The sequence below is a fragment of the Stomoxys calcitrans genome, chromosome 5, assembly GCF_963082655.1.
Source record: "Stomoxys calcitrans chromosome 5, idStoCalc2.1, whole genome shotgun sequence".
NCBI classification, from domain to species: domain Eukaryota; kingdom Metazoa; phylum Arthropoda; class Insecta; order Diptera; family Muscidae; genus Stomoxys; species Stomoxys calcitrans.
The window spans coordinates 34,064,343-34,132,545 of record NC_081556.1 but is presented as its reverse complement, the minus strand read 5'-3'; the positions used below and the strand labels follow the sequence as shown (position 1 = coordinate 34,132,545).

General features: G+C 41.1%; 6 protein-coding genes and 1 pseudogene across 7 annotated transcripts; 2 read left to right on the top strand and 5 right to left on the bottom strand.

Moving 5' to 3' along the window:
• The first annotated feature begins 11,305 nt into the window (after positions 1 to 11,305).
• LOC106090402 (probable cytochrome P450 6a21) lies at positions 11,306 to 12,891 on the top strand. The gene is made up of 2 exons (XM_059369790.1): positions 11,306 to 12,410; positions 12,473 to 12,891. Exons 1-2 carry the CDS (start codon positions 11,306 to 11,308, stop codon positions 12,889 to 12,891), a joined length of 1,524 nt encoding a protein of 507 aa, XP_059225773.1.
• A 4,435-nt stretch (positions 12,892 to 17,326) lies between these two features.
• Positions 17,327 to 30,974, bottom strand: LOC106090415 (probable cytochrome P450 6a21). 2 transcript variants are annotated; one of them, XM_013256582.2, is made up of 2 exons: positions 29,837 to 30,974; positions 17,327 to 17,830 (listed from the first exon to the last, which is right to left on the bottom strand). In XM_013256582.2, exons 1-2 carry the CDS (start codon positions 30,927 to 30,929, stop codon positions 17,412 to 17,414), a joined length of 1,512 nt encoding a protein of 503 aa, XP_013112036.1. In that variant the 5' UTR covers positions 30,930 to 30,974; the 3' UTR covers positions 17,327 to 17,411. The 2 variants fall into 2 exon arrangements, with proteins under 2 accessions (XP_013112036.1, XP_013112037.2); XM_013256583.2 differs by lacking the exon at positions 29,837 to 30,974 and adding an exon at positions 22,698 to 23,851.
• Positions 30,975 to 39,054: 8,080 nt separating this feature from the next.
• Positions 39,055 to 40,873, bottom strand: LOC106090396 (cytochrome P450 6a9). The gene is made up of 2 exons (XM_013256561.2): positions 39,679 to 40,873; positions 39,055 to 39,499 (listed from the first exon to the last, which is right to left on the bottom strand). Exons 1-2 carry the CDS (start codon positions 40,775 to 40,777, stop codon positions 39,081 to 39,083), a joined length of 1,518 nt encoding a protein of 505 aa, XP_013112015.1. The 5' UTR covers positions 40,778 to 40,873; the 3' UTR covers positions 39,055 to 39,080.
• Positions 40,874 to 45,956: 5,083 nt separating this feature from the next.
• On the bottom strand, positions 45,957 to 47,567 carry LOC106090395 (probable cytochrome P450 6a21; annotated as a pseudogene).
• Positions 47,568 to 52,122: 4,555 nt separating this feature from the next.
• Positions 52,123 to 54,638, bottom strand: LOC106090404 (probable cytochrome P450 6a21). Its single transcript, XM_059370333.1, has 2 exons — positions 52,654 to 54,638; positions 52,123 to 52,596 (listed from the first exon to the last, which is right to left on the bottom strand). Exons 1-2 carry the CDS (start codon positions 53,750 to 53,752, stop codon positions 52,178 to 52,180), a joined length of 1,518 nt encoding a protein of 505 aa, XP_059226316.1. The 5' UTR covers positions 53,753 to 54,638; the 3' UTR covers positions 52,123 to 52,177.
• A 4,179-nt stretch (positions 54,639 to 58,817) lies between these two features.
• Positions 58,818 to 60,568, top strand: LOC106090403 (cytochrome P450 6a9). Its single transcript, XM_013256569.2, has 2 exons — positions 58,818 to 60,066; positions 60,129 to 60,568. The coding sequence occupies exons 1-2, from the start codon at positions 58,959 to 58,961 to the stop codon at positions 60,545 to 60,547; spliced, it is 1,527 nt and encodes a 508-aa protein (XP_013112023.2). The 5' UTR covers positions 58,818 to 58,958; the 3' UTR covers positions 60,548 to 60,568.
• A 2,677-nt stretch (positions 60,569 to 63,245) lies between these two features.
• On the bottom strand, positions 63,246 to 65,287 carry LOC106090406 (probable cytochrome P450 6a21). Its single transcript, XM_013256570.2, has 2 exons — positions 64,075 to 65,287; positions 63,246 to 63,953 (listed from the first exon to the last, which is right to left on the bottom strand). The coding sequence occupies exons 1-2, from the start codon at positions 65,102 to 65,104 to the stop codon at positions 63,535 to 63,537; spliced, it is 1,449 nt and encodes a 482-aa protein (XP_013112024.2). The 5' UTR covers positions 65,105 to 65,287; the 3' UTR covers positions 63,246 to 63,534.
• Positions 65,288 to 68,203: the final 2,916 nt, after the last annotated feature.

Genomic DNA, 68,203 nt, shown 5'->3' with positions numbered 1-68,203 from the left:
CTTCCAACAACTGTGCAAAGTACGGTCCTGTTATAGCTCCCATATAAACCGATCTCCCGATTTGACTTCTTGAGCCCCAGGAAGACGCAAAATTTGTCCGATTTGGCTGAAATTTTGCAAGTAGTGTTATGTTATGACTTCCAACAACTGTGCGGAGTAGGGTCCGAGTCGGTCCATAACCTGATATAGCTCCCATATGAACCGGTTTCCCGATTTGACTTCTTGAGCGCCTGGAAGCTGAAATTTTTATCCGATTTGGCTGAAATTATGCATGCGGTGTTCTGTTACGACTTCCAACGACTGTTCCAACGACTGTTCCTAATACGGTTCAAATCGGTTTATAACCTGATATGCAAAGCAAAGTTTGCCCATGAACTTTCCACTAAGGAACAGGGCCAAACTTCTCCCATATCAATGAGTACAGTCCGATTTAAGTTTTAAGCTCAATGACAAGGGGCCTGCTTTTTATAGCCGAGTCCGAACGGCGTCCCGCAGTGCGAAACCTCTTTGGAGAGAAGTTTTACAAGGCATAGTACCTCAGAAATGATGCCAGCATAAGAAGGGGAAATCCACCGTTGAAAATTTTTCTGATGGTCTCGCCAGGGTTCGAACTCAGGCGTTCAACGTCAAGGGCGGATATGCTAACCTCTGCGCTACAGTGGCCTCCAACCTAATATAGCTCCCATAATAACCAATCTCCCGATTTGACTTCTTGTGCCCCTGAATGCCACAATTTTCATCCGAATTCGCTGAAATTATGCATGCGGGGTTCCGTTAAGACTTCCAATAACTGCGTTAAGTGTGGTTTAAATCGGCATATTGCCAGATATAGCTCCCATATAAACCGATCTCCCGATTTGACTTCTTGAGTTTTTGCTATTTTGAGAGAAGTTTGGTATGTAGAATAAAATTGTGCCCTTTAACTAAATTTATTTTGTATAAATTTTTAGCAAAATCCATGGTGGTGGGTTCCCAGGATTCGGCTTGGCCGAACTTAACACGCTTTTACTTGTTTTTATTTTCAGTTTAATATGTACTTATAGATAAAATAGGTGTATGTTTGACTTTTTATACAAATAGAAAATTCATTGGGTAAGCATTGGTATTCTGTCAGTACATTAAATATCTTGGCCCACTTCTATTGGGTTGCCCAACAAGTAATTGCGGATTTTTCATATAGTCGGCGTTGACAATTTTTTTTACAGCTTGTGACTCTGTAATTGCATTCTTTCTTCTGTCAGTTATCAGCTATTACTTTTAGCTTGCTTTAGGAAAAAGGTGTAAAAAAAGTATGTTTGATTAAAGTTCATTCTAAGTTTTATTAAAAATGCATTTACTTTCTTTTAAAAAATCCGCAATCCCTTCTAGGGCAACCCAATATTTTCAAAAACTTTCGAAGACGCAGTAAATTAAAAGCTTTCCGTTTACTCTTATTAACTCAAATTAAAAACAAGTTATTGTCCTATTCGGACCATAATTAAACTGAATGTTGGAGACCGTAGTAGAAGTCGTTGTGTAAAATTTCAGCTATTTCGAATAAAAATTGCTCCCTTTAGGGGCTCAAGAAGTAAAATAGAGAGATCAGTTTATATAGGAGCTGTATCAAGCTATAGACCAATTCAGACCATAATTGACACGTATATTGAAGGTCATGAGGCAAATCGTTGTACGAAATTTCAGCCAAATCGGATAATAATTGGGACCTCAGGAGCCTCGAGAAGTCAAGTTCCCAGATCGGTTTATATGGAAGCTCTATCAGGTTATGGACCAATTAAGACCATATTTGGCACAGTTGTTAGAAATCATAACAAAAAACTGCTTGCAAAATTTCAGCCAAATCGGATAAGAATTGCGCTCTCTAGTGGTTCAAGAAGTCAAGATTCAAGATCGGTTTATATGGAAGCTATATCGGGTTATGAACCGATTTCCAACATACATAGCATAGCTGTTGGAAGTCATAACAAAACACATTAGGCAAAATTTCAGCCAAATCGGATAAAAATTGCGCCCTATAGAGGCTGAAGAAGTCAAGACCCCAGGTCGGTGTCTACGACAGTTATATCAGTTTTTTTACCTATGTGGACCATACTTACCACAGTTGTTGGAAATCATAACAAAACACCACCTGCAAAATTTCAGCCAAATCAGACAAGAATTACGCCCTCTAGAGGCTTAAGAAGTCAAGATCCCAGATCGGTTTATATGGCAGCTATATCAGTTTATTTACCGATTTGCGCCATACTTAGCACAGTTATTGGAAGTCATAACAAAACACCTCATGCGAAATTTTAGCCAAATCGGATAAGAATGGCGCCCTCTAGAGGCTCAAGAAGTCAAGATCCCAGATCGGTTTATATGGCAGCTTTATCAAAACATGGACCGATATGGCCCATTTACAATCCTAGCCTCCCCCAAGGAAAACACTTCCAAGTATGGCAGCGAAATGGCAAACCATTGCCCACTCCATGAAAAAAGCTGCAACAACCGTACTTGGGTACCAAAAGCCTCCCCCAAGGAACCCATAGTACGACCAGGAGTGCCAAAAAGCTACTGAAGCCAAGAATGCGGCATACAGGGGAACTTTACAGTCAGTAGCAATGCGTCAGGCGAAAAAGAGGTATCGGGAAAGTAGAAGAGAGAAGAAACGTATCTTTCGCAAGAAGAAGAAGGAACTATTGGGTTGCCCAAAAAGTAATTGCGGATTTTTCATATAGTCGGCGTTGACAAATTTTTTCACAGCTTGTGACTCTGTAATTTCATTCTTTCTTCTGTCAGTTATCAGCTGTTACTTTTAGATTGCTTTAGAAAAATAAGTGAAAAAAAAGTATATTTGATTAAAGTTCATTCTAAGTTTTATTAAAAATGCATTTACAATACTTTCTTTTAAAAAATCCGTAATTACTTTTTGGGCAACCCAATAGAAAGACATGACTGTGAGCGAATCGAAATGTTCAGGAGCCAGAAAGAAGTCCTAAAATTCTACCAAATCAAATAATTAAACATCAAATCAATGGCTTAGGTACATTATCGAGTGTACTGTATGTAAGACGAAAAAGTCTAAGGTCAACGAAATAATTTTGCTCTATCAGTATGGCTTTGGGCGTGCTAAATCCACCATAGACCAGATATTTACACTGCGCCATAGACCGCGTGTCATGTATTGGGTATATTCTGCAGTTGTCAGCCCTATTATGCTATATGGTGTTGTGGTCTGGTGGACGGCGCTTAAAAAATCCACCTACCGATCAATACTTAACCGGATCCAAAGGATGGCTTGTTTCTGTATCACAGCCGCACTGATAACGACACCATCTGATGCACTGAATTTAATGCTACATCTTATGGCTTTGGTACAGGCACATCTTCCTGCAGAGACAAAGAAGGAAATCTGATACCTGGTGCAGTTAGTTCGCTGAGGATATGGTATGAACACTTTTCCCAGCTGCTGTTAAACGATGATGGTGGCCATGAGTATAGAGCCGTACCAATCCCTGATGATGGTATACAAAATGTACCACCTAGTCAAAACGAGGTCCACCTAGCAGTAACCCGACTGAAAAACAATAAGGCAGCAGGGGCCGATGTATTGCCGGCTGAACTATTTAAAAACCAGAGGCGACACGCTGATAAGGTTTAAGCATCAGCTCGTCTGCGCAATTTGGCTAGAAGAACGCTCGGGTATGCGTTCTGATTGGAACCTCAGTATACTATGTCCCGTACATAAAAAAGGGGACAAGACTGTATATGCCAACTACAGAGGAATAAATCTCCTCTCCATCACATACAAGACATTATCGAGTGTACTGCGTGTAAGACTAAAGTCCAAGGTCACCGAAATAATTGCACTCTATCAATGTGACTTTAGGCTTGGTAAATCCACCATAGATCAGATATTTACACTGCGCCATAGACCGCGTGTCATGTCTTGGGTATATACTGCAGTAGTCAGACCTGCTATATGGTGTTGTGGTCTGGTGGAAGGCGCTTAAAAAATCCACCTACTGCTCAATACTTAACCGGATCCAAAGGATGGCTTGTTTGTGTATCACAGCCGCACGGATAACGACACCATCTGATGCACTGAATTTAATGCTACATCTTATGTCCTCTGGACATTGTGGCTACCAAAATTGCAACGACCAGCGAAGTGAGGTTAAGGGAGCTTTCTCATTGGGCATGTGGCGGCTATGGACACTGTGATATCCTTGATACAATATCCAATGTTCCAGGCAGTGTAGTTAACACCCTACCTGAGCCGCTTTTTGATAAAAATTACTGTACAACTATTCCTGATAGAAGCGATTGGAACTACGATATCCCTGGTAACAGAAGTTACATAGAGTTCTATACGGATGGTCCCAAACTAAACGACCAGGTGGGCTTTGGAGTGTACTCTATAGATCTAGAACTGGTCATATGGATTAGGTTACCCGACCACTGCAGCGTGTATCAAGGGGAGATCCTTGCAATATCCAGAAAGTGGTGGAATGGTTAAGATGTCATTACGACGATTGGCATAAATATCTTCTCAGACAGCCATTAAATCCCTGGAGCACGTATTTCTGAACACAAAATCCGCCCACGAATGTCGCAGATCTCTCAACGAGATGGCTGAACAGTTCAAAATTCACCTGTTCTGGATTCCGGGTCACAGAGATACCCCAGGGAATTCTAAAGCAGACGAGCTTGTGAGACTAGTAACTACTTTACACACTACAGGGACACTGGAATCTATGGGTATGCCTCTAGCGACATGTAAGCTAAGTTTTCAGGACCAGGCCCGAAGGACAAGTTGTCACAAAGAGGGGGCTGTGAGCATTCCAAAACTATGTGGCCTCATCCAGACTTGAAGAGGTCTACTGCATTGCTGTCATTGGCTAGAACAGACGTCCCAGTCATTGTTTCCGTCATGACAGGTCACTGTCTAACTGGAAACCATGCTGACAGACTGAAGGTTGCCAGCAACGACAATAGAACACCTTCTGTGTGTGTGGCCCGCTTTAGCTGTTATAAGGATTTCTCATTTCTTTGAGAAGCTGTCTGATTTTTTTGCTTTTGAACATTCGCAAATTATTGGGCTTTTTAAAGCGATCTGGGTCTTTCAACGGTAGGAACTAGAAGGCATCTTCCTTCTTCTGTTCCTGTGGTATCACAATGGACGAAAACGTCTAAGTGAGTCTGATGGCTGCCACTGCCACTTAAACCTAACCTAACCATCCCTGCAATACTGATACGACTTTGCAGGATGACGCTTGCTGATACACCATTCCATTAAAACGGGAAAGAACCTCTCCGAATCGTTCAATACCAAACGAGGTTTCAGACAAGGAGACAGCCTATCTCGTTATCTCTTTAATATCCTGCTGGAGAAAATAATACAAGATGCAGGTATTAATAGGCATGGCAAACTACTCAGAAGAGAACATATGCTACTCGCCAATGACAGGTCGGGTATATTATGGGTCGGTCACCGGAGCAAGCAATTGCAGCCTTTGAAAGTATCGAAATGGATCAACGAAAATGGGTTTGACAGTAAATGGAGATCAGACAAAGTGGATGATATTAACTCCCACAAACCTGAGTAGATAAAGAAAATGGAGAAAGTTGGGAACAACAACTCTGAGATAATCAGCAACTTCATATATCTCGACACCAACGTAACCGAATCAAATGAAACCAGTTTTGAAATAAAACAAAGGATAAATTTGGTTAACAGGTGCTGATTTGAATTGAGCAAGCTTCTGCAGGGCAAAGCCTACTCTCGACAGACGAAAATTACCCTATACAAGACTCTGATATTACCCATGCTGTTGAATGTTGACTTGCGAAGGCAGATGAGGCAGTACTTGGAGTGTTTGAGAGAAAAATCCTTCGTAAAATATATGGACCAGTTTGCATTAATGGACAATATAGGCGTCGTATGAACCACGAGCTGCATGACGACGATAACATAGTTAAACGCATCAAATCCAACGGTTGCGTTGGCTAGGTCATGTTGTCAGAATGGATGAAAAAGCCCCAGCAATGAAGTCTTCTGAAGACGATCACGGTGGTATACGCAAACTGGGACGACCAAGACCCCGTTGGAAAAATCAAGTGTCAAGAGACATCTCGAAATTTGGTCAGAGAGATTTTAAAAGTTACGCAGAAGATCGAGGCGCTTGGAACCCCATTTCAAAGTCGGCAAATGGGACAAATGTTCTGTCAATTTAAGTAAGTAATTAAGTAAGATATTGATACCATTCTATCGATCTAGGAAGCATGGGCCCTCGTATTGATTTATCTTCGTCTTCCCAATGAACAGGCAAATCTTTTGGCGGACATATTCTGGCGTTACTACAATATTTTCCACTATTCGTTTATAATATCAGAGGAAATATTTTTTTTTTCTATAAAAATTATAATTATTCGGATTTAATCTTGACCTAGACGGAAATCGAAATTTCTCATTTTAAACTTCCTACAAATATAATAATCCGTTAATGATGCAGCAGCATATAAGTCATTCCACTACAAAAGTTCAGCATTGCTGTTGTCGTTAGGGGGCAAATATTGTACACAATTGTGAGAAAATAGGCTGGTAAATGGAATGTAAGTGATCTAGAAGTGAAAATTGGGCACAAAATATTTTTGGGAGTTTTATCCAAATCTGAAACGATTTGGATTTAGCTAACTTGTGGTACTAAGTTGAAAAAGTGATGGTTGCGATTGTCGATGGATGGGTAAGCTCAAATATGTGAACGGGAGCTCTAACAAAAATTAAACCAATTTCCCAAAAATTCACCAATGAGAGAAATGTTTAACACTAACCAAGTTTGGTTAAAAATGTCAACATTAATACAATGTTATCTGGTCCGAAGTGCTTTGCTAAACCTCTAAGTGTTTGCGGCCCCTTTTTGACATGGTTTGACACGAAATTTTTTTATATTCGTATTTAACTCTCAAATATCTTTTATTAGAATCCCATATTGTCCCGTTTAGTTTACGTGTCTATTAGGAGTAACCAAACTTTTATATAAAGTTTGTATTCTCCTCTCAAGCACCTTTCGTTTGAATCCCATATTGTCCCAATGGGCCTAAATGTTCGTGTTTTTTTTTTTTTGGGGGGGGGGGGGCCCCCTGGCACTTAACACAACATTTTTATGTAAGTTTCGTATACTACTCTCAATCACCGTTCATTTGATATCAATATTGTCCCAATCGGTAAACATGACATTTTTGGGCGGTTTTTGAGAGTGGGGTGGACCATCCTACACGTGAGTTCCAATTTTTATACCAATTTCGTACTCTACTCTTATATACCTGTCATTTGAAACCCATGTCCGTATCAAATTAGGATATGGCGTTCCCCTCGGGTTTATACAAATTTTGGGCTACCATAAGGCGGCATACAAAATTTGACTTAAATACACCACCCATCTCCGAGATCTGGAGTTTTGAAAGTTGTGGTTAGGGGGAGGGTTCACCCCCTCGCGGATATCGCAAAATGAGGTACCCTATTACAACCGAGATCTGGAGTTTTGAAAGTTGTAGTTAGGGGGAGGGTCCACCCCCTCGCGTATATCGCAAACCGGGGGGATAAACTCCACCATATATGAAAATTTCATGAAGATCGGTTCAGCCGTTTTTGAAGCCACTTCGGAACAAACAAAGCGGAATACTTCCACTATACTCACCACCATAGGACAGGGGGTATATTCACTTAGTCATTTCGCTTGCAACACAACGAAATATCCATTTTCGACCCTACAATATATATATATATATATATATATATATATATATATATATATATATATATATATATATATATATATATCTGATCATTGTAAAATTCTCAGACGATTTAACGTCCGTTTGTATGTCATCCGACTCAAATATGATTCAAATCGGACTATATATCGATATTGCTGTCATATTAACGGATCTGCCGACTAAGGGTCTTGAGGCCATAAAAGCCGCATTTATTACCCCATTTCGCTGGAATTTGGTACAGTGACTTGTATTAACCCTTCGTCAACCGACCAGCACATGGTCCAGATCTTCCAATTTAGGGTCTTAATCCCATAAAAAGCGGATTTTATTGCCCAAATTCGATGAAACTGTCACTTGTATAGGAGAACTCTAGACCTCAATCAAATATGGTCCAGACCAGCCCGGATTTGCATATCACAATGGATATGGTAGTTGTTATAAAAGAGGATAGTCAGTTTATTCATGGTGGTGGGTGTACATAGTGCAACACGGCCATTCATTCATTTTGTCATTCTATTTGCAACACATCCATTTCCGACCCGAAAAAATTTATATTCTTGATCATCGTAACAATCTAAGTCGATGTGGCCATGTCCGCCTGTCGATCCGTCCGTCTGTCTGTCAAAATCACGCTACAATCTTTAAAAATTTAAATACTGAGTTCAAACTTAGCACAGATTTTTCTTTTGTCCATAGGCAGGTCAAGTTCGAAGATAGGATATATCGGACCATATATTGATATAGCTCCCATATAGACCGATTCGCCAATTTATGGTCTTAGACCCATTTAAGCCACATTTATTAACCGATTTTGATGAAATTTTGAAATTTTGGACAGTGGGATGTGTTAGGTCACTCGGCATACTTCTTCAATCTGGTTCCGATCTGTTCAGATTTGGCTATAGCTGCCATATAGACCGATCTCTCTATTTAAAGTCCTGGGCCCATAAAAGGCGCATTTATTGTCCGACTTTGCCTTAATTTGGGATAATGCGTTGTGATCGACCCTTCAACGTCCTTCATTAACATGGCTTAGATCGGTCCAGATTTGGATATAGCTGCTATATAGACCGATCCTCCGATTTAGGGTCTTAGGCCCTCAAAAGCCACATTTATTATTCGGTTTTGATGAAATTCGGGACAGCGAATTATGTTAGGCCCGTCGATATCCTTCGTTAATTTGGCCCAGTCGGTTCAGATTTGGATATAGCTGCCATATAGACCGATCCTCCAATATAGGGTCTTAGGCCCACAAAAGCCACATTTATTATTCGGTTTTGATGAATTTCGGGACAGTGAGTTGTGTTAGGCCCTTCGAAATCTTTCTTCAATTAGGCACAGATCGGTTCAGATTTGGATATAGCTGCCATATAGACCGATTTCTTGATTTAAGGTTTTGGGCCCATAAAATGCTCATTTATTGTCCGATGTCGCCGAAATTTGGAACAATGAGTTAAGTTAAGCCCCTTGACATCTTTCTTCAATTTGGCACAGATCGGTTCAGATTTGGATACAGCTGCCATATAGACCGATTTCTTGATTTAAGGTTTTGGGCCCATAAAATGCTCATTTATTGTCCGATGTCGCAGAAATTTGAGACAGTGAGTTTAGTTAAGCCCCTTGACATACTTCTGCAATATCGCACATATCGGTCCAGATTTGGATATAGCTGCCATATAGACCGATATCTTGATTTAAGGTTTTGGGCCCATAAAATGCTCATTTATTGTCCGATGTCGCTGAAATTTGAGACAGTGAATTTAGTTAGGCTCTTCGACGTCCTTCTTCAATTTTGCCCAGATCGGTCCAGATTTGAATATTGCTGCAATATAGACCGATCTCTCGATTTAAGGTTTTGGGCCCATAAAAGAGGCATTTATTGTCCGATTTCGCCGGAATTGAGGACAGTGCTTTGTGTTAGGCTCTTCGACATTTTTGTGCAACTTGGCCCAAATCGGTCCAGATTTGGATGTAGCTGCCATATAGACCGATATCTCGATTTAAAGTCTTGGCCCCATAAAAGGCGCATTTATAACCCGATTTCACTGAAATGTGTTACAGTGACTTATGTTAGGCTTTTCGACATCCGTGTCGTATATGGTTCAGATCGGTTTATTTTTAGATATAGCTACTGTGCTTATTAGCATTAGGTCCAAATCAAAAAATATTTTGATATAATTGATATGGGACATAAGAAATGAAATTTTCACCGAATTTTGATGAAAAGTGGTTTACATATAAACCCGAGGTGGTGGGTATCCAAAGTTCGGCCCGGCCGAACTTAACGCCTTTTTAATTGTTTTAGGTCGATCTAGCCATGTCCGTCCGTCAGTCTGTATGTCGAAAGCACGCTAACTTTCGAAGGAGTAAAGCTAGCGGCTTGAAATTTTTCACAAATACTTTTTATTAATGTACGTCGGTTGGGATTGTAAATGGGCCAAATCGGTTTACGTTTTGATATAGCTACCATATAAACCGATCTTGGGTCTTGATTCTTGAGCCCCTGAAGGGAGCAATTCTCGTCCGATTTGACTGAAATTTTGCACGTGGTGTTTTGGTACCACTTCCAACAACTGCCATAAGTATGGTTCAAATCGGTCAATGTTTTGATATAGCTGCCATATAAACCGACCTTGGGTCTTGACTACTTGACCCTCTAGAGGGCACAATTCTCTTCCGATTTGACTAAAATTTTGCACGTAGTGTTTTTGTATCATTTCCAATAACTGTGTTAAGTATGATTTGAGTCGGTCGATAATCTGGTATAGCTGTCATATAAACTGATCTTGGATCTTGACTTCTTGAGCAAATAAAGCGCTCAATCCTCATCCGAATTGGATCGGACTACACCGATTTGGATCGGACTACATATCCTATTGAAGGATATTTAGTGTGTGGGCCAATCCCCGGCCCTGTTTCAAATGTGTATACCAGATTTGTAGTCAGCTCATATAGAGCTTTCATTTGAAACCCATTTTGTGGCGTTGGTTATTCAAAGCCTTTTAGGGGGGCTTTTTCTGTTGGGGAGGCACCTTAGAAACCTTGAACCAACTTCAACATTCAATCACCTTTCAGTTGATACCCATGTTGTCCCAATTGGTAAACATATCCGTTTTTGTGGGTTTTGCGATGGGTCGTCCCCCAAATTATTTGATCCCAAAATTTTACACCAATTTCGTGTTTTTGGGGTACCGTTAGGTGGTATGCAAAATTTCGCTTAAATCAGTGCACCCTTCTTCGAGACCTGGAGTTTTTGAAAATGGTGGTAAGCTTACAAATGGAATGCTTAGGTTAGTATAACCGCCATCCTAAGGTGATGACTGTAAAATGCATTTCGCTGTTCGTTTTGTTAGGGAATACCCCATATACTCATGGTAATGAAAACCTAGTTCAGTTGTTTTTACAGATTTTATATTCTCATTGAATTTTGTTAGTATCAAATGAACACTTAGGAGAACACATCATAAAATCAAATCACTTCAACCCAACAAGTCTTAAAACTTGTACCAAATAATTGTACAAGCAACGTAACCATAATTAAAAGGTGACCATGATCATCATGACATGCCTGCTTTCACTGGCAGTGCTGCTGCTGTGCTACTACATTGGCCATATGGTGTATAAACACTTGACCTATTGGAATAGATTGGGTATTGCTTGTGAACCTCCTCATTGGTTATTGGGAAATTTTGCTGGGGTTACTACTCAACGATCATTCGATGAAATCTTTCAAAACTACTATGACAAGTATAAATGTTGTGGCCCCTTCGCGGGTTTCTATTGGTTTACCAAGGCGGGAGTTATGGTCATGGATCCAGAGTTGGCAAAACACATACTCATTAAGGATTTTTCCAAATTCACGGATCGTGTCATGTATTGTAATGAGCAGGATGATCCTCTTACAGGTCAACTCTTCAATTTACCCGGCCAGAGATGGCGTCATATGCGCAACAAGTTATCGCCCACATTTACAGCGAATAAAATGAGGATCATGTTTCCTTTGGTCCTTAACATAGGGCAAGAATTTGTGCAAATCTTCGAGCAAGATTTGGAATATAGCGATGTGCTGAATGTTAGTGATTTGGTGGCCCGCTTTACCACTGATGTCATAGGCTCCTGCGCCTTTGGCCTGGAAATAAAAAGTTTGCAACATCCCGGGGTAGAATTTCGCAAAATGAGCCGAAAGGCCTTCATTCAGCAACGTTATGGCACCTTGGGATTTGTTTTACGTTTTGGATTTCCCGAAATGGCTCGAAGACTACACATCAAGGAAACTATGGCGGATGTGGAGAAATTCTTCATGGATATAGTCAAGGAAACGATTGACTTTCGCGAGCTACATCAAATAAGGCGCAATGACTTTATGGACACCTTAATGGATTTGAAAAATAATAAAATTATGATAAACAATTGCGGTGAGCAGTTGACCAATCCTTTTTCCTTTGGTCAAATAGCAGCTCAAGCTTTTGTCTTTCTGCTGGCTGGATATGAGACCTCCTCAACGACCATGGGATTTGCTCTCTATGAATTGGCACGAAATCCTGAGATACAAATAAAGGCTAGAAATGAAGTGAGAAAGGTATTGGAGAAGCACAAACAAATATTCACCTATGAGTGTGTAAAGGACATGGAGTATTTGGAGCAAATAATGCAAGGTATGAAAATAAACCAAATGTTGAAAATTTCAAAAACTGTATTCTCTTTCTCCGTATCACAGAAACCCTTCGAATGTATACGATTGCTCCGGCTTTGCTGCGCCAAGCTCTAGAAGACTATGTGGTTCCAGGGTATCCCCATTATGTGATTAAAAAAGGCATGCCAGTTTTTATACCCTCCAGTGCCATGCATAAGGATGGACGTTATTTTCCTCAACCGCATACTTTTAATCCTGACAACTTTAGTCCCGAAAAGGTTGCCTCCCGGGAGTCAGGTTTGAATTTATCCTTTGGCGATGGTCCACGTAATTGCATTGGAATGCGTTTTGCCAAAATGCAAATTTTGGTAGGACTGGCCTTACTGCTGCAACACTTTGAATTTGCTGTTTGCAATAAAACTTTGATTCCCATGCAATATGATAAGAAAATATTTATGGTGTCTCCTGAGGGAGGTATTTATTTAAGAGTAACAAAATTATAGTACTAATAAAAACAACAATTTAAAATAATATTTAAAATGCTATAGCATTACGACCTACCGTTATTAACCGATTTGGACCATACCTAGCAGGGATGCCGGAAGTCAAACAAGAACAATAAGTAAACATTTTAAGCCAAATCGGACAACCATTGCGGGAGAGATCGATTTATATGGAAGCTATTTGAGGTTACAGACCGATTTGGACCATACTTACCAAGGATGCTGGTAGTTATAAAACACGAGTAAAAACGCCACCATAGACATATTCCTCATTCTATTTTACTTTAACTCCACTGCCATATCCATAAGTCCCAAATTTCGTTGAAATCGGACAATAAATGCGCCTTTTATGGACCCAAAACTTTAAATCGAGAGATCGTTCTATATGACAGCTATATCCAAATCTGGACCGATCTGTGCCATATAGCAGAAGTATGTCGAGGGGCTTAACATAACTCACTGTCCCAAATTTCGGCAAAATCGGACAATAAATGCGCCTCTTATGGGCCCAAAACCTTAAATCAAGAGATCGGTCCATATGTCAGCTATATTGAAATCTGGACCGATCTGGGCCAAATTGTAGAAAGATGACGAGAGATTTAACACAACTCACTGTCCCAAATTTTGGCAAAATCGGACAATAAATGCGCCTCTTATGGGCCCAAAACCATAAATGGAGAGATCGGTCTATATGGCAGCTATATCCAAATGTGGACCGATCTGGGCCAAAATGAAAAAAGGTGTCGAGAGACCTAACACAACTCACTGTCCCAAATTTTGACAAAATCGGACAATAAATGCGCCTCTTATGGGCCCAAAACCTTAAAACGAGAGATCGGTCTATATGACAGCTATATTCAAATCTGGACCGATCTGGGCCAATTTGCAAAAAGATGTCGAGAGACCTAACACAACTCACTGTCCCAAATTTTGACAAAATCGGACAATAAATGCGCTTTTTATGGGCACAAGACATTAAATCGAGAGATCGGTCTATATAACAGCTATCTGAGCCATCTGAGCCAAATTGAAGAGAGATATCGGAGGACCTAACACAACTCACTGTAACAAATTTCAGCAAAATCAGATGATAAATATGGCTTTTATGGGCCTAAGACCTTAAATCGGCAGATCGGTCTATATGGGGGCTATATCAAGATATAGTCCGATATAGCCCATCTTCCAACTTAACCTGTTTATGAACAAAAAAAAGAATCTGTGGAAAGTTTCAGCTCAATATCTCTATATTTAAAGACTGTAGCGTGATTTCAACAGACAGACGGACGGACATGGCAAGATCGTCTTCGATTCTTACTCTGATCAAGAACATATATACTGTACAGTGTCGGAAATGGATATTTCGATGTGTTGCAAACGGAATGACAAAATAAATATACCCCCATCCTTCGGTGATGGGTATAATAATCGATCCGACTTTGAATGTATCCTTTGAGATACATTGCGCCTATAGATGGCGCAATTTTATCCGATTAGGCTACAGTGCCACGAGTACCGTCGTATCACATGGCCTGGGCTGATTGAAGCCACGGCAAAAGTGTGCGGTGATGACATGCAGAGCAGTTTTATGCTATGCAGTCTTCGAAATCCATGCTAATACCCAGCGAATGGAAATTCTCCTACGAGTTTAGGGAAGAGTAGAACCTCAAGCGTCTTGACCACTGTTCAGAGAAGGGAGATCGTTCTGTACGACTCCCCCAAACTCGGGTCTTTTCCAGGCTTCAGTAACGGGATCACTCTGATCACGAATCCCATCACGCTCGTCTGCGAGTACCACTGCTTGCGCCGGGAAATTGGGTCGCACTTGGGGTACTCGACCGGCTGGTATAAAGCGAGCGGCTACTGCGTTGATGATGTCTCGGAATTTCCTCTCGGCCACAAGCACATCAGAGGGGGGTGGCAGTTCACTGAAGCGGCGATTGGTATACTCTCTGAAGCCAGTCCAATCGGCCTGCTTATAATTGATAAACGTCCGGCGCTCAGAGGTTATGAAGTCGGGTGGTCGATCGATGGTGAGAAATATAGGGAGGTGGTCTGACCCCAAAGAGATGGACGGCTTGCCAGGATACGTCACACAGGAGATCAGGGGATGCAATTGAGATGTCTGACGAGCTGCTGCACCACCTCGTAATCCTAGCGAGGGCATCCTCATTCACCGTGCAAAACGTGGAGCAATCTATCTGCTCTGCCAAAGCTATGCCACGCTGGTCTTTACCTGGGGGAGAATGTCATGACGTGTGATGCGCATTAAAGTCACCTAGAACCAGACGATTATGGCCAGATAGCAACCCACTTATGTCGGGGTTGTAAGCCTGACCATTAATCGGGACAAAGCTACCAACCGGCGGTATATGCACGTTGTATATCTCTATCTCGGCAGTACCAGACCTGATTGCTATCCCCATACATTCCATGTAGGGGTCACTAGCGTCAAGCACAGGCGAGATAGGTCTATTCTGCACGGAACGGTGTATAACGAAGGCCAATCCCCCACCTCCATTCCTTGAGCGATCCTTACGTAGTACATTGTAACCGTGACAATTGTCCAAGCTGCAGGTGTTGGTCGGCTTTGTCTGCTGGATCGCTGCGACCAATATGCTCTCTCGACTCATAAAGTCCACGATCTTATCGATCTTGCCACGAGGTCCGTTGCAGTTTAACTGCAAGTACGATACACTTCCCGGCACTGGTCTGGCAATATTAGCGCTAGAATGCTGCCGTTGCAAAAATTGCCGTACGGGAGAGGTCGGGAGGATCACATGGTCCGACGACGAAGATGCCGAAGGCGACGACGACGACGCTTGTGACCCACTGCTGGCTATGTTCGCACAGCACCTTGAGACATAGCCAGTATGACTATACTCCCGTAGTGAAGTTAGGCCAGAGCAAGATCGGAAATGTACCCACTCCATGCACCGGTTACACCTCACCGACACCGACCGCTGATGAAGGCGGTTCTGGCAAACCGAATAGAACCAGGGTCCGGGGTTCTTTTCAATCCCGGCACGAACCAGAAGCGTGCGGAGAAGGCACTCAGAAATGTGCCACTCCCATAACGAAAAAAGACGAACACGTACACTGAGGCGGCAGCCCTTGCCGATGAGGATTCCATCGGGTCAATCCGGTGCGTACAACCGGCTGTCATGGGATTGTGTATGCCACCGGTTGCCACAATCATGACCATTCGACACGTATATTGATGGTCATGAGAGGATCCGTTGTACAAAATTTCATTCCAATCGGATAAGAATTGCGCCCTCTTGAGGTTCAAGAAGTCAAGAACCAAGATCGGTTTATACGGCAACAATATCAGGTTATAGACCGATTTGAACCGTACTTGGTACAGTTGTTGGAAGTCATAGCAAAACACGTCGAACAAAATTTCGTTCCAATCGGAAGAGAATTGAGCCCTGTAGAGGTCAAGAAATCAAGACCCAAGATCGGTTTATATGGAAGCTATATAAAAACTTGGACCGATATGGCCCATTTACAATATCAACCGACCTACACGAATAAAAAGTATTTGTGCAAAAATTTCAAGCGGCTAGCTTTACTCCTTCGAATGTTGGCGTGCTTTCGACAGACGGACGGACGGACAGACGGACATGGCTAGATCGACTTAAAATGCCATGACGATCTAGAAAATATATGCTTTATGGGGTCTTAGACCAATATTTCGAGGAGTTACGAACAGAATGACGAAATAAGTATGCCCCCATCCTTCGGTGGAGGGTATAAAAATAGAGATATTGAGCTGAAACTTTGAACAGATTCTTTTTTTGTCCATAAGCAGGTTAAGTTCGAAGATGGGCTATATCGGACTATATCTTGATATAGCCCCCATATAGACCGATCGCCAGATTTATGGTCTTTGGCCAATAAAAGCAACATTTATCATTAGATTTTGCTGAAATTTAGGACAGTGGGTTGTTTTAGGCCCTTCGACATCTTTCTTCAATTTGGTTCAAATCGATCTAGATTTGGATATAGCTGTCATATAGACCGATCTGCAGATTTAAGGTTTTGGGCCCATAATCCGATTTTGCTGAAATTTGGGACAGTGAGTTGTGTTAGGCCCTTCGATATCCATCTTTAATTTGGCCCAGATCGGATCAGATTTAGATATAGCTGACATATAGACCGATCTCTCGATTTAAGGTCTTGCGCCCATAATCGGATTACATTTATAATCCGATTTCACTGAAATTTGACACAGTGACTTATGTTAGGCTTTTCGACATCCATGTCGAATAGCTGCTATGAGGTCGTAAATTATGCATTTTTACCGGATTTAGACGAAAAGTGGTTTGGTGGGTATCCAAAGTTCGGCTCGGCCGAAATTATCCCCTTTTCACATGTTTTTTTTTTATATTGATTGGATTTTTTTCTATTTTTTAAAACAAAAAATACCGCATAATTATAAAAGCTTTCATTATCATTTTATTTTGGGTAATTATAAATAAATAAAACAAAAACAATAGAAGAGGACGAGTATTATCAATTTAAACCTTCTCTACACGCAAATAGATACCCTCTGCAGGACAAGTCAAAAAACTACGCTTATCGTAAACCATGGGTATGGTGGTCTTATCACAAACAGAGAACTTGAAATTCTTCAACATGAGTGCCAAACCAATGATGACTTGCATTTTACCAAAACGCATACCCACACAATTGCGTGGACCTTCACCAAAAGGCAAATACAATATCGAATCTCTTTCCTTAACCATCTCGGGTGAGAAATTATCCGGATTGAAAACATTCGGCTGGGGATAGTAACGTTCATCACGATGTATGGCAGCAGCTGGTATCAAGACGGGCATTCCCTTCTTAATGACATATTTCGGATTACCGGGCACCACATAGTCTTCGAGGGCAGAACGATTCAAAACAGATAGAGAGCTGTAGAGACGTAGAGTTTCTGAAATTGAAATAAGAAGTGAAACATTTTGTTAGTAAAATTTGATTCATGGGAATTTCAGATTTGCAGTGGTTGACGCAATTGTTTTCTAGTCGCTGTCATACCGCTGTTTAAGGCATAACACTAAACAGTAGGGGTATTCACGGCGATAAGAGAGCAGGTTTGAATATACTGTAGACACTGATAACGAAAGAAATATTAAATTTTTGATTGGCACAATGTTTGGTGAGTTTAGAATACATTTTGCCAACATACGAGGGATACGTACGAACTTTTTCGCGGTATATTTCCATGTTCATTATCATCGACCTGATGTCCTCGCTTTATATGAAACCCAGGTGGGCGAGGATTCTGATCCACAGGATTTTCACATTCCAGGTTATCACACTCTATCTCTTTTTATCCCCCACAGAGGCCTTGTGCTATATGTACGTAATGACATAGTGTCCCATAGGCAGCAGCACTTGGGCTCATAAGAGCCGGAATTTAATTCCATTTGGGTTAAATTTAGGATTGGAACACACATACTTTACTTTGGGCTTATATGTAGACGCCCAAGCTCAGAAAGGGTAGTTGCCTTAAGCAGCTTTGACTCTCTTTCTGAATCAATTACTACAATCTTAGAGAATTTTCATTCACTAGTTGCATCAGGCCATTCTGCGCGGCGAATAGCTCGGCGTATTGACCCTCCGGAATCGTATGTCCCCAATGGGAAAACCAAGAGGAGTTATGCACATTGAAATCGCCAGCAACAACGATTTCACTGTCCATAACTCCTCTTGGTTTTCCCATTGGGGACATACGATTCCGGAGGGTCAATACGCCGAGCTACTCGCCGCGCAGAATGGCCTGATGAAACTAGTGAATGTGCCGACACCCATTTCATGTGTCGAAGGGCACCAACATAACACTCTTGACCTATTCCTAACTTCGCACCCTAAGAAGTATGAAGTTAATGTCCTTATGCCTCTTGATAATTCCGATCACTGGACCATTTCAGCGTCCTTTTCGTATTCTGCTTTTCGCGCGGCCTATTCTCCAGCCCTGAAGCGGTAAATTTTTGTATACGTTAGAGCACGTTGGGCTGAGCTCAACGAATTTTTCAAGAATTTTATTTGGAAACTTTGTTTTCTAAACGGTGACGTAAATGCTGCTGCCGATATGGTGTAGTAAGCAATTTTAATAGGAATGAGATCGTTTATCTCGACTAAGAATTTGTCGGTTGAATCAAAAGATAAAATTTGGTTTAAAAGATCAAAAGAGGAAGCATTTAGGACTTGGCGTCTGAACAAAAATGCCAATACCGAAATGCTGCGCAAACAGGCAAGAACTTCGTGTGCCAGAGTACTTTGACACGAAAAGTTTCTTTACGAAAAGCGTCTTCGTGATCAAGTTATTGGGGGCAGGGAAAGCAAGAGCTTTTGGTCATTCGTAAAAGAGTAAAGGGCAACCCAAAGGCAATCCAAACTCTTGTTAAGGTTGATCAGGTATTCACTGACCCGGTTGTTAAGGCTCATCTACTGGCTGATATGTATGCAGGAAATTCTTTCTTGACGTTAGGCAATCAACCACTCCCCATGACTGATAGTGTACCTAGTTCGATGCCTCAGATATTCTTTCGAACACGTAGAGTTAAAAGGGTCCTTGCGGATCTCGATATTAATAAACCTCCGGGCCTGGACGGTATATCGACACTTGTCCTTTGTAAGTGTTCTTCGACGCTTGCTCGTCCACTACGCAACCCTTTCAACCTTGCTTACAGTGCGGGAGTTTTCCCGGCGCGTTGGAAGGTTGCGAACGTTCAGCCCATCCCCAAAAAAAAAAAAAAGATGGGGCGAACAACCATGCGAATTACCGGCCAATTGTGATATGCTCCGCGCTCTCCAAGGTTATGGAGAGCATGGTTAACCATCATCTTGTCAGATACTTAGAGTCCAATGGCCTTCTTAATGACACCCAGTGTGGGTTCCGCAGAATTCGCTCTACGGGAGACCTAACGACTTTTTTGTCGGAACGATGGAGTCGCTCTATCCATCTGTTTGGTGAGAGTAAGGTCGTGGCTCTGGATAACTCCAAGACATTTGATGGCTCTTCAAGACATTTGATGGCTCTGGATATCTCCAAGAGGATGGTCGCTCCATCAACGAGTTTGGTGAGAGAAAGATCGTGGCTCTGGATATCTCCAAGGCATTTGATAGAGTCTGGCACGGTGTACTTTTATCAAAGCTTGTCGCTTTTGGAGTCGGTAAAAACTTCGTTCGATTTATATCGAGCTTTCTCAGAGATCGAACTATACGAGTTGTTGAAGATGGGTTCTCATCCGATGAGTATACATTGACCGCAGGTGTGCCACAAGGCTCTGTCCTTTCCCCTTCCCTTTGTCTTCTTCATTGACGATCTATTGGGTCAGATTTCGAATCCAGTCTACTCATTTGCCGATGACACTAGTCTGTGTCATTCATATTCATTCGATCATAGGCCCAGTCCTCAAAAAATTGTGGACAGGAGGCGCATTATGGATGAGACGCTCTGCCAGGAATTGCTGGCCATTTCCGAGTGGGGTAGAATAAAAAGGGTAGACTTAAACGCACAGAAGACGCAGTGTTGTATCTTGTCTCACAAGCGATTCACGGACCCACTTCAATCGTCCATATCTATCGACGGTATAGATATTGAACAGTCAGATACTCTTGATGTTCTGGGTATGAATATACAATGGGATGTCCGTTGGTCAAAACACATATTCGAAGGGTCGAAAGAAGCATTCAAGTTTTTGGGCTTTCTGAAGCGGTGCAAGAAATATTTCACCTCTTCTGACCTTCTCAATATCTATACTACCTACATCAGGCCGAGGATGGAAAATTACTCTCATATATGGACAGGGGCTCCAAAATCATCCTGGGAGCTACTTGACCGGGTTCAACGGAGAGCGATACTGTTGATTGGGGACAGTAAGGTATCCAACTCTATTGCTTCTCTTGAATATCGTCGAAATGTTAATGGGCCAGATCGGTCCATGTTTTGATATAGCTGCCATATAAACCGATCTTGGGTCTTGACTTCTTGAGCTTCTAGAGGGCGCAATTCTTATCCGATCGGAATAAAATTTTGCACGACGTGTTTTCTTATGACATCCAATAACTGCACAAAGTATGGTTTAAATGGAATGATAACTTGATATAGCTGACATATAAACCGATCTTGGGTCTTGACTTCTTGAGCCTCTAGAGGGCGCAATTCTTATCCGATTGGAATGAAACTTAGCACGACGTGTTTCGCTATGACCTCCAACGACTGTGCTAAGTATGGTTCAAATCGGATGATAACCTGATATAGCTGCCATATAAACCGATCTTGGGTCTTGACTTCTTGAGCCTCTAGAGGGTGCAATTCTTATCCGATTGGAATGAAATTTAGCACGACGTGTTTTCTTATGACATCCAATAACTGCACCAAGTATGGTTTAAATCGGTTGATAACATGATATAGCTGCCATATAAACCGATCTTGGGTCTTGACTTCTTGAGCCTCTAGAGGGCGCAATTCTTATCCGATTGGAATGAAATTTTGCACGACGTGTTTTGTTACGATATCCCACAACCGTGTCAAGTATGGTTTAAATCGGATGATAACCTGATATAGCTGCCATATAAACCGATCTTGGGTTTTGATTTCTTGAGCCTCTAGTGGGCGCAATTCTTATCCGATTGGAATGAAATTTTGCACGACGTGTTTCGCTATGACCTCCAACAACTGCACTAAGTATGGTTCAAATCGGTCAATAACCTGGCATATCAGCCATATAAACCGATCTTGGGTCTTGACTTCTTGAGCCTCTAGAGGGCCCAATTCTTATCCGATTGGAATGAAATTTTGCACGACGTGTTTCGCTAAGACCTCCAACAACTTAAGTATGGTTCAAATCGGTCAATAACCTGATATAGCTGCCTTATAAACCGTTCTTGGGTTTTAACTTATTTAGCCTCTAGAGGGCGCAATTGTTATCCGATTGGAATGAAATTTTGCAACAACTGTGCCAAGTATGGTTTAAATCGTTCTATAACCTTGTATAGCTGTCATCTAAACCGATCTGGGGACTTGACTTCTTGAGCTTCTAGAGGGCGCAATTCTTATCCGATTTGGCTGAAATTTTGCACGACGTATTTTATTCTTACTTTCAACAACTATGCTAGGAATAATTCAAATCGGTTCATAACCTGATATAGCTGTCATATAAACCGATCCGGGATTTTTACTTCTTGAGCCTCTAGAGGTCGCAATTATTATCCGATTTGCCTTAAATTTTCTACGACGGATTCTCTCATGACCATCAACATACGTGTTCATTATGGTCTGAATCGGTCTATAGCCCGATACAGCTCCCATATAAATCGATCTCTCTATTTTACTTCTTGGGCCCCCAAAGGGCGCAATTCATATTCGAATTGGCTGAAATTTTACACAGGTCTCCAATATACAATTTAATTATGGTCCGAACCGGACCATATCTTGTTATCGCTCTAATAGCAGAGCAAATCTTTTCTTTTACACTTTTTTTGCCTAAGAAGAGATGCCGGGAAAAGAACTCGACAAATGCGATTCATGGTGGAGGGTATACAAGATTCGGCCCGGCCGAATTTTGCGCGCTTTTACTTGTTTTTATTGATAGTTTGTCTTTGGAAAACATTTCCCTGAAATTTTTCTTCACTTTGGTTTAGTTAATCTTAAGTCCCATATTGATTTTATAACATTTTTAAAACGCAATTTTCCTTGAATAATCCTCATATTCCGGTCTCTTCGGTAATTTCTTTTTCTTAACCAGATTTTCATTTATATCACCTTCCCCGCCCACCAAGCAATTTCTTACCTTGCATTATCTGATCCACATAGACCATATCTTTCATACACTCATAGCTGAATTCTTGATTATGTCTTTCCAAAACACTGATAATTTCCTCTCTAGCTCTTTGTTGCACATCCTGATTTTGGGCCAACTCATATAAGGCAAAAGCCATTGTCGTGGATGAGGTCTCAAATCCAGCCAACAGAAATTGAAAGACTTGAGCCGCCAATTGACCAGATGTCAAATTTGTCATCTCCTCTCCCGTTTCGGATTTCATTAATTTGTTGTTTTTTAAATCTATCAACATGTCTATGAAATCATTTCTTCGCACTTGGGTTTGTTCACGCAAATCCACCGTCTTCTTGACTACGTCCATAAAATATTCCTCCACATCGGGCAGTGTTTGTTTCATGTGCAAAAATTTAGCCAGTTTGGGAAAACTAAAACGCAAGGCCACTCCCAAACGCTGTTCGACCAAACCCCGGCGACACATATTCCGAAATTTGGCATCAGGCTTGCGCAAACTATTGGTTTCAATGCCAAAGGCACAACTGCCAATGACATCGGTGGTGAAGCGCGATATAATGTCTCTCATCTCCATTGTAGGATTTTCAGCAATGGTGCTTGCCATTACCTCAATAAGTTCTTGGCCCTCCTTCATGACCAAAGGATACATGATTTTCATGCGTGATGAGGTAAAGGTGGGCGACACTTTGTTGCGCATGTTTCGCCATTTGGGTCCCTCCAAATTGAAAAGGGCCCCGGTGAAAGGATCATCCTCTTCATTGCAATACATTCCACGATCATGAAACTTTGTGAAATCCTTGATCAGTATATTCTTTATAAGATTTGGATCCAATACAAACACCCCGGGCTTGGTGAACCAATAGAAACCGGCAAATGGTCCTGTGTCCTTATACTTGTCATAGTAGCTTTGCCATATGTCAGAGAAGGCTCGGTCCGTAACGGCTCCCTGCAAGTTGCCCACCATCCAATGGGGTCGATCACAAGCCACATTTAGTTCGCGCCAATATGATAAATTTTTCCTCAACAAATTCAAGCCGTACCCCAGAAGGGCCAACAGAGAAGCCACTAATATTGCGGTAATCATCATGACAATGGTAAACCGGTTAAAAAAACACACGCAAAAATCTTCCACACAACTTTACCGAACTGCAGCAGTAGCACAACTAACGAAGGAGAGGGTTAAACATTGAAATAAACGCTTTAGAATTTCATTTTGAAAAGCTTTTTTAAGTCATCCATATGAATATCCATTGAATGATTGCGTGTATACTTGACCACAACATATTTAGCTACATAACGACTTCGTCATTCTTCACCACAATAAAGTAAGAGCGGAAAAAAATTTCATCAAAGTTTGGTCAACAATTTGCCATAGCTGCCCCGGTGATTTGGTGGGGAGGTTGAATTATTTTTTTTAACCAGTAGAAACCAAACACTCTTTATCTCATTGAACTTTCTATAGAGCCAATGAACTTGACCATGAAACATCCATGGAAAAAGAGTTGAGTATTGACTCAAGTAAAATTGATCTCAGTTCGGCTGGGTCGACTTTTAAATACCCTCTACCATGGAAAATCTTTGGATGTCAAAGTGGGTGGGAAAAACATTAGCCGGAAGTCGATTCCACATACGAACGGTTCGGGCGAAATAAGAATTCTCTCTATAATGCATTGTGCGGACTGCAGGCCAATCAATTACAAACGGGTGTGAGTTCCTGGAATGTCTAGTATCCCTGACATACATCCTTACATCAGGAATGAGAAGGCGAATATCAGATGAACACACACCATGAAAGTACCGATAGAACAGCGCCAAACAACCCACATTGTGACGATGATGAAGGGAGGCAATAGAGTTGGATACCCCACTGTCCCCAATTAACGCCATCGCTCTCCTCTGTACACGGTCCAGTAGCTCCAGGGATGATTTTGAAGCTCCAGCCCATACATGTGAGTTGTACTCCATTTTCGGCCTTATGAAAGTGGTGTAGATATTAAGAAGATCAGACGAAGTGAAGTAATTCTTACACCGTTTAAGGAAGCCTAAACACTCGAATGCTTCTTTCGACACTTCGAATATATGTTTAGCCCAACGGACATCACTTTGTTTCTTACATGTCCAGAACATCAAGAGCTTCTGATCGCTCAACATCTACACCGTTGATAGACAAAGATGATCGTAATAAGTCAGCAGCACTGAGTCTTCTGGGCATTAAAATCTACTCGATTCATTCGATCCCACTCAAAAATGGCCAGCAAATCCTGGCAGAGTGTATCGTTCATAACCCGCCTCTTGTCCTCAATCTATCGAAGAATGACAAAGATTACTGTCTTCCGCAAATGAGTAGATCTGATTCGATGTCTGACCCAACAGATCGTTGATGAAAATTAGAAAAAGAGAAGGAGAAAGAACAGAGCCCTGTGGTACACCTGCGGTCAATTTGCGCTTATTGGATGAGAATCCATCTATAACGAGCCGAATAGTGCGATCTCTGAGAAAGCTCGAAATAAATCGAACAAAGCCATTACCGACACCAAATGCGACAAGCTTTGATAGTAGTGCACCGTGCCAGACCCTATCAAATGCCTTGGAGATATCCAAAGCCACAAGCTTACTCTCACCAAACTGGTACAAAAGTGGCATGAGGTCACCCGTAGAGCGATTTTTGCGGAACCCATACTTTTGGTCGCTAAGAAGGCCATTAGACTCTAAATTCCTCACAAGATGGTGATTAACCATGCTCTCCATGACCATGGAGAGAGCGGACCATATCGCAATTGGCCGACAATTCGCAGGGTTGCTTGCCCCACATTGCTTGGGTATTGGCTGAACGTTCGCAACCTTCCAACGCGCCGGGAAGACTCCCGCAAGGTAGACAAGATTGAAAAGGTTGCGTAATGGACGAGCGAGCGTCGAAGAACACTTGCGTAAGACAAGTGTTGATATGACATCCGAGCCCGGGGATTTATTTACGTCTAGATTTTCAAGAACCATTATAACTCCACGAGTTCGAAAAAAATATTTGGTGCATAATGCCAGATTGATTGCTATCCGGCAGGGAAGAATTACCTGCAATTATATCAGCCAACAGGTAAGCCTCAGCAACCGGGTCAGTGAACGTATGATCGTCCTTAACAAGAGTTGGAATAGATGAAGAACTACCCTTTACTCTTTTCACGAACGACCAAAAGCTCTTACTTCCTCGTGTAGAAGCAAGAATCTTAGTACGCCTAAGCACTTTGGCACACGAAACCTCTTTCGTTCCGACAACATCTCAGCATGTCTGGTTAAACCAATCTGTGCAATATTGCAGAGGTATGTAAAATGGCTTAACCTTACTCACTGTCCCAAATTTCGTCGACATCGGACAATAAATGCCCCTTTAATGGGCCCAACAACTTAAATCGAGAGATCGGTCTATATGGCAGCTATATCCAAAACTGGACCGATCTGAGCCAAATTGAAGGAGGATATTGTAGTGTCTAACGCAACTCACTGTCCCAAAATTAGGCGACATCGGACAAAAAATGCGCCTTTCATGGGCTGAAAACCTTATATCGAGAGATCGATCTATATGGCAGCTATATCCAAATCTGGACCGATCAAAGCGAAACTGTAGAAAGATGTCAAGGGCCCTAATGCAACTCACTGTCCCAAATTTCAGCAAAATCGGATAATAAATGTGACTTTTATGGGCCTAAGACCCTAAATAGGCGGATCGGTCTATATGACAGCTATATCCAAATCTGGACCGATCGGAACCAAATTAAAGAAAAATATCGACTTGTCTTAAACCACTTACTGTTCCAAATTTCAGCAAAATCGGATTATGAATGTGACTGTTATTGGCCTAAGACCCTACATCGGTCGATCGGTCTATATGGGGGCTATATCAAGATATAGTCCGATATAGCCCATCTTCGAACTTAACCTGCTTATGGAGAAAAAAAAACTGTGCAAAGTTTCAGCTCAATATCGCTATTTTTATACTCTCCACTTTAGGATGGGGGTATACTTATTTCGTCATTCTGTTTGTAACACCTCGAAATGTGCGTCTAAGAAATATGCGTTTAAATTGATCGTCGTGAAGTTTTAAGTCGAACTGGCCATGTCTGTCCGACCGTCCGTCTGTCCGTCCGTCCGTCTGTATGTCGAAAGCACGCTAACTTTTGAAGGAGTAGAGCCAGCCGCTTGAAATTTTGCACAAATACTTATTACTTGTGTAGGTCAGATGGGATTGTTAATGGGCTATATCGGTTCACATTTTGATATAGCTGCCATATAAACCGATCTGGGATCTTGACTTCTTGAGCCGCTAGAGGGCATAATTCTTATCCGATTTGACTGAAATTGTGCACATAGTGTTTTGATATCACTTCCAATAACTGTGCGATGTATGGTCCAAATCGGTTCATAACCTGATATAGCTGCCATATAAAACGATCTTGGGTCTTGACTTCTTGAGCCTTTAGAGGGCGCAATTCTGCAATTTTGCACGGCGTGTTTTGTTATGATATCCACCAACTGTGCTAAGTATGGTCCAAATCGGTTCATAACCTGACATAGCTGCTATATAAACCGGTCTTGGGTCTTGACTTCTTGAGCTTCTAGACGCCACAATTCTTAACAGATTTGACTGCAATTTTGCACGACGTGTTTTGTTATGATATCCACCAACTGTGCCAAGTATGGTCCAAATCGGGCCATAACCAGGTATAGCTGTCATAGCTGTCATATAAACCGATCTTGGGTCTTGACTTCTTGAGCCACTAGATGGCGCAATTCGTATCCGATTTGACTGAAATTGTGCACATAGTGTTTTGATATCACTTCCAACAACTGTGCGAAGTATAGTCCAAATCGGTTTATAACCTGATATAGCTGCCATATAAACCTATCTGGGGTTTTGACTTCGTGAGCTTTTAGAAGGCGCAATTCCCATCCGATTTGGCTGTAATTTTGTACGTTTTGTTTTGGTATCACTTCCAACATTTATGCGAAGTATGGTCCAAATTTGTCCATACCCTAATATAGCTGCCATATAAACCGATCTGGGATCTTGAGTTCTTGAGCTTCTAGAGAGCGCAATTCTCATCCGATTTGCACACATTTTGTACAACAGCTTCTCCCATGGCCTTCAACATACGTGTGCAATATGGTCTGAATCGATCTATAGCTTGACACAGCTCCCATATAAACCGATCTCCGGCGAAAAATGACGGCTCCTTACCATTCTCAGTGACCATCTTTCTCTTCCTTGATGGCTGTGGCCTCCGTTTGCAAGTCACAGTCCTCCATGAAGACTCAGGGGCCGTGCGAGCTTCCTTCGATCCTGTTCCGACTTTGTCTACCTACGCAGGACACTGTTTGGAGTCTCCTTTACGGGATGGCTGGTTTGGTTTTCCCAGAGTACTTGAAAGCGGGGAGCTCTTTTTCTTCTTCAGCATTTTAGCAGTGTTATGCTCTTTGGGAAACCTGATTCTTTTTCCAGATTTCGTAGAAGTGATTGGAAGGTCAGTTTTAACCCTTCCAGCATTCTTCACTTTCGACCGATTGCGCTGCCGTTACAAACTCCTCTGTCTCCTTCTTCGTGCCCCGGATAGCTTTCTCGTACCGCTTGTGAGCTTAGCAAAGCCATCGCTCACTTCTGCCATCATCCCGATGTCTTCATCTCATGATTCGGCTTCGATGTCTCATTGACACCGTCGCTGTCTGAATCGGAGTCGGAAACACCACCTTTACTTAAAGGCTGGGGACGAACTGTGCATTCCTCTGGTTTATCGGTGTCTTCCTCTTTATTTAGTCAGACGACAAGTTGTGCGCTTGAAGCATTACTCTCGACTACAGGTGCAAAGCACCCGCACCTATAGGAATGGAGGACAACACGCTACAGTCTGACACCACCACCGCAGATGTTGAGTCTTCGGAGTCAATTTCAAGCCTACTCCAAGAGGCTTTAACAATTTTTTCCGTAAAAGGTAGTACCTATTCCGAGACACGGATATTTTTTTCTTTGAGGAGCGAAATGAAAACACGTCCGCTCCACTCAATGACAACGAAAACCCATGTAACCTTTTGGAACAGCAAAACAGACTGTAGGACGTCGAAAATCCTATGGGGAAATCCAGATCGGAGGAAGACGAGGCTATTACAGAAAGCAAATAAGAAGGAGGTCAGTATAGCTTTTGGTATCATAGAGGGACACATAGGTCTGCGAGGACCTCACTTATGTAAAATCGGTTCGGCAAGTGATACCGTGTGTAGGGCATGTGGGAAAGATGCTGGAGCATTTCCATCTCATTGCCCGACTTGCGCGTCTAAAAGATACCAGTACATAGGTGGGGGCATAATACCAGTCACGAACCAACTTAGGGGCGTGCTATGGAAAATAATTAAGATTTTGTAAATATTGGGTTGCCCAAAAAGTAATTGCGGATTTTTTGAAAGAAAGTAAATGCATTTTTAATAATATTTAGAATGAACTTTAAAGCCGACTATATGAAAAATCCGCAATTACTTTTTGGGCAACCCAATAGCATGGAATTCCTCACTTAGATTTTCTTTTTCGAGGTTACATTTTAGTATTTAGAGCTCACAAAAAGCCGATTACTGGCTTAGGTGTATGCCCATAGTGGCAGGGGTGGAATAATATCCGCACCCTCTTTTCAACCAAACCTATCCTAAACTATCCCTTCCTAATGCTGGCGATATTTGTGAAGTACTTCCCCAGTAAAAAAAATCTCCCCAAATGGTGTCGCACTGCGGCACGCCGTTTAGACTCGGCTATATTAAGGAGGACCCTTATCATTGCGCTTAAGCTTAAATCGGATAGCAATTAAAATTCTCCCCAAAAGGTGTCGCACTGCGGCACGTCGTTTAGACTCGGCTATATTAAGGAGGACCCTTATCATTGCGCTTAAACTAAAATGGCGATATTTGTGAAGTACTTCGCCAGTTAAAATTCTCCCCAAAAGGTGTCGCACTGCGGCACGCCGTTTAGACTCGGCTATATTAAGGAGGACCCTGTTCATTGCTCATTTAATGATAGCATTGTTTGTTGAAAATTTGCAATCGGGAAAATAGCATACGGAATATAAAACTTTGTTCAGTAATTTCTATGTTGCAATGTATCCTACCTTTCATTATCTGATCCACATACACCATATCCTTCAAGCACTCATAGCTAAAGTCCTGCTGATGTTTCTCCAATACTCGTATGATCTCATCTCTAGCCCTTTGCTGTACCCTCTGATTCTGAGCCAATTCGTATAGCGCAAAAGACATTGCAGTCGATGAAGTCTCATTGCCAGCCAATAGAAATGAAAAAGCCTGAGCAGCTAATTGACCAAAGGTAAGATTTGTCAACTCATCGCTAGCCGACTCACTTTTCATTGATTTGTTGTTCTTCAAATCGATTAAAAGATCTATGAAATCATTTCTTCTCACTTTAGTTTGTTCACGGCATTCCACAGTTTTTGTTATGAGGCCCATAAAATATTCTTCCACATCGGGCAAAGTTTGTTTCATATGCAAACGTTTGGCCAAGCTGGGTAATGTGACACGAAAAGTTACCCCAAAACGTTGTTCGGACATGGCACGACGACACATAGTGCGGAATTTATCATCAGGATTTCTTACAGTATTGATTTCTATGCCAAAGGCACAGCTTCCTATGACATTGGTGGTAAAGCGCGAAAGCAGTTCTCTAACTTCCACTATGGCATTTTCCAAACTCATATCCTCCAACACTTGCACTAGTTCTTGGGCTTCCTTTAGCACCAAAGGCAACATGGTCTTCATTTTCGATGAAGTAAAGGTGGGCGATATCTTATTACGCATTTGACGCCATTTCTGACCATCCAAAGTGTTTAGGGATCCAGTCAGAGGATCATCCTCTTCGTTGCAGTAAAGGCCACGATCAGTGAATTTGGCAAAGTCTTTTATCAAAATGTGTTTTATGAGGTTGGGATCCAAAGCAAAGATCCCGGGCTTGGTAAACCAAAAGAAACCCGCAAAAGGCCCAGAATCTTTGTATTTGTCATAATACTCTTGCCATATTTGAGTAAAGGTTTTGGCAGTAACAGCCCCCTTAAGGTTGCCCGCTATCCAATTTGGTGGATCACAGGCAATATTTAAATCATCCCAGTATTGAAAATGTTTTCGCAGCCAATTCCAGCCATAGATAAGTAAAACAAAAAGTATTGTCAATAGAACTAAAGTAATATCCATAATTGAGGGTAGAGACAATGAATCTTATAGCACATAGGCGTGCTCGCTTCCGAAATACTACTGGCAATTGGGAACATACAAAATTTGGCTATGGGTGTTTGGGCGTTTGGCGCGAGAGCTAAAACTGCATTGTATCCAATCCAAAAGCTTTTAGAGACTTCTGCTCTTAAAAAAAAATAAAAACTGATAAACACAGAAACCAAACAACGCAATTATGTATTAAGTCATCGAACAACCAAAAACATTGCTTGTTTATTATTGGTATAGAATTTAAAATTTTATATTGGTTTGCCCAAAAAGTAATTGCGGATTTTTCAAAAGAAAGTAAATGCATTTTTAATAAAACTTAGAATGAACTTTAATCAAATATACTTTTTTTACACTTTTTTTCTAAAGCAAGCTAAAAGTAACAGCTGATAACTGACAGTAGAAAGAATGCAATTACAGAGTCACCAGCTGTGAAAAAATTTGTCAACGCCGACTATATGAAAAATCCGCAATTACTTTTTGGGCAACCCAATATTTGTAAATAATTTCTTTTTATATAAATTATTTACAAATATTGGGTTGCCCAAAAAGTAATTGCGGATTTTTCATATAGTCGGCGTTGACAAATTTTTTCACAGCTGGTGACTCTGTAATTGCATTCTTTCTTCTGTCAGTTTGTCTTTAGAGAAAATTTCGTGGATATTTTGTATTTGGAGAAATTTGACTTCACTTTTTTATACCCTCCGCCATAGGATGGGGGGTATACTAATTTCGTCATTCTGTTTGTAACTAGTCGAAATATTCGACTGAGACCCCATAAAGTATATATATTCTTGATCGTCGTGAAATTTTATGTCGATCTAGCCATGTCCGTCCGTCTGTCCGTCCGTCCGTCTGTCTGTCGAAAGCACGCTAACTTCCGAAGGAGTAAAGCTAACCTCTTGAAATTTTGCACAAATACTTCTTATTAGTGTAGGTCGGTTGGTACTGTAAATGGGCCATATCGGTCCATGTTTTGATATAGCTGCCATATAAACCGATCTTGGGTTTTGACTTCTTGAGCCTCTAGAGTGCACAATTCTTAACCGATTGGAATGAAATTTTGCACGAAGTGTTTTGTTATGATATCCAACAACTGTACCAAGTATGGATCAATTCGGTTCATAACCTGATATAGCTGCTATATAAACCGATCTTGGGTCTTGACTTCTTGAGCCTCTAGAGTGCGCAATTCTTATCCGATTGGAATGAAATTTTGCATGACGTGTTTTGTAATGATATCCAACAACTGTGCCAAGTCTGGTTCAAATCGGTTCATAACCTGATATAGCTGCCATATAAACCGATCTGGGATTTGACTTCTTGAGCCTCTAGAGGTCGCAATTATTATCCGATTTGTCTGAAATTTTGTACGACGGATTCTCTCATGACCATCAACATACATGTTTATTATGGTCTGAATCGGTCTATAGCCCGATACAGCTCCCATATAAATCGATCTCTCTATTTTACTTCATGAGCCCCCAAAGGGTGCAATTCTTATTCGAATTGGCTGACATTTTACACAGGTCTCCAACATATAATTTAATTGTGGTCCAAACCGGACCATATCTTGATATCGCTCTAATAGAAGAGCAAATCTTTTCTTATATCCTTTTTTTTTTGCCCAAGAAGAGATGCCGGGAAAAGAACTCGACAAATGCGATCCATGGTGGAAGGTATATAAGATTCGGCCCGGCCGAACTTAGCACGCTTTTACTTGTTTTATATTTACTTTATATTTACTTTACTTTTTACTTTTATTTATTGTTGTTGTAGCCATATATTTTAATATGGAGGAACCTCCAAAGATGGGCAAGCTCGCTTCGGTCCACTGGACTGAAACGCTGTTGGAACGTTATGGCCGTTGCCTATTTAAAGGCACCAGTAACTAACCTTCTCATATCGAGCATCATAGGCACTCAGTATTTAAGCAAAAGTCATTACCGCCCGGCCTCACACAGAGAGTCTCCACTCGATACCGTTGATTATCCACGACTGCAGTTGCATTTACTTCGTATGAAGCATACCACTATCCGCAACCTGTGCCCGATAACTCTCAGCTGAACTTCTCTTGATGACGATGATCACCACACAAATCGGAGCTCACAGTTCTACCCAGCCCGAGTAATGCTCACATCCATACCGTGCCCGCATGACTTTTTACTTAAGTTCGCCATTACAGAACATTTGTTCCATGAACCGAAAGTAGAATAGATTTCCAAGCGCCTCCATCTTCTGCGCTTCTTCTCTTATCTTTAACACTCACTTTGGAGATGTCTCTCTCCACTTGGTCTCTCCAATGGAAGTTTGGTCTTCCACTTTGTATGTTCCATTATGATTGCCTTCAGAAGATTTATTAGCTTTAACTTCTTCATTCATTCTGACAACATGACATTGCTAAAGTAACCATTCTATTCTGAGGCGTTTGACTATGCTATCGCCATTCCACAACCCATACAGCCCGTGGTTCATACAACGCCGATATTCTCCATTAACGTAGAGTGGTACAAATATTTTCTATGTATTCGTCATCGTCTTGACATTCTAAGCCGATTTAGCCAGGTCCGTCCGAAGGAATAAAGCGAGGCGCTTAAAATTTTGCGCAAATATTCATCATATTAGTGTAGGTCGGTAGGAATGTTAATAGGTAATGTCGATCCTCTTGACTTCTTGAGCCTCTAGATGGCACAGATCTTATAGATCTACTAGCCGAACCAGCCCGCTCCACTGCGCCTTCTTTTACTCTCTAATATCTTTTTAGGGTGGGGACACTTCGGCTGAATGTGAATATCGAATTCGTGCCATTGTAGCAAATATCCATCTATAACGATGAATTGCCGTGATTGGTCTATATATCCATTTGGCGGCCCCCAGGGCACCAGACTGCAACAATAGAAACCATGTTTTGTTTTTGGAGACGGTAGGTTATGTTAGGCTTGGCTGAAAAGAGAGTACAGATATTAATCTGCCCCATGCCACTATAGACATACACCTAAGCCAGTAATCGGCTTGTTGTGCGCTCTAAAAATTAACAAGTAAAAGTGTGCTTAGTTCGGCCGGGCCGAATCTTATATACCCTCCACCATGGATCGCATTTGTCGAGTTCTTTTCCAGGCATCTCTTCTTAATCAAAACAGGATATAAGAAAAGATTTGCTTTGCTATTAGAGCGATATCAAGATATGGTCCGGTTTGGATCACAATTAAATTATATGTTGTAAAATGTCAGCCAATTCGAATAAGAATTGCGCCCTTTGGAGGCTCAAGAAGTAAAATGGAGAGATCGATTTATATGGGAGCTGTATCAGGCTATAGACCGATTCAGACCATAATAAACACGTTTGTTGATAGTCATGAGAGAATCCCTCGTACAAAATTTCACGCAAATCGGATAATAATTGCGACCTCTACAGGCTCAAGAAGTCAAGATCCCAGATCGGTTTATATGACAGCTATATCAGGTTATGGACCGATTTGAACCATACTTGGCACAGTTGTTGGATATCATAACAAAACACGTCGTGCCAAAATTCATTCAAATCGGATAAGAATTGGGCCCTCTAGAGGCTCAAGAAGGCAAGACCCAAGATCGGTTTATATGACAGCTATATCAGGTTATGGATCGATTTGAACCATACTTGGCACAGTTGTTGGGTATCATAACAAAAGACGTCGTGCGATATTCCATTCCAATCGGATAAGAATTGCACCCTCTAGAGGCTCAAGAAGTCAAGACCCAAGATCGGTTTATATGGCAGCTATATCAAAACATGGACCGATATGGCCCATTTACAATACCAACCGACCTACACTAATAAGAAGTATTTGTGCAAAATTTCAAGCGGCTAGCTTTACTTCTTCGGAAGTTAGCGTGCTTTCGACAGACAGACGGACGGACGGACAGACGGTCGGACATGGCTTGATCGACATAAAATGTCACGACGATCAAGAATTTATATACTTTATAGGGTCTCAGACGAATATTTCGAGTAGTTACAAACAGAATGACGAAGTTAGTATACCCCCATCGTATGGTGGAGGGTGTAAAAAGTAACCCCGAAGTGAAAAATTTTTAATTTTTGGGAAATGCTTTAACGTCTCATCGTTTTCCATACATGCCCAACACATGCTATCACTTGCCGCACCGATTTCGCATAAGTGAGCTCGTAGTCTTATGTGTCCCGTTATGACACCAAAAGCTATACTGACCTCCTTCTTACTTCCTTTGCCTTGTCCTCTCACTATACGGATCACCCCATAAGATTTTCGCCGTTCTACCGACTGTTTTGCTGCTCCACAGCTTACATGCGCCCACGTTTGTCGCCCACGCGCTTATATAGGACTGCGTCAACCCGAAAGGCTTCGGGTTAATCAAGTTTATCGACGGCAGTCCTCTGGCCTTCAATGCCAAATCGTCTGCCCATTCATTTCCCCTTACTCCGTTATGGCCCGGCATCCAGGAGATGCGGATTGTGCCATGCCAGAATAGGCTTTAATCTCCTTCTTACACTCCTTGGTGACTGTAAGAGTGCAAAAAAATTTCGAACGAATCGCATAACAAATCTCCGAGATCTGGTGTTTTAAAAAACATTGTAATGAGATTTCTGCAACACACCCAAATCCCTTTAATTTCAGCCCCATATTGCCATGGTCGGTAAATATGAACCCTTTGGAGGGTGTTTTGGGGCTGGGGCCGGTACTTTTCCCTGAAAAAAGATATTGAATTCGTTCTTTTCCCCCAAATACCGTTGATTTGAGCTCCAATTCAGTTTAGGGGGTGACACCCTAAACTGAACTTCATATCCCCCCAAACACTTGGCTACAAAATTGGATATCATATTTGTATTCTACACTCAAATAACTTTCATTTGAGTCCCATATTGTCATAATGGGTCCATTAACCTATTTGACGTATTTTTAGAAGATAAAGCGCCACCTGGACTTGAACAGAAATTTTAATGTCATATTCATAATCTACTCCCAAATACCTTTCATTTGAGTCCCATATAGCCATGGTCGGATAATATGACCATTTGGTGGTATTTGGGGGTGGGGCGACCTTCCATTACTTGGACCTAATGTTTTATGCCATATTTGTAATCTACTGCCTAATACTTTTCATTTGAGTCCCATATTGAGATGAACTTCGAATGTATCTTTTTAGAGGAGTTTTAGGGTTAATGGGGGGGGATGGGCGCTGGGTACTTGGCCACAAATTTTAATACCATATTCGTTTTCTGATCTCCAATTCCTTTCATTTGATACACTTATTGTGCCCATCGGACCACTTTGGGATATGGGTGGCATTTTTGGGGTAAGGGGGAAGGCTAATGTGCCCATTTTGGGCGTTTTTCTGGGAGTGGGGTGGCCCCCTATACTAAGACATGAATTTCTATGGCAGATTCGTTATCTACTCTCGCATACTTTTCATTTGATACCCATATTGTCCTTATCGGTCCACTTTTGATTTTGGGTGGTGTTTTTGGGGTAACGGTGGAGGGTCCGCCCCTTCCGTTATCAATAGATTATAAAGCCTATTCCTACTTCCTGACCATATTCGTAATCTACTCCCGAATACCTTTCATTTGAGTCCCATATTGTCATGATCGTCAAATAAACCTATTTTAAAGGGTTTTGGGGCTGGGGCGGCCCCTCAGGTGCATGCACCCAACTTTTAATATGAAATTCGTACTCTACTCTTAAATACCTTTCATTTGAATCCCATATTGTCCCGATCGGTCCGCTTTTGATTTTTGGTGGTGCTTTTGGCATAAGGGGGAGGGTCCGCCCCCCTTCCGATACCGAAAAATTATACAGCCTATGTTTCCTTCCAGACCAACCTATACAATATTCGAAAATTTCGAGAAAATCGGTTATGCTGTTTTACAGTCTTTACGGAAAAAACAAACCGAGTTCCATATAACCGTGATTGGCTAATGTGCCCATTTTGGGCGTTTTTCTGGGAGTGGGGTGGCCCCCTATACTAAGACATGAATTTGTATGGCAGATTCGTTATCTACTCTCGCATACTTTTCATTTGATACCCATATTGTCCTTATCGGTCCACTTTTGATTTTGGGTGGTGTTTTTGGGGTAACGGTGGAGGGTCCGCCCCTTTCGTTATCAATAAATTATAAAGGCTATTCCTACTTCCTGACCATATACGTAATCTACTCCCGAATACGTAATCTACTACCGAATGAGTCCCATATTGTCATTATCTTCCAAAAAATTTATTTTAGGGGGTTTTGGGGTTGGGGCGGCCCCCCAGATACTTGGACCCATTTTTTAATATGAAATTCGTACTCTACTCTTAAATACCTATCATTTGAATCTAATATTGTCCCGATCGGTCCACTTTTATTGTTGGGTAGTACTTTTGGGGTAAGGGGGAGGATCCGCACCCCCCCCCCCCCCCCCCCCCTCTGATACCAAAAAATTATATAGCCTAAGTTTCCTTCCAGACCAACATACTCAAACTGTCAAAATTTCAAGATAATCGGTTCAGCCGTTTTTGAGTCTATACGGAACAACAAACAAATTCAATTTTATATATAAGAAGAAGATGTCTATAGTTTAGGGGCAGATTGATATCCGCACCCTCTTTTCAACCTAACCTAGAACGACTTTGGCAGCACAGTACCAAAAAAAGACCTCAATAGGCTGCATATTCAGCACCACTTCCTATCGGCCTGCAGGTTCCGGTGATTCTGACGCATACCAGTTTTTAAATCCCACCATCATAGGATGTCCTACAGGTTCCGGTGACTCTGATGCAGACAAGTTTTTACACAACCACCATAGGATGGGCGTATACTAATCTAGTCATTCCGTTTGTAACACCTCGAAATATTAATCTGCGACCTCATAAAATACATTCTTGATCGTCTTGACATTATAACTCGATCCACATTAGCCGTCATACGCGTAAAGCAAGCCGCTTGGAATTTTACACAGATACTTCTTATTAATGTAAATCGGTGGGGATTGCAAATGGGCCCTATCGGTTCCGATTTTCATATACATAGCTCACAGATAAACCGAGCTCCTGATTTCACTTCTCGAGTCCCTGGAAACCGCAATTGTTATTCGATATGTCTGAAATTTGGCAGGCGGTAAATTTTTAAGACTCCTAAAAATCGTGACGAATATGATTCAAATCGGTCTATAACCTGATATAGCTCCCATATAGACGGATCTCCCGATTTGATTTCCTGAGGCCCTGGAAACCGCAATAGTTTTCCGATTGAGCTGAAATTTGACACGTAGTATTCTGTTACGACTTCCAACAATCGTACTGAGTATGGTCCGCATCTGGCTTTAACCTGATATAGGTCTCGTATAAACCGATTTCCTGATTTGACAACCTGATCCCCTATAAGCCGCAATTGTTATCCGATTGGGCTGACATTTTTCACCAGTTCCGTTAGGCCCCCGACATCTTCCTAGAATATGGCACAGATCGATTCAGATTTGGATATAGCTGTCATATAGACAGATCTCTCGATTTTAGGTATTGGGCCCACATAAGGCGCATTTAATGTCCGGTGTTACTGAAATTTAAGACATTAAGCTGTGTTAAGCCCCGTGACATCTTTCTGCAATTTTGCCCAGATCGGTCCAGATTTGGATATAGCCGCCATATAGACCGATCTCTCGATTTAAGGTTTTGGGGCCATAGAAGGCGCATTTATTGTTCGATGTCGCCAAAATTTGGGACAACGCGTTGTGTTAGGCCCCTCGACATCTCTATAAAATTTGGCACAGATCGGTTCAGATTTGGATATAGCTGCCATATAGACCGATCTCTCGATTTAAGGTATTGGGCCCATAAAAGGCGCATTTTTTGTCCGATGTCACTGAAATTTGGGACAGTGAGCTGTGTTAGGCCCTTCGACATCCTTCTTCAATTTGGCTCAGATCGGTTCAGATTTAGATATAGCTATCATGTAGATCGATCTCTCGATTTAAGGTTTTGGGCCCACAAAAGGCGCATTTATTTTTCGATTTTGCAGAAATTTGGGAGAGTGAGTTGAGAGTAATCCTAGAATAATCCTAATCCCTAAAAACCCCTGGTGTAAAAATAATAATCTCTCTTCACTTCAGTTTTTTATTTAATTTTTTATATTTTCACAACCTTTAAAGGTATTCCAGTTTCTGGACATGTTAAAATACCTTTTATGCTATATTTCATGGGTATAGGAGTTTCATCACAGATGGAAAATTTGAAATTTTTCAAAAGTAAGGCCATACCAACAATTACTTGCATTTTGCCAAACCTTAAGCCAATGCAATTACGAGGACCATCTCCAAAGGGCATATGGAGAACAGAGTCACGTTCTGCCACTTTCTCATGGGAAAAGTTATCCGGATTAAAGGTATGAGGTTGTGGATAATAACGCTCATCATGATGAATGGCACTGGTGGGCATGATGGCATACATGCCCTTCTTAATGACATAATTGGGATGACCGGGCACAACGAAATCCTCCAAGGCTTGACGATGCAGGAAGGGTATAACGGAGTGTAGACGCAGAGTTTCTAGAAAACAAACAAAAAGAAATATTAAAATACTGATAAAGAAAATGTTGCTTGGAAATTATGGGCGAACATTTGTGTATTTCTTCACTTTCAACCAACCCGTTTTGAAGTTTGATGGTGTATTATCTACTTTTTTTCATATTTAGTATGATTATTTACTTATCTTCTTTTCAACTTACCATTCAATATTTGTTCCAAATACATCATTTCCTTCATGCACTCGTATGTAAACTCTTGATTATGCTTCTGCAATACCTCCAGCACTTCAGCTCTGGCCTTTGCCTGTATTTCTTCATTGCGGGCCAGCTCATACATTATAAAGGCCATGGTAGTGGATGATGTCTCAAAGCCAGCCACCAAGAACACAAAGGCCTGCGCAGCAATTTCTCCAAAAGACAAATTGGTGAACTCCTCGCCAGATTCACTTTTCATCAGCTTATTATTCTTCAACTCTAGCAACATATCCATAAAGTCATTACGTTTAATGTTATTCTTCTCGCGATAGTCCACCGCTTCACGGGCTAGGCCTAAGAAGTAGTCCTCAACCTCGGGTATGGTTTCTTTCATGTGCAATTTCCTGGCCACTTCGGGGAAATTCAAACGGAAGCCCACACCCAAAATGCCCAGACGATGTTCGGTGAGAGCTCTACGTCCCATAATGCGAAATTCAGATTTGGGATTTTTCAAACTGCTGGTCTCAATGCCAAAGGCACATGAGCCTATAACATCAGAGGCAAAGCGGGCCATTAGATCCCACACCTCGATAATGTCACTGTTATCCAGACTCTTGTCCAGCACCTTGACCAATTCTTGGCCTATTTGATTGACCAAGGGAAACATTATTTTCATTTTTCCCGATGTAAAGGTGGGCGATAGTTTATTACGCATGCTGCGCCACTTATGGCCATCCAGATTAAAAAGTGTCCCCGTCAATGGATCATCTTTGGGATTATTAAACATGCCACGATCGGTGAATTTGGAGAAATCTTTGATTAGTATATGTTTCATTAGGCTGGGTTCCACTACCAAAACTGAGATTTTGGTAAACCAATACATGCCCACAAATGGCCCAGTGTGACGATATTTATCGTACAAATCTTGAACGCATTGGGCCACTGATTTGTGAATCGTTGAACCATCGAAATTGCCCATTAACCAATGCGGCCGATCATGGGCTATATTCAAATTCTTCCAATATGAATAATGTTGACGTAACGAGTGGATCACATAGCCAAATAAGGCCAGCAGCACAGTTAGCAGTACCGTGGTCACCAACATGATGGAGTCACTTCAAGCACTTGTTGCGAAATTTTTATTTTCTTCCCCCAGCCGACGCAGTAGAGCGATACCATATGGTGTGTCCAGCGAGAGCAAAGCAATAGAACTGTTTGCAGTCTCTTACTAGTGAAAGCTTTTTATTAACCAAACACTTGTTTGTCAACAAAATTTGGGGGGGAAAAGCAGAGAGCATTGAAACGATTAAAAAGCCGGCAAAAAACCGCTTCTCTCTGAAGAGCAAAACTTGTTGTTTTGTTGTGAGCAACCAAACAGAATTTAGTGAACAGTCTGCTGGTTTTTTTACCGGTTGTTTGTAAACAAGTCTAAAAACCAGTGAGAAAAGTCAAAAGTCTGAGGGTGCCGACTGTATAAAACCCTACACCACCCATGCAACGGCGATGGAACAAACTCATGCCCGAGGATGTATGTTGGAACCAGCAAAAATAAACTAAAAACAACCTCTAGAAGCTCAAGGAGTCAAGATCCCTAATCGGTTATGAATCGACTTGAACCTTATTGGGCACAATTGTTAGATATCATAACAAAATACTTCGTGAAAAATTTCTTTCCAGTCGGATAAGAATTGCGCCCTCAAGAGGCTCAAGAAGTCAAAACACATGATCGGTTTATATGGCAGCTATATTAGGTTATGAACCTATTTCAACCTTATTTGGCGCAGTTGTTGGATATCATAAAAAAACACGTTGTGCAAAATTTCATACAAATCGGGTTAGAATTGCGCCATCTAGAGGCTCAAGAAGACAAGACCCAAGATCGGTTTATATGGCAGCTATATCAGGTTATGAACCGATTTGAACCAAACTTGGCACATTTGTTGGATATCATAACAAAACACGTTGTGCAATATATCATTCCAATCGGATTAGAATTGCGCCCTCTAGAGGCTCAAGAAGTCAAGACCCAAGATCGGTTAATATGGCAGCTATATCAGATTATTGACTGATTTGAACCAATCTTGGCACAGTTGTTGGATATCGTAACAAAACACGTTGTGCAAAATTTCATTCCAATCGGACTAGAATTGCGCCCTCAAGAGGCTCAAGAAGTCAAGACTCAATCGGTTCGGATCGGTTTATATGGCAGCTATATCAGGTTATCATCCGATTTGAACCTTATTTGGCACAGTTGTTGGATATCATAACAAAACGCGTTGTGCAAAATTTCATTCCAATCGGATTAGAATTGCGCCCTCTAGAGGCTCAAGAAGTCAAGACCCAAGATAGGTTTATATGACAGCTATATCAAAACATAGACCGATTTTAACCACACTTAACACAGTTGTTGGATATCATAACAAAAAAACACGTTGTGCAAAATTTCATTTCAATCGGATTAGAATTGGGCCCTCTAGAGGCCCAAGAAGTCAAGACCCAAGATCGGTTTATATGGCAGCTATATCAGGTTATGAACCGATTAAAACCATACTTGGCACAGTTGTTGGATATCATAAGAAAACACGTCGTGCTAAATTTCATTCCAATCGGACTAGAATTGCGCCCTCAAGAGGCTCAAGAAGTCAAAACTCAAGATCGGTTTATATGGCAGCTATATCAGGTTATGGACCGATTTAAACCATACTTGGCACAGTTGTTGGATATCATAAAAAAACACGTTATGCAAAATTTCATTCCAATCGGATTAGAATTGCGCCCTCTAGAGGTCCAAGAAGTCAAGACCCAAGATCGGTTTATATGGCAGCTATATCAAAACATAGACCTATATGGCCCATTTACAATCCCAACCGACCTACACTAATAATAAGTATTTGTGCAAAATTTCAAGCGGCTAGCTTTATTCTTTCGAAAGTTAGCGTACTTCGACAGACAGGCGGACGGACAGACGGACGAACGCACAGACGGACGGACATGGCTAGATCGACATAAAATGTCACTACGATCAAGAATATATATACTTTATGGGGCTCAGACGAATATTTCGAGTAGTTACAAACAGTATGACGAAATTAGTATACCCCCATCCTATGGTGGAGGGTATAACAAGATAAGCAGGACAAAAATCTGATATTTAACTAAGAACCAGAATCGCACTTGTAGAACACTGTGCTACCAAACAAACATGAGCCAGACTTAGAGAGAGTGTGGGAGTATTGGATAATGAAATAAACCATAACAAGAGAATGACGCTAGAAACACTGCATAATGTAAACACGACAACAACGAGACGCATGAACTACCAAGCAGACACAGAGAGATAGGCAAGCAACTACAGATTGCTAATAAACAGAGTAAACAAAGTCCAATAAGAACAACCAGCGACAAAACAGACAACGACCAGTGAAGATGGTTGCATAGCTTTTATGTTTTTGTAATACCCACCACCGAAGGATGGGGGTATATTCATTTTGTCATTCCGTTTGCAACATTACATTCATGATCAGCGCAAAAATCTAAGACCATCTGGCCATGTCCGTACGTCTGTCCTTCTATCTGTTGAAATCACGCTACAGTCTTTAAAAATAGAGATATTGAGCTAAAACTCTACGCAGATTCTTTTTTTTTTTGACCATAAACAGGTTAAGTTCGAAGATGGGCTTTATCGGACTATATCTTGATACAGCCCCCTTGATGTTAGGCCCTTCGACATCCTTCTTCAATTTGGCCCAGATTGATCCAGATTTGGATATAGCTGCCATATAGACCGATCCGCCGATTTGGGGTCTTAGGCCCATATAAGCCTCATTTATTATCCGATTTTGCTGAAATTTGGGACAGGGAGTTGTGTTAGGACCTTCGACATCCTTCTTCTGTTTGGCTCAGATCGATCCAGATTTGGATATAACTGCCATATAGACCGATATCTCGATTTAAAGTTTTGGGGCCATAAAAGGCGCATTTATTGACCGATTTTGCTGAAATGTGGGACAGTGAGTTGTGTTAGGCCCTTCGACACCTTTCGTTAATTTGGCCTAGATCAGTCCAGATTTGGATATAGCTGCCATATAGACCGATCCTCCGATTTAGGGTCATCGGCCCATAAAAGACACATTTATTGACCGTTTGTGCTGAAATTTCGGACAGTGGGTTGTGTTAGGACCTTCGACATCCTTCTTCAATTTCAGCAACACCGAACAATAAATACGCCTTTTAAGAGCCCAAAATATTAAATCGAGAGATCGGTCTATATGGCAGCTATATCCAAATCTGGACCGATCTGAGTGAAATTGAAGAAGGATGTCGAAGGGCCTAACACAACTCACTGTCCCAAATTGCGGCGACATCGGACAATAAATGTGCTTTTTATGTCCCCAAAACCTAAAACCTAGAGATCGGTCTATATGGCAGCCATATCCAAATCTGGACCGATCTGTGCCATAACGCAGAAGCATGTCAAAGGACTTAACCTAACTCACTGTCCCAAAGTTCGGCGACATGGGATAATAAATGCGCCTTTTATGGGCCCAAAACCTTAAATCGAGGGATCGGTCTATATAGCAGCTATATCCAAATCTGGACCGATCTGGGCCAAATTGACAAAGAATATCCAAGGGCCTAACACAACTCACTGTCCCAAGTTTCAGCAAAATCGGATAATAAATGTGGCTTTTATTGGCATAAGACCCTAAATCGGCGGATCGGTCTATATGGGGGCTATATCAAGATATAGTCCGATATAGCCCATCTTCGAACTTAACCTGCTTATGGACAAAAAAAGAATCTGTGCAAAATTTCAGCTCAATATCTCAATTTTTAAAGACTGTAGCGTGATTTCAACAGACAGACGGACAGACGGACGGACATGTCTAGATCGTCTTAGATTTTTACGCTGATCAAGAATATATACTTTATAGGGTCGGAAATAGATATTTCGATGTGTTGCAAACGGAATGACAAAATGAATATACCCCCATCCTTCGGTGGTGGGTATAAAAATAGAGATATTGAGCTAAAATCCTTCTTCAATTTGGCCCAGATTGATCCAGATTTGGTTATAGCTACCATATAGACCGATCCGCAGATTTGGGGTCTTAGGCCCATAAAAGCCACATTTATTATCCGATTTTGCTGAAATTTGGGACAGTGGGTTGTGTTAGGACCTTCGATATCCTTCTTCTGTTTGGCTCAGATCGGTCCCGATTTGGATATAGCTGCCATATAGACCGATATCTTGATTTAAGGTTTTGGGTCCATAAAAGGCGCATTTATTGACCGATTTTGCTGAAATGTGGGACAGTGAGTTGTGTTAGGCCCTTCGACATCTTTCGTTAATTTAGCCTAGATCAGTCCAGATTTGGATATAGGTGCCATATAGACCGATCCTCCGATTTAAGGTTTCGGGACCTTAAAAGGCGTATTTGATGTCCGATTTCGCCCAAATTGGGGACAGTGAGTTGTGTTAGGCTCTTCGACAGTTTTCTGCAGCTTGGCCCAAATCGGTCCAGATTTGGATATAGCTGCAATGTAGGCCGATATCTCGATTTAAAGTCTTGTTTTATACTCTTTCTTTCTGGTCTTTACATGGTACATGTAAAAATTCAGCAACAAATTTTTGCAACCTTCCAAGTTATGGCCAAACGACTAAAAGTACCTCTATCCCCTTTTGAAAGTCTTCAATTGTTGGTATTGGTTGTTTGGCATTTTTATACCCACCTCCATAGGATAGAGGGTATACTCACTTAGTCATATCGTTTGCAACACACCGAAATATCAATTTCCGACCCTACCAGGTATATATATTATGGATCGTCATAAAATTCTAAGACGATTTAAGGATTTGCTTGTGTCTGTTCGTCCATATGTTGTAATCACTCTACATCCTTCAAAACTTGAGATATTAAGTTGAAATTTGGCACAGATACGTCTTTTTGATGCACGCTGACTAAGTTCTTGAACGGCCCAAATCGGACCATAATTGGATATAGCTGCTATATGGACCGATCTGCCGATAAAGGGCCTAAATCCCATAAATGCTTTATTTTTTATTCGAGTTCGCTGACATTTGAAACTGTGAGTAGTCTCAGGCCTCCTGACATCTGACCCATATATGGTTCAGTTCGGACTATATTTGGATATAGCTGTCATATAGACCGATATGCCGATTAAGGGTCTGAAGCTCATAAATGATTTATTTATTACCCAATTTCCATCCAACCTATTACAAAATTAAATACAAATATTTTTTTTTTTATTTTTTTTATTTTTTATATTTTCTCTACCTTTAAGGTAACTCCATTTTCCGGACATGTCATAATACCTTTGATGCTATATCTCATGGGTATGGGAGTTTCATCACAAATGGAAAATTTAAAATTTTTCAAAAGTAAGGCCACACCAACAATGACTTCCATTTTGCCAAACCTTAAGCCAATGCAATTACGAGGACCATCTCCAAAGGGCATATGGAGAATAGAGTCACGTTTTGGCACTTTCTCATGGGAAAAGTTATCCGGATTAAAGGTATGAGGTTGTGGATAATAACGCTCATCATGATGAATGGCATTGGTGGGTATGATGGCATACATGCCCTTCTTAATAACATATCTGGGATAACCGGGCACAACGAAATCTTCCAAGGCTTGACGAAGCAGAAAAGGGGTAATGGAGTGAAGACGAAGAGTTTCTAAAAGAAAGGAAAAAAATTAAAAAAATAAAACTATTTTACAAGTACACTGAGGGAACAAATGGTGACAGTAATATCCGTTTGCATATATCTCTTCTTTTAAACGTACCTTTCAATATCTGTTCCAAAAATACCATTTCGTTCATACACTCATACGAAAATTCTTGATTATGCTTCTGCAATACCTCCAGCACTTCTGCTCTGGCTTTTGCTTGTATTTCTTGATTGCGGGCCAGCTCATACATTATAAAAGCCATGATATTGGATGAAGTCTCAAAGCCGGCCACCAAAAAGACAAAAGCCTGGGCAGCAATTTCTTCAAAAGACAAGTTGGTAAACTCCTCGCCAGATTCACTTTTCATTAGTTTATTATTCTTCAACTCTAGCAACATATCCATGAAGTCATTACGTTTAATATTCGTCTTCTCACGATAGTCCACAGTTTCACGCACCAGGCCCAAGAAGTAGTCCTCAATCTCCGGTAAGGTGTCTTTCATGCGCAATTTTCTCGCCACTTGAGGGAAATTCAAACGAAAACCTATGCCTAAAGTGCCTAGGCGATGGTCGGTGAGGGTTCTACGTCCCATAGTGCGAAATTCGGATTCGGGATTTTTTAAACTGCTGGTCTCAATGCCAAAGGCACATGAGCCTATAACATCGGAGGTATAGCGGCCCATTAGATCCCACACCTCGATAATGTCACTGTTAACCAGACTCTTGTCAAGGACCTTGACCAATTCTTGGCCTATTTGAGTGGAAACATTATTTTCATTTTTCCCGAAGTAAAGAGGGGCGATAGTTTATTACGCATGTTACGCCATTTATGACCATTCAGATTAAAAAGCGCCCCCGTCAATGGATCATCTTTGGGGTTATTGAACATGCCACGATCGGTGAATTTGGAGAAATCCTTGATTAGTATGTGTTTTATTAGGCTGGGTTCCACTACCAAAACCCAGTTTTTGGTAAACATGTATACACCCACAAATGGTCCACTATGGCGATATTTATCGTATAAGTCCTGAACGCATTGGGCCACTGATCTGGTAACCGTTAAACCTTCGAAATTGCCCATTAACCAATGCGGCCGATCATGGGCTATATTCAAATTCTTCCAATACGAATAATGTTGACGTAACGCGTGGATCACATAGCCGAAAAGGGCCAGAAGCAGCACTGAGGTCACCAACATGATGCAATCGCTTCAATTTTTTTTTTCTTCCCCTAACCACAGTAGAGCGTTAACAATTGATCTTTCTAGCGAAAGCAAAGCAAAAGAACTGTTTGCAGTCTCTAACTATTGAAATCCTTTTATTAGTCGGGCACTTGTTTGTCAAAAAAATTTTGGGGAAAAAATTAAAAAATTATGCGCAGTCTGCTGGTTTTTTAACCGGTTGTTGGTAAACAAGTCTTAAAATAAGTTCACATTCATCATGGGCAAGTCTAAAAATAAATCTACCTTCTCAACCGCTCATTATCTTTTGGCTGCATGGTAAGCGATATAAATTATGGTACATGGTATGTACGCTCAGGCAGGTAGAACATCAAATGCCATACAAACAGCACAAAATGTATCATCAACTAAGGAAGGAAGGACAAATTAAGTTAGCGGAAAATGTACCAACCTGATATTGATGAACCCTGCAAACGAGCCATGATTTGGGAATCTGTACATGAAATGTCTGAACATTGTACAGAGAATATGCAGTATGCGGCGGATATGATAGAAAAGTAAAAGACCGGCATAAACCGAAACCCTTGGGTCTTGGATACAAAATTGTGGTGTAAAAACTCGGTCAACGAAGCCCAACAGTGATGATGGGCGTAAGAACAATGGAAAATATGGTCCACATATTCTTCCGACGACACAACCGTAGAGGAGATGACGTTTATGAAGAGCTTACTGACAACATATGCCCCTTTAAGACAGAGGAGCTAAGGAATGCAGCCCGCAGCCTCCAGAGTAGAAAAGACCACAACGGAATCCGCGCACAGTGGGAGAAAATCGAAAAAAAAAAAATAGTGAAAACTATCAAGGAAAGGCAAAAGTCGGGCGAGGCCGATTATATAATACTCTACACCACCGAGTCTTCTGTTTGTAATACCTCGAAATATGCGTCTAAGACCCCATAAAGTACATATATTCTTGATCGTCGTGACTTCTTCTTATGGGTGTAGGTCGCTTGGGATTGTAAATGGGCCAAATCGGTCCTTAACCTGCCATATAAACCGATCTTGGGTCTTGACTTCTTGAGCCTCTAGAGGGCGCAATTCTCATCCAATTTGACTGAAATGTTGCACATAGTGTTTTGATATCACTTCCAACAACTGTGCGAAGTATGGTTCAGATTGGTCCATAAGCTGATATAGCTGCTATATAAACCGATCTTGGGTCTTGACTTCTTGAGCCTCTAGAGGGCGCAATTCTCATCCAATTTGACTGAAATGTTGCACATAGTGTTTTGATATCACTTCCACGACGTGTTTTCTTATGGCATCCAATAACTGTGCGAAGTATGGTTCAAATCGGTCCATAACCTGATATAGCTGCCATATAAACTGATCTTGGGTCTTGACTTCTTGAGCCTCTAGAGGGCGCAATTCTCATCCAATTTGACTGAAATGTTGCACATAGTGTTTTGATATCACTTCCACGACGTGTTTTCTTATGGCATCCAATAACTGTGCGAATTATGGTTCAAATCGGTCCATAACCTGATATAGCTGCCATATAAACTGATCTTGGGTCTTGACTTCTTGAGCCTCTAGAGGGCGAAATTATCTTCCGATTTGACTGAAATGTTGCACATAGTGTTTTGATATCACTTCCAACAACTGTGCGAAGTATGGTTCAAATCGGTCTACAACCTGATATAGCTGCCATATAAACCGATCTTGGGTCTTGACTTCTCAAGCTTTTAGAAAGCGCAATTCCTATCCGATTTGGCTGTAATTTTGCACGTGGTGTTTTGGTATCACTTCCAACATTTATGCAAATTATCGTCCAAATCGGTCCATACCCTGATATAGCTGCCATATAAACCAATCTTGGGTCTTGACTTCTTGAGCCTCTAGAGGACGCAATTCTCATCCAATTTGACTGAAATTTTGCACATAGTATTTTGATATCACTTCCACGACGTGTTTTCTTATGGCATCCAATAACTGTGCGAAGTATGGTTCAAATCGGTCCATAACATGATATAGCTGCCATAAAAAACGATCTTGGGTCTTGACTTCTTGAGCCTCTAGAGGGCGAAATTCTCTTCCGATTTGACTGAATTTTTGCACATAGTGTTTTGATATCACTTCCAACAACTGTGCGAAGTATGGTTCAAATCGGTCCATAACCTGATATAGCTGCCATATAAACTGATCTTGGGTCTTGACTTCTTGAGCCTCTAGAGGGCGCAATTCTCATCCAATTTGACTGAAATGTTGCACATAGTGTTTTGATATCACTTCCACGACGTGTTTTCTTATGGCATCCAATAACTGTGCGAATTATGGTTCAAATCGGTCCATAACCTGATATAGCTGCCATATAAACTGATCTTGGGTCTTGACTTCTTGAGCCTCTAGAGGGCGAAATTATCTTCCGATTTGACTGAAATGTTGCACATAGTGTTTTGATATCACTTCCAACAACTGTGCGAAGTATGGTTCAAATCGGTCTACAACCTGATATAGCTGCCATAAAAACCGATCTTGGGTCTTGATTTCTTGAGCCTCTAGAGGGCGAAATTCTCATCCAATTTGACTAAAATTTTGCACATAGTGTTTTGATATCACCTCCACGACGTGCTTTCTTATGGCATCCAATAACTGTGCGAAGTATGGTTCAAATCGGTCCATAACCTGATATAGCTGCCATATAAACTGATCTTGGGTCTTGACTTCTTGAGCCTCTAGAGGACGAAATTATCTTCCGATTTGACTGATTTTTTGCACATAGTGTTTTGATATCACTTCCAACAACTGTGCGAAGTATGGTCTAAATCGGTTCATAAGCTGATATAGCTGCCATATAAACCGATCTTGGGTCTTGACTTTATGAGCCTCTAGAGGGCGCAATTCGTATCCGATTAGGCTGTAATTATGCACGTGGTGTTTTGATATCACTTCCAACACTTATGCGAAGTATGGTCCAAATTTGTCCATACCCTAATATAGCTGCCATATAAACCGATCTGGGATCTTGAGTTCTTGAGCTTCTAGAGAGCGCAATTCTCATCCGATTTGCACACATTTTGTACAACAGCTTCTCCCATGGCCTTCAACATACGTGTGCAATATGGTCTGAATCGATCTATAGCTTGACACAGCTCCCATATAAACCGAGCTGAGCCCCAAATCGGACTATAACTGGACATATCTCATCCTCCTCCTCTGTCCATATTCATTATTCTTTGTTTGCCTAAAAAGAGATACTAGCAAAACCTGAAATGGCCATATCTCCTTAACTAAGCCTCGTAGAGCAAAAGTAAGGTTAATTCGTGATCACTTCCAAAAATTCAGAAAACATTCATGAAAATCGATAAAATTATGAATTTTCCCTTACTTAGCCTCGTAGAGCAAAAGTAAGGTTAATTCGTGATCACTTCCAAAAATTCAAAAAATTAATGAAAGTTTAAATGGCCATGTCTTCTTAACTAAGCCTCGTAGAGCAAACGTAAGGTTAATTCGTGATCACTTCCAAAAATTCAAAAAATTTATTAAAACCGACCAAAATATGAATTTTTCCCTAGCAAAACTTAAAATGGCCATATCTCCTTAACTAAACCTCGTAGAGCAAAAGTAAGGTCAATTCGTGATCACTTCCAAAAATTCAATAAATTGATGAAAATCGACCAAAATATGAATTATTCCCTAGCAAAACTTAAAATGGCCATATCTCCTTAACTAAGCCTCGTAGAGCAAAAGTAAGGTTAATTCGTGATCACTTCCAAAATTCAAGAAAATTTATGAAAATCGACCAAAATATGAATTTTTCCCTGGCAAAACTTAAGATGGCCATATCTCCTTAACTAAGCCTCGTAGAGCAAAAGTAAGGTTAATTCGTGATCACTTCCAAAAATTCAAAAAATTTATGAAATTCGACCAAAATATGAACTTTTCCCTAGCAAAACTTAAAATTGCCATATCTCCTTAGCTAAGCCTCGTAGAGCAATAGTAAGGTTAATTCGTTATCACTTCCGAAAATTCAAAAAATTTATGAAAATCGACCAAATAATGAATTTTTCCCTAGCAAAACTTAAAATGGCCATATCACCTTAACTAAACCGCGTAGAGCAAAAGTAAGGGTAACTCGTGATCACTTCCAAAAATTTAAAAAATTTATGAAAATCGACCAAAATATGAATTTTTCCCTAGCAAAACTTAAAATGGTCATATCTCCTTAACTAAGCCTCGTAGAGCAAAAGCAAGGTTAATTCATGATCACTTCCAAAAATTCAAAAATAATTTATGAAAATCGACCAAAATATGAATTTTTCCCTAGCAAAACTTAAAATGGCCATATCTCCTTAACTAAGCCTCATTGAGCATTACTGGACTAATTTTCAAAGCCTGACTGGCGTTGTCCTACATACCAAGGGGATGGATGAAGGACTGGGATCCATCCCATCTAGAGGCGGGGAAAATAAACGACTGTACTTCGAGCGATTATAGACCAATCAGTCTGTCACCATTTTTTTACTTAAGTTATGTTTGGTTAAAAAGAGGAGAGAAGCTATGAAAAATGCTAATTTCGCTTTTGTTTTGTTGCCCTTCACTTTTATTGTTGAGCCTTTTCAAATTCAATTACACTTGTGTTACTCTTAATTTAATACCATTGGCAGGTGATATCAAAACATTCTTCGGTGTACATTTCACAGGTATTTCGGTTTGAGGGCATACCGAGAATTTGAAGTTCTTCAATAACAATATCAAACCGATTACAACTTGCATTTTACCAAAACGCATGCCTATACAATTGCGGGGACCATCTCCAAAGGGCAAATACAAAATGGAATCACGTTCTGCCAACTTTTTGGGGGAAAAATTTTCTGGGTTAAAACGATTGGGCTGGGGATAATACTTCTCATCACGTTGTATGGCAGCATGGGGTATGATGACAGACATGCCCTTTTTTATGACAAATTTGCGATTGTATGGTACCTCATAGTCCTCAGAGGCTTGGCGTAGTATAAAGGGCACCACAGGATAAAGGCGCAGGGTTTCTATAAAAATTCATTGTTTGAAAAAAAATTTTTTTTTCTTATTTTTGTTATTTTTACCGTTTATTACTTGTTCCAGATACACCATTTCCTTCATGCACTCATAGCTAAACTCCTGATTATGTTTTTCTAATACCCTTAAAACCTCCTCTCTTGCCTGGTCTTGTATTTGTGTGTTTTGAGCCAATTCGTAGAGGGCAAAAGCCATGGTGGTCGATGAGGTTTCAAATCCAGCCACCAAGAATACAAAAGCCTGTGCTGCAATTTCTCCAAATGTCAAATTGGTCAACTCCTCGCCAGAGTCACTTTTCATTAGTTTATTGTTTTTCAAATCAATCAACATATCCATGAAATCATTGCGCCTTACATTATTCTGTTCACGATAGTTGAGGGTATCTCTAACCAAGCCCAGAAAATATTCTTCTAAATCCGCAACGGTTTCCTTCATATGCAGACGACGGGCCAAATGGGGAAAATTCATGCGAAAGGCTATGCCTAGGGGTCCATAGCGCAGTTCATTCAAAGATCTTTTTCCCTTAACCCTAAAATGGGATTGGGGGTCCTTCAAGCTATTCGTATCAAGACCAAAGGCACATGTACCTATAACATCGGAGGTAAAACGTCCCATGAGATCGCTGACCTCAACGATTTCATTATGCTGCATGGTTTGCCGAAAGACGCGCACAAACTCCTTGCCTATGTCATGGATCAAGGGGAACATGTTCTTCATTTTTCCCGACGTAAAGGTGGGCGATAATTTATTGCGCATATTACGCCATCGGTTACCCTCCAATTTGAACAAATTACCCGAGAGGGGATCATCTTCGGGATTGTGAAACATACCACGATCACTGAATTTGGAGAAATCTTTGATGAGCACGAGTTTAATCAAATCAGGTTCCAACACAAACACTGAGAGCTTGGTAAACAAATAAAAGCCGACAAAGGGTCCAGTGTCTTTAAATTTTTCATAGAACCTCTGAAATGAATCGGCAATAGTTGTAGTCGTTAAGAATCCCGGTAGATTGCCCATCAGCCAATGAGGATCTTCTCCAGGAATGCCCAAACGTTTCCAATAGCTATGGTATTGTCTCATTTTTCGCCTAAGATAACCCAGAATGGCAACAAGAGTCACCAGCAGAACAGCTGTGAACATCATTTTTATTGACTAAATTATTTGAAGAGCAATTTCTATTATCTTCGATAATGGACGAGGGTGTTTGTTAAGCGATGATGTGTGTGCCGCTCTAAAACCAATAGCGTACTATTGTTCTATGGCTCTGATTCTAGATAGATATCGAGTCTCTCCTCATCAAAGCTGGAAAAGCTTTTCTCTCATTAGCAGTTTAAAGCTTTTTTGGTTCATTGTGGCATGGCAAAAACAATGTTCAATGTCAAACAAGTTGTAAATTAGATATAAATATGGGGAATTATTAATTGTCATGCATAGCCTCAACTCTTTTCTTTCATTTGCTTTTGCTTTTGTTTTAAATTGATGCACGCATTGCAAAGATATGGGGATTTTTTCATAATAACTCACAATTAATATAAATCATACGCCACATGGTCCAAATTGAAATGTTGAAATAAAAAAACATTATTTCAATTATAGTGTGGACAGAAGGAGGGTAACAGAAGCAACATCTCAAGGGGTGTGTTCTCGTCGATTCTCTGGAACGTCGCAAATTCCTATCGAGGAACTAAACCTGGTCTAAGGACTAAATCAAAGAAGGCGGAGATGGTGGTTTTTGACCCTGTTGCCAAAGAAGGTAAACTTCCTAGGTCTTACCCTCGATTGGAAACTGTCCTGGCAGAAAAATACGAAGAAAGGCACCCTAAAGGCAGTGTTATATACCCGAAGATGATTGACCGAACAACCATTATGCGACATATGGATGTAGGCTGCAAAGAGAAAGATTGCTGCCAGGAATTCGAGAAAGTGTAGAGTAGCTGAAAGTTATAACAGAACTCTACATGCAAAATTTTAGCCAAGTCGGACATAAATTGCGGCTTGCAAGGGCTCAAGATCTTAAATCGAGAGATCGGTTTATAATGGGAGCTACATCAGGTTATGGACCGATTTGGACTGCACCGTTGTTGGAAGTCATAGCAGAACTCCGCATGCAAACTTTCAGCCAAATCCGGCAAAATTGCGGCTTGTAAGGTTTCAAGAAGTCAAATCGAGAACTTCATCAGGTTATACACCGACTCGCGCCGTACTAAGTATAGTTGTTTGAAGTCTTAACAGATCGCCGCATGCAAAATATCAGCCAAATCGGCAAGAGCTAATGAAGTCAAATCGATAGAACGGTTTATATAGGAGTTATATTAGGTTATTGACCGATTCGGGCCGTACATAGCTCAATTGTTGGAAGTCATCACAGAACACCACGTGCAAAATTTCAACCAAATCGGACAAAAATTGCGGCTTGTAAGGGCTCAACTAGTTAAATCGGGAGATCGGTTTATAAGGGAGCTATATCAGGTTATAGACCGATTTGGGCCAACCTTGGCACAGTTGTTGGAAGTCATCACAAAGCACTACATGCAACTTTAGACCCAAATTGGACAAAAATTGCAGCTTCCAGTGGCTCAAGAAGTCAAATCGGTAGATCGGTTTATATGGGAGCTATATCAGATTATGGGCCGATTTAAATTGTACTTGACACAGTTGTTGGAAGTCTCAACAGAACAAGGCATGCAAAATATCAGCCAAATCGGCAAGGGCTAATGAAATCATATCGAGAGATTGGTTTACATAGGAGTTACTAGCTGAACAGGGCCCGCACCGCTGCGCCTTCTTTAACTCTCTTATATCCTTTTAGGGTGGGGACACTTCGCCCCGAATCCGGATATCGAATTCATGTCATTGTAGCCTATGACGGTGGACGCAGAAACGGAAGGTGTTTATCCCCTCTTAATGCTGGCGACATTTGCGAGGTACAATGCCCTGCATATTTTCCCCCAAAGAGGTGTAGCACTGCGAGACGCCGTTCGAACTCGGCTATAAAAAAAGTTCCCTTATCATCATTGAGTTAAAACTTGAATCGGAAAGCACTCCCTAATGTGTGAGAATTTGCCACTTTTCGGTTCCTGGTGGTAAGGTTCTTGCTAGGGTAATGTTCTCACTGGGAAAAGTATGGCACTTCAGACATTTCGACTCAAATATAGATATCAAATTCGTGCTGCACTTCCAAATCCCTTTAATATGAATCCCATATTGCCGTGTACGATAAATATGTACCGTTATTCCCAACGGAAATGAAGTTCAGTTTAAGGGGTGCTTTAGGGCGAACCAAAAAACACTTGGCTCCAAATTTGGATATTAAATTCGTTTCCTACTCTCAAGTTCCTTGCATTACAGTCCCATATTGTCATAATGAGTCAAATAAAGCCACCTAGACTTGAACGCAAATTTTAATGTCATATTCGTAATCTGACTTCCATATATCAATGGTCGGCTAATATGACCAATTGGGGGGTATTTGGGGGTTGGCGACCTCTTATTACTTGGGCCTAATGTTTTATGCCATATTTGTTATCTACTACCTAATATTTTTCAATTGAGTCCCATAGTGACATGAACTTCGAATATATTTGTTTAGAGGAGTTTTGGGGTTGGAGGGGGGCCCTTGGTACTTGCACCCAAATTTTAATACCATATTCGTTTTCTGCTCTCCAATACCTTTCATTTGATACCATTATTGTGCCCATCGGACCATTTTCGGATATGGATGGCGTTTTTGCGTAAGGGGGAGCGTCCGCCTCCACCCGATATCTAAAAATTATAAAGCCTATGTTTCCTTCCAGCCAAACGTACACAGTCTATGAAAATTTTAAAAAAATCGGTTCAGCCAAGTATCATATAGTCATAATGGCGTTTTTGAGGGATGGCGTGACCCCTTATACTTCTATCTGATTTTGTATGCCAGATTCGATATTTACTCCCGAATACCTTTCATATGAGCCCCATATTCAAATAAACATCCAAAATGTCTGTTTGGGGGAGTTTTGGGGTCGGAGCGGCCCGATGGGTACTTAGACTCAAATTTTGATACCATATTCGTATTCTACTCTCCAATACCTTTTTAGTGATACCTATATTGCCCCGATCGATCCACTTTTGATTTTGGGTTGTGTTTTTGGCATAAGGGGAGGGTCCGTCCCCCTTCTGATAACGAAACAATTATAATGGGTTGTCCAAAAAGTAATTGCGGATTTTTCATATAGTCGGCGTTGACAAATTTTTTCACAGCTTGTAACTCTGTAATTGCATTCATTCTTCTGTCAGTTATCAGCTGTTACTTTTAGCATGCTTTAGAAAAAAAGTGTAAAAAAGTATATTTGATTAAAGTTCATTCCAAGTTTTATTAAAAATGCATTTACTTTCTTTTAAAAAATCCGCAATTACTTTTTGGGCAACCCAATATAACCTATGTTTCCTTTCAAACCAACCTGCGAAAATTTCGAGAAAATCGGTTCTGCCGTTTATCAGTCTATACAGAATAAACAAACCGAGTCCCATGTATCCGTGATTGGCATGTGCCCATTTTGGGCGTTTTTTTGGGGGGGGGTCGTGTGACCCCCTATACTTCGACATGAATTTGTATGCCAGATTCTGTTTATATGGGAGCTATATCAGGTTATAGACCGATTTGGACCGTACTTGGCACAGTTGTTGGAAGTCATAACAATCCACTAGTTGCAAAATTTCAACCAAATCGGATAAAAATTTAGACTTGTATGGGTTCAAGAAGTCAAATCGGGAGATCGGTTTATTTGGGAGCTATATATCAATCTGAACCGATATGGCCCATTTGCAATCCTCAACGACCTACATCAATATTAGGTGTCTGTGCAAAATTTCAAGCGGCTAACTTCGCGCGTTCGACCGCTATCGAGATTTCGACAGACGGACTCAGAGCGTCGAGACGATCAATGGTCGAATATTTCGAGGTGTCACAAACGGAAGGGCTAGATTAGTATACCCCCATCCTATGGTGGTGGGTATAAAAACGTTGTTTTTGGCTGCAGTACACGGCACTGTTTGGGTTTACTGGGTGACGACACGAGGAGACGGGACAGACACTCCCTTAATATAAAGCGGGGTTTCGGTCGCGGTGGCTACATACGGCATTTTTCAGATTACTTGCGAGGCCGGCACGAGGAGGCAAGAAGTCACTTCGTTGATACACCATGAGGCTCGGTCGCGAGAGCGAATGAGATGCAAGAAGGCACACATCAATATACGACACAGTTCATTAGCGATCGTGAAGCTAAAAGGCAAGGGAGCTAGAGCCTGCAAAATATCGATATCGATACTATCGATATTTTATTTTTTTATCTAAATATCGATTGATATTTTTCCTATCGATATCATCGCCTATGTTACATTTTTGCAAAATTTAACAAAAATAAGAGATCGAACACTGAATATGTGCCATAAGATATAATCCGCCTATAGAGGGCGCAATTTCCATACGATTGGGATAACATTTTGAACAATGACTTCCACCCAACTTTATTAAATTGGTTTTTTCGGTCTGTGTATTGATATTGCTTCTAGATAAAACGATTACCTGATTTTTACTTCTCATTTTCGTTTGATATATAGGTGATGGGAAATAAACGATGGGAGGCCACCGCCTATGAAGCGGAACACCTGGGTTCGAATCCTGGACTGCACTCATTGATGTGGGAGAAGTTTGCCCCTTTTCCTTAGTGGAATGTTCATGGGCAAAATTTGCAATTTTGAAATAAACGATAGTATCGATACTATCGATAATTATTATTAGATATATCGATAATATCGAATGTAGCGATTATCGATAGTTTTCCAGCTATAATGGGAGCACTCTGTTCACACTTGGCACTAGCCGACGAATGGGCGCCAGATATGTTTCAGGCAGTAAGGCATTCTGCTCACTACGTCTGCACGGGTACTGACTCCTTGGCTGACTGTTCTCAGTACTCGATGTTTACCGCTTTAAAATCGGCCATTTCTAGACCGATAATGCAATTCAAAGCGAGTTGGGAGATACCCTGATGATTGTATACCGAAGAGCATGACTATTATAGCTCCCACTTAACCTCATACGTATGGATGTAGCGGCATGGTAAGTCGGTGTAATCTCAATTTTAAACAGATCAGTGATTGGTAAATGAGTTTTTTTTTTTTTTTTTTGTTTTCCGTTTTGTTCTGCTTCACCGGTTTTTTTTTTTTTTTTGTTTTCATTTCTAAAGCATTTAAAATTTTCGACTCTTATTCATGCCAAATTTTGTTGTGAGCTTTAGTCTTGTTAAGAATTTTACTGTGACCGGTAGTACTGGCGACGCTGTGCCGCTGTTTTACGCCACCAACAAATATGACGTTGAGCATTATTTTACTAACCATTGTCTATGGCCTCATCGCTTATGCCATTTTTACTCTGCGTAAGCGACACTCCTACTGGCAAACGCAGGGTGTTGCTTGTGAAGAACCCCATTTTTTATTCGGCAATTTATGGGGAATGCAAAGCAAACGAAGTTTTGCCGAAATATGGGAGCAGTATTATGAGCAGTTCAAAGGCTCTGGACCATTTGCTGGTTTCTATTGGTTTTCCAAGCCTGGCGTGTTTGCTCTAGACCCCGAACTTATAAAGCAAATACTGGTGAAGGATTTTACTAAATTTAGTGATCGCGGTTTGTATCACAACGAGAAGGATGACCCATTGTCGGGACAATTGTTTTTCTTGGATGGCCTTAAATGGAGGAATATGCGCAACAAACTCTCGCCCACCTTTACATCGGGCAAAATGAAGTTTATGTATCCCACCGTGGTGAGAGTGGGCCAAGAACTCATTGAGGTTTTGGAACAGATGCTAGAGCAAACAGCCGCTATGGGTGTTATCGAGGTCAAGGATCTTATGGCGCGCTTCACCACCGATGTTATAGGAACATGCGCCTTTGGCATTGACTGCAGCAGTCTTAAGGATCCCAATGCGGAGTTTCGCACTATGGGCCGCAAGGCAGTTTTAAACCAACGACATAATCGCTTCATTACCGCCTTGATGAATAGCTTCGCTGATTTGGCCCGCAAGTTACACATGAAAATGATACCCGAAGATGTGGCGGAATTCTTTATGCGCATAGTGCGTGAAACTGTGGAGTATCGTGAGCAAAATCAGATACGGCGCAATGATTTTATGGATATGTTGATCGATCTGAAGAATAAGAAACTCATAAAATCCGAACATGGTGATGAGCTGACCAATTTGACACTGGAGGAAATAGCTGCCCAGGCTTTGGTTTTTTTCAATGCTGGTTTTGAAACTTCATCCACAACCTTGGGGTTTGCACTTTACGAGTTGGCTCAAAATCAAGAGGTGCAGGATAAAGGAAGGCAAGAGGTATTGGAAAAGCTGGCGAAACATAATCAAGAATTTAGCTATGAGTGTATGAAGGAAATGCAATATTTGCAACAGATAATACTGGGTAAGGGAGTACAATTTTGGTAACTGTAGACAGTCTATTTAAGTATGAGACATAACCTTTAGAAACCCTACGCCTTTACACCGTTCTGCCCGTTATCAATCGACTGGCCTTGGAAGACTATGTGGTGCCTGGAAATCCCCGCTATGTTATAAAAAAGGGCATGCCGGTCTTAATTCCTGCAGGAGCTTTGCATCGTGATGAGCGCTACTACCCCAATCCCTTGGTTTTCAATCCCGATCACTTTTCAGCTGATAAGGTGGCCAACAGGGATTCTATTTTATATCTACCTTTTGGCGAAGGTCCTCGGAATTGCATTGGCCTACGTTTTGGAAAAATGCAGACAATGGTGGGCTTGGCATTACTTTTGAAACATTTCAAATTTTCTACTTGTGCTGAGACCCAAAAACCTTTGACCTTATGCAAGAAATCATTTTTGATAAGTACCGATAGGGGTATCTATTTAAAAGTTACGAAAATATAGATTTCATAGTTAAAAAACGAATGTATTTAATTTTATCTCATAATTATATCTAAAGAACAATTATATTTGGTAAAGCCTTCCAGATATTCCAAATTCGACGGGTAAGTCAGGCGGTACACTCCATCTTAATCTGGAGGCCAACATGGCGATGAGGTTAGTATGTCTGCCTATGACGAACAACTGGGTTCAAATCTGTGCGAGAATATCAGAATCATTTTTCTGCGCTAGCTATCGCTTTACCGGAACCGGATCTGGTAAAGATAGGTAAAACGCTTGTGACAAACAGCGACTCGGAGAAAGTCCCCACCCAGTTCCCCTTTTTTGGATCACTATAGGATATATTTTCAGGTGGAGCAAAAGATGGAGAGGAGGATACCATACAGAAACCCGAAAAAGACCAACTGGCAGAAGTTCGGGGAACAGATCCAGACGCTGGAACTCAGCGTAAGGATGCCGGACGGCTAAGGCGCTCTGGCCTGTCTTCGACCAGAGAAGGACGAAGGAGTTTCTGACGTTCGATAAGAGGTTGCTAAGTACATTGACAGCGGTCATAACCGTACACTGCGCCATAGGCTATTTTGCGATGCTAGACATTTCTAACTACAAACAGGGTGCCGAAACTATTGAAATCGATGGAAAAAGTGTATCGGGCTAAAAGTAGATTGCCCACGAATATTCCATTAAGGATCAGGGGCAAACTTCTCACATATCATTGAGTGCTGTCCGATTCAAGTTTAAGCTCAATGATAAGGGACCTCCTTTCTTTAGCCGAATCCGAACGGCGTGCAGCAGTGCGACACCTGTTTGGGGAGAAGTTTTTTACATGGCATAGTGCTTCAAAGATGTCGCCAGCATTAGGAGAGGATAACCATCGCAGAAAGTTGTTTTCTAATGTTCTCGCCAGGATTAGAATTCAGGCGTTGGGTGTCATAAGCGGATATCCTAGCCTTTACGCTGCAGAGGCCTACTTTTTAGGACTCTCTGAATTTCTTTTCAAATATTCTCAACTAGTATTTAGAAATCTGAAACTCCCTACCACATTGAATCCTCTGGCCACATCAAAACCTGCTTCTGGCATTTTTCGAAGTACCCCTTCTTTTTATCCTTCCTCTTTCTCTATATCTTACCCTTTCTCCTGAGGTTTAAACATTAAAAGTTGAAAAGTTATTTAAGAAATTCGTCCCAGTTAATTGAAAAAATAATCCTCCACATTTCTTTTTCTACATCAAATTTATTGCCAAAAAAAGTTAATAAATAAAATAAATTAATGATTAGACACATGTTTTTTTATACCCTCCACCATAAGATGGGGGGTATACTAATTTCGTCATTCTGTTTGTAACTACTCGAAATATTCGTCTGAGACCCCATAAAGTATATATATTCTTGATCGTCGTGACATTTTATGTCGATCTAGCCATGTCCGTCCGTCTGTCCGTCCGACCGTCCGTTCGTCCGTCCGTCCGTCCGTCCGTCTGTCTGTCGAAAGCACGCTAACTTCCGAAGGAGTAAAGCTAGCCGCTTGAAATTTTGCACAAATACTTCTTATTAGTGTAGGTCGGTTGGTATTGTAAATGGACCATATCGGTCCATGTTTTGATATAGCTGCCATATAAACCGATCTTGGGTCTTGACTTCTTGAGCCTGTAGAGTGCGCAATCCTTATCCAATTGGAATGATATTTTGCATGACGTGTTTTGCTATGATATCCAACAACTGTGCTAAGTATGGTTTAAATCGGTCCATAACCTGATATAGCTGCCATATAAACCGATCTTGGGTCTTGACTTCTTGAGCCTCTAGAGTGCGCAATTCTTATCCGATTAGAATGAAATTTTGCACAACGTGTTCTGTTATGATATCCAACAACTGTGCCAAGTATGGTTCAAATCGGTCCATAACCTGATATAGCTGCCATATAAACCCATCTTGGGTCTTGACTTCTTGAGCCTCTAGAGTGCGCAATTCTTATCCGATTGGAATGAAAATTTGGACGACGTGTTTTCTTATTATATCCAACAACAGTGCCAACTACGGTTCAAATCGATCCATAACCTGATATAGCTACCATATAAACCGATCTTGGGTCTTGACTTCTTGAGCCTCTAGAGTGCGCAATTCTTATCCGATTGAAATGGAATTTTGCACGACGTGTTTTGTTATGATACCCAAAAACTGTGCCAAGTATGGTTCAAATCGGTCCATAACCTGATATAGCTACCATATAAACCGATCTTGGGTCTTGACTTCTTGACCCTCTAGAGGGCACAATTCTTATCCGATTTGAATGAATTTTTGCACGAAGTATTTCGTTATGATATCCAAAAACTGTGCCAAGTATGGTTCAAATCGGTTCATAAACTGATATAGCTGTCATATAAACAGATCTGGGGATTTGATTTCTTGAGCTTCTAGAGGGCGCAATTCCTATCCGATTTGGCTGAAATTTTGCATGACGTATTTTATTTTTACTTTCAACAACTGGGTCAAATAAGGTTCAAATCGGTTCATAACCTGATATAGCTGCCATATAAACCGATCTGGGATCTTGACTTCTTGACCCCTAGAGGTCGCAATTATTATCCGATATGCCTGAAATTTTGTACGATGGATCCTCTCATGACCATCAACAAACGTGTTTATTATGGTCTGAATCGGTCTATAGCCCGATACAGATCCCATATAAATCGTTCTCTCTATTTTACTTCGTGAGCCCCAATGGACGCAATTCTTAAACGAATTGGCTGAAATTTTACACAGGCCTCCAACATATAATTTAATTGTGGTCCGAACCGGACCATATCTTGATATCGTTTTAATAGCAGAGTAACTCTTTTCTTATATACTTTTTTGCCTAAGAAGAGATGCCGGGAAAAGAACTTGACAAATGCGATCCATGGTGGAGGGTATATAAGATTCGGCCCGGCCGAACTTAGCACGCTTTTACTTGTTATAAACACAAATTGTTATTCTTGAAAGAAAAGATTTTAAATTTTAGTAACCTTCAATACTATACCCTTCGCTGGGGTTATTAGCATTTGTTTCTTGTCAAATTCCATGGGGATTTGTGTTTTGGAGCATGCGGAAAATCGGAAATTCTTCAATAGTATGGTCAAGCCTATCTTCGTTTGCATTTTACCAAAACGCATGCCAATACAATTGCGGGGACCATCGCCAAAGGGCATATACAATACGGGATCACGTTGTGTCACTTTGTCGTGGGAAAAGTTTTCAGGATCAAATTTATGGGGATTCGGATAGTAGCGTTCATCAAGGTGTATGGCCGAAATGGGTATCAATACCGGCATGCCTTTCTTGATGACATATTTGGGATTACCAGGCACCTGGTAATCACCTATGGCTTGGCGATTAAGCATAGGGGCCACGGTATACATACGCAAAGTTTCTGTAAATAATGAAGATACGGGAGCAATAAAAATAAGGGATAATTTATTTTTTGTAAATATTAAAAATGAGGGATCATATTTTCAAGTTTATTTTAAGTCTTGTTTTCCCTTCCTTCTCACCTGATATTATTTGATCCAAGTACGGCATCTCCTTCATACTCTCATAGCCAAATTTATGATCGTTCTTCTTGTACATCTCCAAAACTTCTTGGCGAGCCTTCTCCTGTACATCCTGGTTGCGAGCCAACTCATAGAGAGCAAAACTCATGGTGGTCGATGAGGTATCAAAGCCTGCATTGAAGAACACAAAGGCCTGTGCGGTTATCTCTTCCATGGTTAAATTTGTCAAATCATCTTCTGACTTTACCAGCTTCTTGTTCTTCAAATCGATTAACATGTCCATGAAATCATTGCGCCTCACATTGTTCTGCTCCCGATACTCCACTGTTTCCTTGACAATGCGCAAAAAGAAATCAATGATCTCTTGGGGAAACAGCTTAAAATGCATTTTGGCTGCCAGTTTGGGAAAACTGTGTATAAAGGCATTCACCAAATTGCCATGTCTCTGTTCTCTGAGACTACGTCTACCGAATTCCCGAAATTCGGCATGGGGATTTTTCAAGCTACCACAATCAATGCCAAAGGCGCATGAGCCTATGACATCTGTGGTAAATCGTGCCAATATATCCTTTATTTCTATTTCAGGATTATCTTTGGCCATTTGATCCATAACCTCAATAAATTCCTCGCCTATTTGGGTGATGATGGGAAACATGAACCTCATCTTGCCCGAGGTAAAAGTGGGCGAAAGTTTATTGCGCATGCGTCGCCACTTATGGCCATCGACCAAAAACAATTGGCCCGACAAAGGATCATCCTTTTCATTGTGAAAGAAGCCGCGATCGGTGAAATTATTGAATTCCTTGATGAGTATGTCTTTCATTACAGCTGGCTCCAAAATAAACGCTGCTGGCTTATAGCCAAAATAGAAACCGGCAAATGGTCCAGTGCCACGAAATTTATCATAGTACTGCTGCATGATATCAGCAAAACTGCGAGTGTTGTTCAAGCCTTCCATGCTGCCCAAAAATGGATGGGGTTCCTCATATGCTATACCTTTGGTTTTCCAATAGGAGAAATTCTTACGCATTGAATAGACCAAGGCCCACCGCTATGGATAAGAAAAGCCAAACAACCGCCATTGTATTAAACTGCCAGCCGAATTTTTTTCGATTATAACTGATCTATGGGTACTCGCTCAATTATTCCGATAGCAATTTTAATGCCGTTGTGATTTCTTTTAAACTGAATTAAACTTGTGGTGCTCTAACGCCATGCAAAGAAACTCACTTAAATACCTCCAGGTACAATATTTTAGAAATAACTAATAGCAGAGTAAAAGAGAGAGAGAGAGAGGGACATAAGCCGTTAGGTATTGTGGTTGTTTATGTTTCTTTAGAACAGTGATGAGAAAACTGATATTGAGAACTATGAACAATTTGAAATGGTACCTTTTTGTTACAACCTCCACCAAAGGATGGGGGTATGCTAACATCGTCATTCCGTCTGTATCACATCGAAATATTGATCTGAGACCGAACAAAGAACATATGTTTTTGATCGTCTTGTCTTTGTTAGTTGATTTAGCCAGGTCCGTCAGCCTGTCCATCCGTCTGTTTGTCTGTCACGCTACTTTCGGTGCAGTAAAGGTAGGTGCTTGAAATTTTTGAGCAAAGACTTAGTATAAGTGAAGGACGGTTGGAATTGTAAATGGGCCACAACGATCATTGGATCTTGACTTCTTTAGCCTATAGAGGGCGCAATTGTCATCCGATTTGGATGACAATTCGAATGAAGCTTCCAGTTTTGACTTGCAGCAACAATGTCAATTATGATTTGTATCGGTTTATAACCGGATATAGGTCCTGTGTTCCAAAGACGACTACATGCGGATCTTGGGGTTAAACATACATACTACAAGTCCAAACTCGGAAAAGGAGGTTTTCATGAGCGGGTTTGACTCCCTTTCTGATTGCACTACGAATATTTTGGTGAATTTTTCAGAGCAGTGAAATTGTTGTCACTGGGTATTGCAATGTCCACAACTCCTCCTGGCTTTCCCATTCGAGTTATATGACTTCCAAGGCCAATACATTCAACTTTTCGCTGAGCACTAAGGCTTGGGGTCCATATTGCGTGCGTCCAAGGACACCAAAACAATACTCTTGACTTCACAATCCGAAAAATTTTGCAGTTAATACCTCTGCACTTCTTGGTAACATCAATCACTGTATTGTTTCAGCATCTTTTTATACCCTCCACCATAGGATGAGGGTACAGTAATTTCGTCATTTTGCTTATAACACCTCAAAATATGCGTCTGAGAACCCATCAGGTATATATATTCTTGATCGTCATGTCATTTTAAGTCGATCTAGCCAAGTCCGCCCGTCCGTCCGCCAGTCTGCCTGTCGAAAGCACGCTAACTTTTGAAGGAGTAAAGCTAGCTGCTTGAACTTTTACACGAATACTTTTTATTACTGTAGGTCGGTTGGAATTGTAAATGGGATAAATCGGTCCATGTTGTGATATAGCTGCCATATAAACCGATCTTGGGTCTTGACTTCTTGAGCCTCAAGAGGGCGCAAATCTCATCCGTTTTGACTGAAATTTTGCGCGTAGTGTTTTGGTATGTCATCCAATAACCGTGCTGAGTATGGCGCAAATCGGAACATAACCTGATATAACAGTTGCGCAAACAGCCAAGATCTTCGTGTGCCAAAGTGCTTAGGTTAGTTAAGGTTTAAGTGGCAGTCTGTCATCAGACTCACTTAGATGTTTTCGTCCATTGTGATACCACACGAACAGAGGAAGGAAGATGCCTTCTAGTTCCTACCGTTCAACCATCCAGATCGGTTTAAAAAAGCCCAGTAACTTGCGAATGTTCACATGCGCTAAATCATACAGGTTCTCAAAGAAACGAAAACCTAAAGTGGAACTCCTTCTGACTGCTAGTGCGGGACACACAAACAGAAGGCGTTCTATAGTCTCTTCTCCTTCGATGTCCTCACAGCTTGCTGGCAACCTTCAGTCTATAAGCATCTTTTCCGATTAGACAGTGACCTGTCATGACAGACATAATGACTGAGACATCTGTTCTGGCCAATGATAGTAAAGCAGTAAACCTCTTCAAGTCTAGATGAGGCCACATAGTTTTGGAATGCTCACTGCCCCCTCATTGTGATCATCTATCATTCGTTGTTCTGCGGGCCTGGTCCTGAAAACTTAGCTTACATGTCGCTAGAGGCATACCCGCAGATTCCAGTATCCCTGGAATGTGTAGGGTAATTACTAGTCTCGCAAGCTCATCCGTTTTTCAATTCCCTGGGATATCTCTGTGGCCCGGCCCCCAGAACAGGTGAATTTTGAACTGTTCAACTATCTCGTTGAGAGATCTTTGACAATCGAGGGCACTTTTTGTGTTCAGAAATGCGTTCTCCAGTGATTTAATAGCTGCCTGACTGACTGAGAAGAATTTCCGCTTGATACACACTGTAGTGGTCGCGTAACCTCTTCGGTATGACCAGTTCTTGATCTTTAGAGTAAAGCCCAAAGCCCACCTGTTCGTTTAGTTTGGAAACATCCGTATAGAAGTCTACGTCGGATGTGGTATCAAGGATAATACAGTGTCCGTAGTTGCAACAAGACCAATGAGAAAGCTCCCTTAACATCACTGCAGTGGTCGCTGCAATTTGGGTAGCCACAATGTCTATAGGCATAAGATGTACCATTAAATTCAGTGCATCAGATGGTGTCGTCCTCGGTGCGGCCGTGATGCACATACAAAACATCCTTTGGATCCGGATGAGCAGAAGGTAGTTAGTGGATATTGAGCAGTAGGTGGATTTTTGAAGCGACGTCCACCAGACCACAACACCATATAGCATTATAGGTCTGACAACTGCAGTATATATTCAATACATGACACGCGGTCTAAACCCCTAACTTTTGCCAATGGCTCTCTTGCAGGTGTATAGGGCAAGAGTGGCCTTTCTTGCCCTTTCCAAAATGTTGGATTTGAAGTTAAATTTCCTGTCCTGGCAAAACACCCAGACATTTTTTTTCGCTTTCTGTAAATGGAACATTCTCTTCACCCAAGGAGACAGGTTCCACTGTAGGCAACTTGTATCTCCTGCTGCAAAGAACTACTTCTGTCTTGCATGGACTTATACCCAGACTACTTTCGGTA

Bases quoted from the DNA above. Each gene is read 5' to 3' on its own strand.
- LOC106090402 (XM_059369790.1), top strand. From the start codon at position 11,306: ATGATCATCATGACATGCCTGCTTTCACTGGCAGTGCTGCTGCTGTGC. The intron at 12,411-12,472 runs GTATGAAAATAA...TCCGTATCACAG, and splicing joins TTTGGAGCAAATAATGCAAG to AAACCCTTCGAATGTATACG.
- LOC106090415 (XM_013256582.2), bottom strand. From the start codon at position 30,929: ATGGATATTACTTTAGTTCTATTGACAATACTTTTTGTTTTACTTATC. The intron at 17,831-29,836 runs GTAGGATACATT...TTTCAATTTCAG, and splicing joins TGTGGATCAGATAATGAAAG to AAACTCTACGTCTCTACAGC.
- LOC106090396 (XM_013256561.2), bottom strand. From the start codon at position 40,777: ATGTTGGTGACCACGGTACTGCTAACTGTGCTGCTGGCCTTATTTGGC. The intron at 39,500-39,678 runs GTAAGTTGAAAA...TTTGTTTTCTAG, and splicing joins TTTGGAACAAATATTGAATG to AAACTCTGCGTCTACACTCC.
- LOC106090404 (XM_059370333.1), bottom strand. From the start codon at position 53,752: ATGATGTTCACAGCTGTTCTGCTGGTGACTCTTGTTGCCATTCTGGGT. The intron at 52,597-52,653 runs GTAAAAATAACA...GAATTTTTATAG, and splicing joins TCTGGAACAAGTAATAAACG to AAACCCTGCGCCTTTATCCT.
- LOC106090403 (XM_013256569.2), top strand. From the start codon at position 58,959: ATGACGTTGAGCATTATTTTACTAACCATTGTCTATGGCCTCATCGCT. The intron at 60,067-60,128 runs GTAAGGGAGTAC...CATAACCTTTAG, and splicing joins TTTGCAACAGATAATACTGG to AAACCCTACGCCTTTACACC.
- LOC106090406 (XM_013256570.2), bottom strand. From the start codon at position 65,104: ATGCGTAAGAATTTCTCCTATTGGAAAACCAAAGGTATAGCATATGAG. The intron at 63,954-64,074 runs GTGAGAAGGAAG...CATTATTTACAG, and splicing joins CTTGGATCAAATAATATCAG to AAACTTTGCGTATGTATACC.